The 58,592-nt window shown below is 41.7% G+C and overlaps 1 protein-coding gene across 4 annotated transcripts; it reads right to left on the reverse strand.

The window, feature by feature from the left end:
- Window positions 1-15,089: 15,089 nt before the first annotated feature.
- SLC30A10 (solute carrier family 30 member 10) lies at window positions 15,090-51,278 on the reverse strand. 4 transcript variants are annotated; one of them, XM_061160055.1, is made up of 4 exons: window positions 50,605-51,278; window positions 31,879-31,956; window positions 23,289-23,528; window positions 15,090-20,869 (listed from the first exon to the last, which is right to left on the reverse strand). In XM_061160055.1, the coding sequence occupies exons 1-4, from the start codon at window positions 51,053-51,055 to the stop codon at window positions 20,382-20,384; spliced, it is 1,257 nt and encodes a 418-aa protein (XP_061016038.1). In that variant the 5' UTR covers window positions 51,056-51,278; the 3' UTR covers window positions 15,090-20,381. The 4 variants fall into 4 exon arrangements, with proteins under 4 accessions (XP_061016038.1, XP_061016036.1, XP_061016040.1 ...); XM_061160053.1 differs by lacking the exon at window positions 50,605-51,278 and adding an exon at window positions 32,589-33,274; XM_061160057.1 differs by lacking the exon at window positions 50,605-51,278 and adding an exon at window positions 32,589-32,681 and having other exon boundaries at window positions 31,879-31,994.
- Between the last annotated feature and the right edge of the window lie 7,314 nt (window positions 51,279-58,592).

Here is a 58,592-nt window from a genome sequence, read left to right on the forward strand (position 1 = left end):
AAATAAAAGGTGTTTGTTCATGTATCACCTAAAATAATTTCCTAGATCCTGTTTTGGGAATATGGTTCCACACCAGGTTGTTTGCCACCCATGAAGAGAATATAGGATGTTGAGTTTTTAAAGCTTGAAGTCAATTGTAGAGAATGGTTTAAGCTTCCTAGATATAGGGGGAATAAGATTAAAAAATAAAACCAAAAAATAAATAAGTAAATAAAACCAGAAGAAGTGGAATGTAATAGAGCAGATGCCAAAACCATCTAGCAAAGGAAAAAAACAGCTTTTGCATGCCTTCTATTTCCTTGGATCAGCTATCTCCCGTGGGGAAGACATCCTGAAAGAACACAAGTGGCCTTCAGAACAGACCTTAGGCCAAGCTTCTGATACTCAAGTTACAAAGAGGTCCTGTGTGAGGGAGCTACAGGGGGACAGGAGCCCAGAAAGAATTCAGTGCAAGAACATAAGGGAAAAGGATGTAAGATAAAAAAGTCTTTGGACAAAGAAAACAAGGGGAAACTGAAGGGAAATAGAATTAGCCAAGAACATAACTGCAATAACTCCTCAGGTGCCACAGATGTACAAGCAGAGAAGGACACCAAAGCAAAGTAGCAAGACATATTCAAGATGCTCAAGAATAAGACAAAAACTTCAAACATGAACCATGAGACCCCAAGATAGACACACTGGAGATCATTCACCCAATGACTTCATTTCACAGAGAGAGGCAAGAAGGTCCAGGGGAAAGACTTAACCAAACTCTGGAGCCCAGCCCAGGGTCCTGTCTCTGAGTTCATACCCAACATCCAAAATGTGACACCAAAATAGAAACCCATTCTTTAATTAAAGGATAAAAGAGAATGCACTTATATGACAAAGGAAAACCTAAGACATGACTCTTAAAGAGACGTTTACTGTTCTTCTTTTCAGTTTTTTGCATCTCCAAATGGAATTTACAATAATCTCAATTGAGAACAGGCTACACAAAGGCTGAAAGGATAGAATTAAAAGAAAATAAATACAAATTCAAAAATAAAGACAGAAATATGGAAAGAAGGAAGAAAGGAGTGTAGGGAAAGGAAGGAGGGAGGAAGGGCATAGAACTACAGGGTGAACGATAAATATAAAAAGTGTATTTCTGTAGAAACCTAACAATCCACATCCCAGAATACTTTAAACATCCAGACAAAATAAATCGAGGGCCTCTGGCACCTGTTAAAAATCTGTTAAAAACATAAAAAGTGAAGAAAGTGCTGAGGGTTCCTAATATAATGCAAAAGTTCTACTATTCCCCAAAATCTGGTTTGCTGTGAAATTTTATACAAGAACTTTACTATTTAAGTCCATTTTCCCACCTATAAAATGAATAGAATTCCAGCATACCATCTTACATCAGAATTTTAGGATGAGATAAGGATTTATACAGAGTATTCAGCCTCAAGTATTAATGAGACTCTGAAAGCCCTTGACATAGACAGGCTTTTCCCTGACTTTTACAAAATATTTTTGTTCTCTTTCAATATGAATCCTCAAGAAGTAATTTTGGGTAGATAGAACAACCTATAGCAGCGGTCCCCAACATTTTTGGCACCAAGAATCGGTTTTTTATTGAAAAAATTTTAAATGTTTTTTTATAGAATTTGAAATGAGATTTTAAAAAATTAAGAAGGAATGCCCTAATAAATATTTTTTGTGTAGTTGTTCAGTTGTGTCCGACTCTTTGCAACCACCTGGACTGCAGCCCACTAGACTCCCCTGCCTGCAATTCTCCAGGCAAGAATACTGGGGTGGGTTGCCAGTGCCTTCTCTAGGGGATTGTCCTGATCCAGGGAGCAAACCCAGGTTTCCTTCATTGCAGGCAGATTCTCTACTGTCTACACCACCAGGGAAGCCCAATAATTTTATATCCATAAAAATAAACCTATGAAGAAAATACCAAACATAGACAGTAGTCATCCTATTATAATTGCAAAAAAGTAATAAAGATGTATTATTTCATGTTATCATTTGCTTGCTAGAAAATATTCATGAGCTCCTTCATTTTGGAGACAACCTTGTAGACTCATTTTGAGGTTTTGTTTTTCGTTTTTCTTAAACAGAAAAACCTCATACTGCTAAACAATTTTTCCTGAGCCAAATGTGCAGTGCCTCTCCAGTGTTAAGACCTGCAATTGTTAACTCTTGGCTTTCAGGGCCCATCCACTCACCCCAGGCTTTCTGAAAGTGCAAGACTTCAAAGTAACATTTCAATGCAAATGTAGGAAGCTTTGGTTCGCCGGTGGGGGCTGGGTTTTGTTGAGTAAATATTTCGCAAGCCCCTCTCCCAACATCCAGCCTTCTCTGACCTCAGCAATTCTGGTCATTCCAGGACCCCTGGAACGTTCCATAACCCCTGCCCTCACTTCGTCCTGGCTGTTCTCAGATACACAAGTGCGCACACAATCTCAAGGCCAAGGTTAATTTCCTTCATTTGCTTTTATCTAAAAACGTCCTTGCAAAGAGCTCTAATTCTTGCTGTGTCAACTTTTTCTAAGACCCAGCTCCCTCTCTTTCCAAATTACCCTCACAGGAGTTGGCATGCAATTGCCTTGCCCTAAAATCCAAATTGTTGCAGATGTTGAAAGGGAATACATTATCTTTATGTTAGAATTTAATGAAATAAGAATTTGTAGTTAAGCACAGATTATTATACATCTAACATACTTATATGTTTATAAAGAAAAACACCACAGATAAAGAAGAAAAACCACAACTAAACTGCAAGACATGACTTGCTTTCTAGAAGCCTGGATAACATCACCATGAGATGTTTGTTGGTTAACTTCCTAAGGAATAAATGCTCAGTCACTCAATTGTGTCCAATTCCTTGCAATCCTATGGAATGTAGTCCACCAGGCTCCTCTATCCATGGATTTTCCAGGCAAGAATACTGGAGTGGGTTGCCATTTCCTACTGTAGGAAGGAATAAATAGTGCATTTAAAAACACTTAAAAGTCCAGAGTTTTTGCTTTCCCAGCAATTCCCAATGCAAGCCCTCTTTTATGACAAGGCAATTATGAATTCTAATGAACAACTGTTAGATAAGACAGCTAACTAAAAGACACCCCCACATTTCAATGTCAATAATCAGGGCTCTACAGTAGTCATTCATTCTGATCTACTGCATTTCACTCTGTTTTCTAGCAAATGTTTGCCTGCAGAATTTCCCCAGTTGCCTTTTCTCCTTCTATGCTGTGATGTCTCAAGTCCAATATGCTGAAGAGAATTCAGTAACTGATACTATAAAGGAATTACTAGTGGATACACATGACGTCAGGCCAAATCATACAGACTTAATCTTTGAGGAGATAGGTTTGGGTATGCTGACTGGAATATGTCTTTAGAGGAAGAACTGCCCTCCATCATATTTAAGCCAAGAAGGTGCAATTACACCCAAGTTGTACAATCCACCCCTGAGCTAGATGCGGCAGTGGATTACAAAATAGGAGATAGGACAGGGCACTGAGAAGGGCCAAGGCGCCGAAGTTGAGGAGAACTTGGTTCTAACCCCGGCTCCACAAAAACTGAACTGAGCAAATCATTTAAACTCTCTGAGCTTTATTTTCCTCAGCGTGAAAGAGGGAACTGACTTTGCAGGCATTTGTGGAGATTGCAAGCATGCTCAGTCATTTCTGACTCTTCGTGACCCCATGGACTGTAGCCCCACCAGGCTCCTCTATCCAAGGGATTTCCCAGGCAAGAAAACTGGAGTGGGTTGCTATTTTCTTTCTCCAGGGGATTTTCCTGACCCAGGGATCAAACCCATATCTCTTGCATCTCCTGCACTAGCAGGTGATTCTTAACCCCTGCGCCACCATTAAATGAGATCATATATACACGTCAGGGATTCCCAGGTGGTGCTAGTGGTAAAGAACCTGACTGCCAATGCCAATGCAGAAGACGTAAGAGACGTGGGTTTGATCCCTGGGTCCGGAAGAGTCCCTGGAGAAGGAAATGGCAACCCACTCCAGTATTCTTGTCTGGGAAATCCTATAGACAGAGGAGCCTGGCGGGCTAGAGTTCATGGGGTCACAAAGAGTCAGACACGAGTGAAGGGACTTAGCGCACATACATGTGAAGTGCCTGGCACATAGAGGGGCTGAGTCAATCTTATTAATCTGAAGATGCATTCTATATTGTCAAGGAACAACTGTTTATTTGAAGATATGAGACATATAATCAAATATCAGTGAGATGAATCAAACATCTATAAAATAAACACTATCTTTCAATAATTTTTTCTGATATTACATAAGTATCATATATTCATTAGAAAAAAATAAGAGGAGCAAAAAGTATAAAGAAGAAACACTTTTAATGGCATGAAGTCCAAACACATAATACCAATAAAACAGTATTTAGATTTAATGCTTTAGATCTATAAATTTATATAAAATTTATAAATTTTAAATCTATAAAGATTTAGATGCTTTTCTAAAGGATGTAAATTCATCATTAGGGAGAGTATATATTTAAGTTGATATAGTCATAATGTGGATAATTATATACCTAATTAATAAAAATAGACTGGAACTTTATGTCTTAAATCAGAAAATATCAGAATATATTGTTTGTTTTAAAAAGCAAATTGATGATAAATGGGATAGAGAGCATGGAATTAACAGATGCACACTACCATATGTAAAGTAAACAACAACAATTTACTGTGGAGCAAGGAAACTATATTCAATATCTTGTAATAAATGGTAATGTAAAAGAATAACAAGAATATAGATATATACCTATATATGCATATGTGTGTGTGTAACCAAATCACTCTGTGGTACACCTAAAACTAACGCACTACTGTAAATCATTATACTTCAACTTTTTTAATGAATAAAAAGCAGGTTAAAGAAAAAAAATAGTTTGAAATGGTTATTTTATTAGGCATGCTTTCCTCTGAAGTTTGGGATTATTTCAAACTCTTTATACATACTTTCACTATTTTGTTTTATGACAATTTAGTAATTTAAACAATAGCTCCTTAAGAAAGGCAAAAAGACCATATAAAGGGAGGTGAGGAAGAAGCAGAAACACAGATATCAAGAACCCCCAAATAACATGGAAGCAACCTAAATGTCTATCAACAGAGGAATGGATAAAGAAGATGTGGTTCATAAACACAATGGAGTATTACTCAGCTGTGAGAAAAAATGAAACAAGGCCATTTGCAGCAACATTGATGGAGCTAGAGACTGTCATATTGAATGAAGTGGTTAGACAAAGACCAGTATCATGTAATATCACTTATATGTGGAATCTAAAAAAATAATACAAATGAACTTACAAAACAGAAATAGAGTCATAGATGTAGAAGACAAAAGTACAGTTACCAGGGATAAGATGGGGAGGAGTAAACTGGGATCGATATATACACTCTAGGCTTCTCTGGTGACTCAGCTGGTAAAGAAGCCGCCTGCCAATGTAGGAGACGCAAGAGACATAGATTCAATCCTTGGGTCAGGGAGATCCCTTGGAGAAACGGCAACCTGCTCCAGTGTTCTTGCCTGAAAAATGCACTGGACAGAGGAGCCAGGCAGACTACAGTCCATGGGGATGCAAAGAGTTGGACACGACTGAGCACACACATACACACACATATATACATAATAGATAACTAATAAGGACCTGCTGTATTGCACATTATATCTACTACTGTGGGCAGGAATCCCTTAGAAGAAATGGAATAGCCATCATGGTCAACAAAAGAGTCCGAAATGCAGTACTTGGATGCAATCTCAAAAATGACAGAATGATATCTATTCATTTCCAAGGCAAACCATTCAATATCACGGTAATCCAAGTCTATGCCCCAACCAGTAACACTGAAGAAGCTGAAGTTGAACGGTTCTTTGAAGACCTACAAGACCTTTTAGAACTAACACCCAAAAAAGATGTCCTTTTCATTATAGAGAACTGGAATGCAAAAGTAGGAAGTCAAGAAACACCTGGAGTAACAGGCAAATTTGGCCTTGGAGTACAGAATTAAGCAGGGCAAAGGCTAATAGAGTTTTGCCAAGAGAATGCACTGGTCATAGCAAACACCCTCTTCCAACAACACAAGAGAAGACTCTACACATGGACATCACCAGATGGTCAACACTGAAATCAGATTGATTATATTCTTTGCAGCCAAAGATGGAGAAGCTCTACACAGTCAGCAAAAACAAGACCAGGAGCTGACTATGGCTCAGATCATGAACTCCTTATTGACAAATTCAGACTTAAACTGAAGAAAGTAGGGATAACCACTAGACCATTCAGCTATGATGTAAATCAAATGCCTTATGACTATACAGTGGAAGTGAGAAATAGATTTAAAGGACTAGATCTGATAGACAGAGAGCCTGATGAACTATGGATGGAGGATCATGACATTGTACAGGAGACAGGGATCAAGACCATCCCCATGGAAAAGAAATGCAAAAAGGCAAAATGATTGTCTGAGGAGGCCTTACAAATAGCTGTGAAAAGAAGAGAAGCAAAAAGCAAAGGAGAAAAGGAAAGATATTCCCATTTGAATGCAGAGTTCCAAAGAATAGCCAGGAGAGAAAAGAAAGCCTTCCTCAGTGATCAATGTAAAGAAATAAAGGAAAACAACAGAATGGGAAAGACTAGAGATCTCTTCAAGAAAATTAGAGATACCAAGGGAACATTTCATGCAAAAATGGGCTCAATAAAGGACAGAAATGGTATGGACCTAACAGAAGCAGAAGATATTAAGAAGAGGTGGCAAGAATACACAGAAGAACTGTACAAAAAAAGATCTTCATGACCTAGATAATCACGATGGTGTGATCACTCACCTAGAGCCAGACATCTTGGAATGTGAAGTCAAAGTGGGCCTTAGAAAGCATCACTATGAACAAAGCTAGTGGAGGTGATGGAATTCCAGTTGAGCTATTTCAAATCCTGAAAGATGATGCTGTGAAAGTTCTGCACTCAATATGCCAGCAAATTTGGAAAAAAGCAGTGGCCACAGGACTGGAAAAGGTCAGTTTTCATTCCAATCCCTAAGAAAGGCAATCGCAAAGAATGCTCAAACAACTGCACAATTGCACTCATCTCACACACTAGTAAAATAGTGCTCAAAATTCTCCAAGCCAGGCTTCAGCAATACGTGAACCATAAACTTCCAGATGTTCAAGCTGGTTTTAGAAAAGGCAGAAGAACCAGAGATCAAATTGCCAATATCCGCTGGATCATTGAAAAAGCAAGAGAATTCCAGAAAAACATCTATTTCTGCTTTATTGACTATGCAAAAGACTTCGACTATGTGGATCAAAATAAACTGTGGAAAATTCTGAAAGAGATGGGAATACCAGACCACCTGACCTGCCTCTTGAGAAACCTGTATGCAGGTCAGGAAGCAACAGTTAGAACTGGATATGGAACAACAGACTGGTTCCAAATAGGAAAAGGAGTACATCAAGGCTGTATATTGTCACCCTGCTTATTTAACTTATATGCAGAGTACATCATGAGAAACACTGGGCTGGAAGAAGCATAAGCTGGAATTAAGACTGCCAGGAGAAATATCAATAACCTCAGATATGCAAATGACACCACCCTTGTGGCAGAAAGTGAAGAGGAACTAAAAAGCCTCTTGATGAAAGTGAAAGAGGAGAGTGAAAAAGTTGGCTTAAGGCTCAACATTCAGAAAACTAAGATCATGGCATCTGGTCCCATCACTTCATGGGAAATAGATGGGGAAACAGTGGAAATGTCTACATATAACTAACGCACCTTGCTGTACAGCAGAAACTAATACAACTCTGTAAATCAACTCTTGGACAACAAATATTTAAAAAAAAAAAAGAACCCCCAAATAACAAAGGACACTATCTTAGGATGTGCGCATTGAGGCTCAAAACATCTGTTTCAAACCTGATGGCCTGAAGTACATGGGTGTGAAAGTGCAAGTTCAGAACACTGTAAGGAGGAGATAGGAGGCCAACACCATTGACTCTTGGAAACCACAGATATCTCACCCAGCTCATTCTTTGCCTGAAAGCACTGAACACTGAAGTAACCTGCAAACTGTATATCAGAACCTCATTTGAATGTTGGTATCAAAGGATAAAGAAAATACCTGCTTGATGGGGTGAAAGGTGAACCACACTTCATCATGTACATCCTTTCATTCATTCATGTGTTGAGAATTGACAGATAGATACCTGGGTATTTTTATAATAGTCTGGCCATTCACAAGCCATGGGACCTCCCATGCTAGGTCACACACATGAGCCAGACTCTTCCTAGGCCCGATTATTTGTTAACAGTGGAAGTGATGGTGGCAGTGACATGAGAGTATTTCCTAGCAGTAAACACAAAGGAAGAAATACTCCTAAGCATCTGGCAAGTCTTCTAATCATGATTTTTAAAGAATCTTTTTTACAGTAGGTCCCTGTTGATTAACTATTTTAAATATAACAGCGTGTACATGTCAATCCCAACCTCCCAATTTATCCCTTCCCCTCACCATTTGCCAGTAGTAATCAGATGTTCATTCTTAAGTCTGTGAGTCTGTTTTTTGCAAATAAGTTCATTTGTATCATTTTTATTAGACTCTGCATATAAGCAATATCATATGTTTGTCTTTGGTTTACTTCACTTACTATGATAATCTCTAGGTGCATTCACATTGCCACAAATGGCATTATTTCATTCTTTTCAATGAGTGTGTAATATTCCATTGTGTGTGTGTGTATGTGTATGTATATATACATACACATACACACACAACATCTTCTTTAGCCATTTTTCTGTTGATGGACATTTAGGTTGCTTCCATGTCCTGGCTATTGTAAATAGTGCTGTAATGAGCATTGGGATGCATGTATCTTTTTGAACCATGTTTTCTCTGGATATACGCCCAAGAGTGGGATTATTGGATCATATGGTAGCTCTATTTTTAGTTTTCTAAGAAACCTCTGTATTGTTCTCCTTAGTGGCTGTACCAGTTTACATTCCCACCAACAGTGTAAGAGGATTTTTTCATACTCCCGTGATGCAAGGAAATAAAATGGTGCGAAAGGAGAAAGTGCATTTGACTCACGTCCTAAAATGAGGCAGTCATGGAGGCAGACATAGAGGGGCTCAATAAAAACAACTAACATTTAAAAATGTTAGCCCAGTTCTTTGCTGGGCTTTCCAGGTGGCGCAAGTGGTAAGTATCTACCCCACAACAAAAGACACCAGGGTTCAATCCCTGGGTTGGGAAGGAAATGGCAACCCACTCCAGTATTCTTGCCTGGAGAATCCCACAGACAGAGGAGCCTGGCGGGCTACAGTCCACGGGACCACAAAGGGATCACTTTTTGCCAGGAACACGCAGGATCTCATTTAAGTTTCACAACTCCCATAGGAGTAAGTGACACACCTCACATCAAAAAGTATGGAGGATACTGACACTCCAAGAGGTGAAGTAACTTGCCCAGGGTCATACAGCGTCTCAAGGACCTGCTAACCGGGATTTAAAGACTCACAACCTGCTTCATTAAAATGCACCAACAAATATACCAAGTACTGAAAACACAAAAAAGAGACAAGCAGGTCCCCTGACATCTGGAACTGACACAACTCGGCCCTGGTGTTGCTAGGACTGGCCGGGCCCTCCTCACAGCTAAGCTGGAGTGTTCTGCTGAACACCGTTTCTCAGGATGTCAGCACCAGACAAGGGGCCGCTCTGCACTCTTGTCTGGGTGCATGCTCAGATGCTGTCATGTCTGACTGTTTGCGACCCCATGGACTATACCCCACCAGGCTCCTCTGTCCATGGAATTCTCCAAGCAAGAATACTGGAGTGGATTACCGTTCCCTCCTCCAGGGGATCTTTCAGACCCAGGATCAAACCCGAGTCTCCTGCGTTGGCAGGCAGATTCTTTGCATTCTTGTTGTAGCTCAGATAAAAACAAGAACACTCTGCTAGCCATAGAGATACCATTCTTCCCCCTGCCCAGGATTATGAGTGGCTGTTATTCTTTACCAATGAAACCTGAAGCCTGACTTCATTCCTCCCATCTTACAGACAGAATATATTGACAGCCAGTGATAGAATTATCCCCCTTGCTGGCAGCAAAGCCCCAATTCCTTGAATCCTTCCCCAGATCACCTAACAAGCCAGGCGCTGTAACAAATCCTTGTGAACAGTCTCTTGCTAAGATGCCTCATGGTGGAAGTTCTCCCTGCACTGAGCATTAAAACCCATTTGTTTTATGATTTATCCCCAGGTGTGTCTATGGCTGAAAGGCAGTGACAGACCTGGAGAGGGAGTCCTCCCTGCCTTTGAATGGAACCTGGACCCAGGACCCGCCATAGTGTTCCTGCTGAAGATGCCGCCTTGTTTGGGAGGTGAGGTCCTGTGGACCTGGGCCCTGGTATTCCACTGAAGCCCTTCAGCACTGGGTCAGTTTCGCTTTCTTAGGAAAAATGTGCCTTGGGATTTTTCAGTTATGTAATCAAGTCTATACGGTTCTCTGGTGAAATAGTGGAATCTGGCCTCTGCCCTTGAGACATTTAACATCTAATTGGGTGCAGACACCCAAGGTCAGTCTACAGTATACATTTTGGCATTTCCACTATGAACAGTGAGTTAAAATAGAACTGAATCTGGAAACCTTACTTATTAAAGTTGGTAGTTTAAAGAAGGCCTAGCATTCCTAAGAGCATTTACAGATCTGGGCCCTGTGCCGGGCACTCCACAGGGACCACCATCTCCTTTAATCCTCCCAACAATCTCATGAGGCAGGAATTATGACTTTCTCCACTTTTACGGTGCATGAGTGTGCACGTTCAGCCGTGTCCGACTCTTTGCAACCGCATGGTCTGTGGACCGCCGGGCTTCTCTTTCCGTGGGGTTTCCCAGGCGAGGACACTGGAGGGGGCTGCGGTGCTGCCCTCTTCCAGGGGCTCCTCCTGAGCCAGGAATCAAAGCTGAGTTTCTTGTGTCTCCTGCTTTGGCAGTCAGATTCTTTACCACTGCCCCACCTGGGAAGCCCCAAAGAGAAGGGGGCGACTGAGGATGAGATGGTTAGATAGCATCATTGACTCAATGGACACGAATTTGAGCAAACTTTGGAAGACAGTGGAGGACAGAGAAGCCTGTCTTGCTGCAGTCCATTGGGTCACAAAGAGTCGGATATGACTTAGCAACTGAACAACAACAACAACCGCTTTTACAGATGGTAAAAATGAGGCTCAGGGCACTTTTTAAATTCACAGACCATGTGCTTTCTGAGGTTAAGCAGCTGGTGGAACAGGGTTTTGATAGCAGGCAGACCTCAGAGCCAGAATGCTCAAACTCCAAGCTATACTTCATAGTATATGTTAATTTCTATAATAAAATCTCTCTGTAAAGCCCTTTTCTATAACCTAGATTGGGTCAGGCCATGGGCCAGATCGTGTTTCCACAGTTAGGGCTCTGTAGTGCAAGTTTTGAAGATAGAAAGCAAAAGCTATAAAGCAAAGCTTCATGCATCACTCCTTCTAAAAGCATCATATTTGTTTTTTCTGAATACCTTTGACCACCAGATTGCAGTCATGCACTCATAGCCCAGCATGGGTCCCAGTTTTCTGAGGCAGATAGGAGACTGGTTATTATCATCACGGCTGCAAGCCTCTATCACCACTGGCCACTCTGAGAGTTTACTCCTCCCTCCCTTGAGAAAACACAGGCAAATAACACCCAGCCGTGTGGTTATAAATCCCACGAAAAGTGACACTTGCATCCCCAAGCCTAAAAGAATGGGTAAAACGTGCCAAACATTTTGGCTCTATATTGGAGCTTATTATTATGGCCTCTGTGACCATGTGGCTCAAGCATGAGACAAAAGAAAGTCCACCACCTTTTGTGTCACCAAAAAATAAAAATTATTGAGATCACGGCTCTACTTCCTCTACACAGGATACATTCATTCCAGAGTGCGCTCCTGAATCAGGACACTAGGAATGGAAAGGTGGCCGTCTGCCATCCACAGAGAATCACCCTTTGGGGTAAAGTGACGCACTAACATAGCAAAGGGAGGAATCAGAAAAAAGAGAGAGAGAAAGCAAGGAGATAGCTTGACAGGCCTAATTCAAATCTCAAAAAAAGTGAAAATGTCTTTTTAGGATGAACAGAGCAGGCTACTGTGTGATATTCACTCCTCAACTCATACAGACCTCCATTTACTAGTCCACAAGGAACCACCCTCACCCTCTCTCATGCGCTAACTTCCTTAGTTTATCTTGGTGCTCTTCTGGTCTGCTGAAGAAGATAAAGCTTGCCAGGGGCCCAGGGGATAGAGGGGCTTCAGTGACAAGCTGAAGAGTTGGTCCTCCTCCTGGAGCAGAGAGAAGGCGAGAGGGTCACAGGAAGTTCAACGTGCCAGGAAGCTGGTCAAGAGCCTTTTCCAACAGCACAGGTGTGAAGGGATAAAGTCACACCCAAGAAACAGGACAGGAATACAAAAGGAGGGGCTGTGTTGAGTCCTTTGAAGGGAACAGAAACTGAATGTATAGACTGGTTAGACACAGGATGAAAGGGAAGGCAGCATCCAATGCGGCAGCGAGGTTCCAGTTGGTTTAGGGGAAGGAGCATGGGGGAGGCAGGGATCGTGGGCAGAATGCTCCCACTAAAACCAACAGAAGAGCTGACTTTTAGAACTGGGATAAACTCGTGGATAAAGAAGATGTGGTGGACTACTACTCAGTCATGAAAAAGAATGAGATAATGCCATTTGCAGCAACATGGAGGCAACTAGAGATTATTATACTAAGTGAAGTCAGAGACAAGTATCGCATGATATCACTTATTTGTGGAATCTCAGATATGACATGATGGAACCAATCTATGAAACAGAAGCAGATTCACAAACATAGAGAACATACTTGTGGTTGCCAGGGGGAGGGGGTTGGGGGAGGGGTGGAGTGGGAGGTTGGGGTCAGCAGATGCTAACTATCATATATAGAATGGACAAACAACAAGGTCCTACTGCATAGCACAGGGAACTATATTTAGTATTCCATGATAAGTCATAATGGAAAAGAACATTTTAAAAAAGAGTTTATATGGGTGTATAACTGAATCGCTTTGCTGTACTGCAGAAATTAACACAACATTGTAAATCAGCTATACTTCATTAAAGAAAACAGAACCGAGATAAACTCCCAGTAAATGTGGAGTGTCTGCAGATTCCCAGAGAACATGCCCAGGGAGTCCTTAGCAACAGCTCCCACAGCTTAAGATCCTGGCCGGGGCAGGAGACAAGGTAGCAGGCCCTTTGAAGCCTGAACACTGAACAGTATTGAGCATGGTGGGGAAGATGTCTGCACAAAATCCCTTCTCCAAATTCTGTTCCTGTCGTTTCCCCAATCTGCCACCCTCAGCCTCCCTGCTGTAAAAGCTCAGAGCCAGTTGCCTAGAGAATAAAGTCTCAGTTCTCCAGATGTATGGTCCTCTCCCTCTTTCTCTATGCACTGAACTATTCCAAGGCCAATTTCAGGTGGACATCTTCTGAGCAGTTGCCCTGGACTCTTCATTCTCTCTTCTTCACTTTTATCCATGTTGATTGTACCACTGTTGAGTGCCATTTAGCTTTAAATGGTGTTTAACTGACAAAATGGGATAACAGAGATGAGAAGAGGTGGGATAAGAGAAGGAAGGGTATGAACTCCTACTTGAAAGCATAACAAAATAAAATCCATTGACATTTAACTCTGTTCTTACCCACTTGATCTCCAAGACTTCTATAACAACCCTGTGAGGAAGGTAACACAGGCCTTCCTCATTAACCTCACTTATAGATAAGAAAACTGGAGGGCAGTGAAGCTAAACGATTTGTCCAAAGCCTCCAACCGGGGATACCAAGTGTTGAACCTATTCATTCAGATGCTTATTCACGTATTTATATATTTACTTATTTACTCATTCGTGTGCCAGGTACTGAGGTACTGTCCTAAGCACTGGCAAAAAGGGTGAAAAGCACCGTGGTGGGTTATACAAAGCCTTATTCTAGTTGGAGAGACAGAAAATAAAAAAGTAATATGATGTTACTAAGTGACAGTACTATGAAAAAGCATTAAGGAGGATAAGAGACACAGAGAGAGGTGGGGTCCTCTTTAAAACGGAGTGGTCAGACCTTAACCCTGGTGGTCCAGTGGTTAAGAATCCACATTCCAATGCAAGGGGGCACAGGTTGGATCCCTGGCTGGGGAACCAAGATCCCACATGCTATGCTGCCAAAACACTAATTTTTTAAAGAATCTTTAATGAAGTAGTCAGAGATTCTACAGCCTGAGCCCTAGAGTGCTGAGTACTCTCACCTCTGCTCCATACTGCAGACTCTTGTTGCTGAAGGAAGCTGATGGTCATGTAACGTTCTATAAGCCTCTCCTTTTATAAATGTTGCCCAGGGCTTAGCATGTGCACATTTGAGTACCAGAAGCCCTCCAGCACAAGATCCCCCCACCCCCCAGACATCCAGGCTATAAGGCAGCTCTCTTTAAAAGTCCGCAAAGTTGGACTGCCTGTTTTGGCTTCACATATAGACTATAACCTCCTTAGAAGCAAGAAGAACTTACACATGGTTTATAATAAGTATATGCTGATTAATCAGTTGATTGATTGATAACATAAAAGCAATTGAAAGAAGCGGAAGACTGCTCCCCTTATTCAACAGTCATATAGTTGCCAGTCAATTCACTGGAGAGATTTTCAGATCAATCAAGGTCTCTCCCCAGAAAGCCTAACCTCTCACCATTTCCTAAATCACAGGAGCTCCCCTCCTACACAAACGCATTGGGTGGCCAAGGTCAAACACTAAAAAACCAGATCAGTCCAGGTTACCAAACTAAGGTAGCTGGGTCAATTGTTGACATTTCTGCCAAGAGTGGAGGGTAGCAGAGGGGTGTGAAGAAGAGAACAGAGAAATGGAGACAAAGAATTAGTCCCAAATTATTGAAATCAATCCAACAAGCTACTGTGTGGGAAACGGACTTGGGTAAGTGACAAAGACAAAATGATTCAGGTACTTTGAGTCGTCTACTTTTCAAAAACATATCTCGGTCCTGTGTTTATTTTAAAACCTTTTTATTGACAGCACCATTGAACATCTTTTGCTTTCAAAGGTATGCACCTGTGCATACATCCCTGGGGGACTTCACATGCAATTAGCAATGACTTATTGAAACTGTATATCTTAGAGTTTTAATAATTCCCCCAAATGTGACAATTATACTTTGGCAAAATCACCTGTGAGGACAGAAGGAAGACTTCAAGCAACAGAACTCCACAATACTGTAACATAATTTCAGACCTCTAGGAAGGAGTCATTCTCCCCTGAAAATCAACGTCCTTTCCAGATTATTCCCATCAGAATTCAGAGCAGGTTCAGTGTCTTGGCTTTGTACCAAAAGGAGACCACTGATCCATCTAGCAGTATGCAAGAAAGTTCCATGTAAACAAAAAAAAGTCCAGAAAGAAATACCTGAAAAGTTCCATTAAAAAATGACACATCTTCATTAGCTAAATTCCAAATTCCTAAGAACATTCAGATGATAGTGAAGACTAGAGGCTGATGCAAGTTTCATTTGAGCAGCCAGTTTCCAGATTCAGCAACTTCATTTCTGTTTTATTCCTGTGGCTAATCACATGCAAATACACTCAGAAGCACAGATAGGTGATAATTTATCAAGTGAACAACAGGGCTATACAATAGGCATGCTTACTCAGTCTTAAATAAAAACCCAAACTAGGTCATGTTTCATCATTGCTTTTAAACCAGTCTTTTTTCACAATCTTTAATTGCAAGAGTGTGAAGATACATTAGATCTGGGATAATTTAAATCAGGAGATGTATTTTGTCCTCTTGGGGAAAAAAATGGATATGATTTGGCAAAGGAGTAAATGAGTCATGAACAACAAAACAAATTGTTTTAACGCCTGAATTTGTCATTAGCCCTAAGATGAGCTGTTTGTCAGGGACCAATAACAAAAAATATCAGGTTTAAAATCAGTGGAAAATTAAGCATGTTATCTCCAAGAATCAGTTATGCTGATGTGCCCTTCTCATTTGGCAGTGAGTCCATCAAATTGAGGTTAGTCAAAAGTTGAAGAGATCATCACAGAATAGTGAGAGCATTTTATTCACTGTTATATGGTATGAACTGTATAATCAGATAGGTAAAGGCTTTATTTTTTCCAAGTTGTATTTTTCTTTAAATATCCAAATTCCTATATAAAGATGACTGTATTTTTATAGTTTGGTCTCATCTTTTAAAAATTTTTTTTAAAGAGCAAATTCTGCAGTGATTATATTAAAAGGATTGTTGGACCCTCGAAGGTCTTTCATCCACAATATCCCTCAAGAACCCTTAGGTTAAGTCAAAGGCTCAGAACTAGGGGCTATTCTGCTTCCTGGGAGACCTGTGGCAATGTCTGGGAACATTGTTGGTTGTCACAACTCTGGGGGACATTACTGGAATCTAGTAGGTAGAGGTCAAGAGATGTTGCTAAAAATTCTACAAGGCACCAGATAGCCCCACACAACACAGAGTTATCCAGTTCAGAAGGTCAAGATTGGCACAGCTTAATAGGGACTTCCCTGGGAGGTCCAGTGGTTAAGACTCTGCATTCCCAGTGCAGGGAGCACGGTTGGATCCCTGGTCCGGAAACTAAGATCCGGCATAAAAAAAATTAAAAAAAAAAAAACTCTTACTACCTCAAAAGGCAGCTGCCTTATTATAATCTAAATCTATCTCAGTGATCTCTTTGACATTCAAAGTACCCCTTCCAACTGAACTTTTCAGTTCCTGATTTACCTCCACTAGAGACTGGCCAGTTGGTGGCCAAAAAGAGAAGAAAGGAAAAAAAAACAAAAAGTAGCCTAAGTATGGTAAACATTCTAAATTCTTCCTCAATGTCTCCTTATTTTATTGAACAAAAAATTAAAGGGATAATATTTTTTTCTGTCAACAATGGAGCCTGATAGCCCAATGAACATTCATAGTAGCCAAATACAAGAAAAAAATCAACCTGTTTTCAAAAAGAGTTGAAATTTGGGAAATAGAAGCAGACATGGTATTTCCTACAACTAGTGCTGACATAATGTGGAAAGGACTCTTTCCATAGAAATAGGAGGCAATGGTTAAGTGTTGCCTTGTGTCCCCAGGTTAGTGGGCCTGATCGCTGGTTCTGATCTGACACCCAAAGGATTCCTTAGACGCTTAAAAAGTTATTTTCAGTTCCTAGGGACAAAGAGGGAATTTTTCTGGAACTAACCTAAACACACAGCAATGCTAAACTGGGTAGCAGGATTTTTCTAATCTCAGAAAAAGAAGAGTGTTGTTTAAATCCACTGTTCCTCGGGCACCACGGCCAATAAGCAAAGGGAAAAAGAAAACTCTTGCATTGCCTTGGGAGAAGTTAAATGTAGGCTAAAAGGGAGAGTAAAACCCAAGTAAAAATACATCACATGCCTGAGGTGGCAAATGCTAACACTTAACCCAATACAAAAATATTGCACTTAATTAGCTTGTTTGGACATTATTAAACACACCAAGCCAAACTGTATTCCATAATTTGGCATGTTTGTAAGTGTCCATCAAGATAATTTCCTGAGGTTAGATTTAATTATGTTGGAATTAAGAGCCTTTTCCTTTGCAGACAAATACTTTAGAGATTAAAGAATATTATTTGAATGTAAACTAATAAGCATTCCTTTATCCAGCTGCACAAAAACTATAAAGTGATATTTTCCTCTTTTTCATGAAAGCAGAATGATACGAAATCAAATTAGACCTTCAAATCTGGAAGTGAAAGACAGATTTCTTCTTTGACTCCAATTAATGTATTCCAACCAACATTTACACAAGAGAATTTGATCCACATACTACTGTGGTGAGTTTCACAAAGAATCCTCATTTTGTGTGAGTACATGCCATACTTTTAACATTAAAAATAAAGATGTCTTATATTTACTCTCATTTCAGCTACTAAGTCTACATACACTACAGTATATACCATGTGCGTGTGTATGTACCATGTCACTTCAGTCGTGTCCAACTCATTGCAACCCTATAAACTGTAGCTTGCCAGGCTACTCTATATAATACCATTAAGTATATATGCTTAATAAACTTCTAGGGATAAAAACATATTTAGGCATTTTTATATTTATGTAATTCATGGCCAATTTAAGCTCAGATAATGAATTTAACAGGAATAAAAAATTTCCTGTTCTACTGACCACAGTTGCTTCTTTACTTCACCTTTAGAATTTAAAACAAAGACACAGATTTTTAATGGTGTTTGTGCTGAAAAATGTGGGGGCCTTTTCTGTTCCCAACCCATAACTTCTTACAAGAACTGTGCAGATTCTAGACCATGCAGACTCAAGGCTTACAGTCTAAAGGATGATCTTTCTCAGTCAATTTTGCAACCCATCAAAGAAGATTCTAATTCTCTAGTAAGGCACCTCCCATTTACTTATACCTATTTTGAGACCGTTGGTTAAAACACTGCTGCCTAAACAATTTGTTAAACATGTGACAGATGTTTCTCCAATACTAACATAGGTAGATTTTGGAAGCAAATCAGATTGTAATAAATGTATTTGAAGCTTGGTAATATGGGTCAGAGAAAGAAAGATGTAACCTCCTTGAAACACATTAAAGGCAGCAATTTAATAAATGCTTGTTTCTTCCTTGGACACACACTTTTTAATCAAACTGTTAGTTGACAACTGTAATAAATATCCTAAAATATATCTAATTAGAAGAAAGTCAATCTAGCTTATTTGGCGGGTAAGAATGCATACTCAGTGTCTTATATTCTTCTATCCTGAGAATGCTCATTTTCTTGTGGTAAATGCTACATAGATCAATGTGGTCATATAAAAGAAAACACAAGGGAAATTTGTGTAAATAAGCAAATCATTAACAAGCAATAAATGATATCAGTCCCAACTGGACTGACTCTAAAAGACAGTATTTAAGTATTGTGTCATACTTAAAGAAGTAGAGATATTCCCATACTTCCAAGTGAAAAACACAAGCATCTTATATACTTAAACATTTGAAGCAACCTATAGTTGTAGTTTATTTTCTTGGGCTCCAAAATCACTGCAGATGGTGGATGAAATTAAAAGACACTTGATCCTTGGAAGAAAAGCTATGACACACCTAGACAGCATATTAAAAAGCAGAGACATTACTTTGCCAACAAAGGTCCGTCTAGTCAAAGCTATGGTTTTTCCAGTAGTCATGTATGGATGTGAGAGTTGGACCATGAAGAAAACTGAGTGCCAAAGAATTGATGCTTTTGAACTGTGGTGTTGGAGAAGACTTTTGAGAGTCCCTTGGACTGCAAGGATATCAAACCAGTCAATCCTAAAAGAAATCAGTCCTGAATATTTATTGGAAGGACTGATGTGAAGCTGAAGCTCCAATACTTTGGCCACCTGATGTGAAGAACTGACTCAATGGAAATGACTCTGATGCTGGGAAAGATTGAAGGCAGGAAGAGAAGGGGACAACAGAGGATGAGACGGTTGGACGGCATCACCGACTCGATGGACATGAGTTTGAGCAGGCTCCGGAAGTTGGTGATGCACAGGGAAGCCTGGCATGCTGCAGTCAATGGGGTCGCAAAGAGTCAGACACGACTGAGTGACTGAACTGAACTGAACTGAACTGAATAGTTGTAGTTCACAGCAGAAAGTCTTTTTCTCACCACTTCCTGAAATGAAGAAATCATCAAATTCATTTTCTTCCTGGCTTTCCACATCCTCCGTAAACTCAACATATTCTAATGCTCTGAGAATATTTTCTACCTTACTAGGTGTTCATTTTACATTCATTCAAAAATGAGTCAAAGAAAAAAAACTTCTGCCATGATAGGATTACCTAACTTTTCTCTTTTATGGTCTCCCAGTGGAATGGAAAAGAATATAGCTATTATGGTTCTTGAGTTGTTTTTGACGTACTTGGCTATGAGCTCACCTGAGAGTCAGCTAGAAGTTCTAGTCAATTTAAAACAAAAAGCTAGTTTGAATCCTGCGTCCACAATCATTGAGTCCCAGCCTTCAATGTCCCTGATGTGTGCACTAGTGCATTTGCTTCAGAAAATAAATGTTCAAACAAAACTGTTGAAGAGCAGCATGAAACACCTAGGATAATGTAAAGGAGTTCTCGGTCACATAACAATTAACAGACCAGTTCAACTAGCATTCCAAACCACCAGTCGCTTACGCAGCGTGCTCACTTCGAGTCTGGTCAGTGCCTACAGCCGTCAAAGTTCTTCCCACAAGCCAAGCGAGTGGTTCCAAAGTGCCTCGTCTATATAGTCTTACTGATTGGGCACTAGATTAAAAATGTGTGCTGTTGACATAATGTGAGTCCTCCTGAGGTTTGCCAAGAGCTTGTCCATGATCTTCCAAAGATACTTCAATAGCCACTTCGGTGGTCTGTAGTCTACCAAGGCCATCACTTTGGGACATGTCCAATGGGGGACAGCCATTGTGCTCCGCACAGCCATTGACATGGGCCAGGGGCAGGGCCCCAGGGGGACAGCACAATTGCTTGGCACAGCTCTTGGCGATGCAAGGAAAGCTGCAGAGCAGCTGCAAGTCCTTCTGCTCCAAGGGCTCCTTCAGGTCCGCCTTCTCAAACTGCATGGTCACATTGTGGATTCCAGCACTGTGGAAGATTTCTCGAATTTTTCTGTTGGCATCCTGATCTCCCCCATCCTGCTGATACTTGATGTGCAGAGTGGCAATGATCTTCCCACTTATAAGCTCCCAGATGTGGACTTCATGGACACTGCTAATTCCAGGCACAGCAGAGAGCTTACTCACTAGAATAAGGAAGAGAAAACAATAGCCTAGGTGAGGGCTGTAATTGGACATGGAACCGCTGTGGGACAGGTAGGGTCCCTTTACGCCTCCTCACCAGCATGATGTCATTATTACGAATAAAGAAAGGAAAATAGCTGTACCTATATGAGCACATTTTCCCGTAGTCTTCTTCTTCCTCTCTTGAGTTCCTCCAACATACAGGGTTAGCCCATAACAGGCAATTCAAGAAAATAAGTTTCACAACAGCCCTCCCAAAATGCCCAGGTTGTTGAGTGTACAAGGCATTAAGTGCTCTGATGGACTGGCATGGGAATATAAAATAGGACGCCTTTTTTAAAGGGAATTTGGCAATATAGATCAAAAACTTTTAGCAGCAATTCTAATACTAGGAACTTAACTGAAAGGAAACAACCAAATATTTACATATGAGAATGGTTTGGGCAATACTTTTTGTGTTAATGAAAAAAAAAAAAGTGGAAACAGCAAGGAAATAGTTAGCCAATTATGTGACAGATGGTGACATAGTTGTGAAAAAGTAAACTGCATATTTAAGGATATGAGGAAAGGTTTATAAGGTATTTTTAAGTGAAAAAGCCAATAGCTGGACCATATATGTGGCATAATCTTTTCCACTTTTTTTAATGAAATGGTGTATATACACATACAAAAATTTTTAGACAGATAAAGTCTTGTTTCAGTGAATGACTGACACAAAAATATTGAGTGTTAATTTCTAGGTGGTAGGATTATGAGAGATTTCTATTTTCTTATTTAGGCTCTTCTATATTTTTCATACTTTCTAGCATTTAGAAACATGGTATTGAACAGTGAATCCAAGCAACCTATAGCCAGCTAGTCTGAACCCCAGTTTAGTCATTTACTACCTACAGGACCTGCATGACCTTACCCAGTGCCTCAGTTTCCTTATCCAGAAATTAAGATAATCACAGTACCTCATAGGATTATTTTAAGATTAAAATGAGTTAATATAAGCAAAACACCTGGACGATATTACCTAGCATGTAATCAGTGCCATTAAAGTGTTGCTATTGTTATTAAATAACAATTTAATAATTGTTATTATTAAAATCTAATTTTAATATTAATATCTGCTTTATATATATACATATATATGTGTATGTGTGTGAAAGTCGCTCAGTCACGTCCAACTCTTTGCGACCCCATAGACTACATGGTCCATGGTATTCTGCAGGCCAGAATACTGGAGTAGGTAGCCTTTCCCTTCTCCAGGGATATATACAGACACATATACATATATATATACACACATATATATATATATATAACTTTGTTAAAAGGCAATAAAAGAATATATATCATAAATTGCCATTGGGTTGGCCAAAAGTTCGTTCAGGTTTTTCCAAGAGATGTTATGGAAGAACCCCAAAGAACTTTTTGGTCAACCCAATATAGGTTTATTTTGCTTCATCCATGAGGAAACAAGCCCCTGGAAAGAGCCTCCTTCACCTCTGTCCTCCCCAGCCTGCAGCACTGCATGGAGATTAGGCATACAGAACAGTCACACTGTAAATCATGCCTCTAGAGGGAAAGCCTAGCCACGGCAATACAGTGTACTAAGACCCATCAAATCTAATTTCAGCTAGTTGTCATGAAATAAGGTCTTCCAATTCTCAGCCACATAGTGGGCCTGGGCTTTAGTTCATGTTCACTGTCTCACTGATGAAGTAATGATAGAAAAATAGCAAAGATTCATGAAAAAAAATTGTTTTCCTATAAAAACATTCTTTCTATTTAGAAACACTAGAACTAAAGCTGTACATTCAGTTTCTCACCAACACCTGGAGAGCTCCCATTTAGACATTCTACAAGATCTCTAAAAATGTTATTCTCAGATGCACATAAACTGAAGTGAGAGCTTGACCTTCTGTTTGAGCAAAGCAAAGAAACATATTTCACTACTGAATGAGTGGATTGAAACATGATCCATTCTCCTGTGTTTTAAGACACACACTGACTTGCATGCCCGCAAAAATCAACTAACTAGAAAGCAGGATCTAGACTATGAAGGAATGATTCATATTTTCAGAATAGGGGGAATAAAAATCAAGTCCTGGGCAGAGTGGCCTTATCTGAGTTAGAATAAATCCCTGAATGAAGGTCAATAAATAGCCCAGGAATATTAATAGGGACTGCCCAAGGAACACATACTCAAAAACTCATGGTAAGTTCAGAGAACGATGGGCTAAAAAGGACCTCTGGTTCTCAGAACTGCGAGTCATCTTAGTAGCTGAAGTCATCTACAAAACACAGAAGGATGTCTCAATTGCATGGTGATTTAAAATATTTCAAGATACATAAATCAAACACTGCTCTGAAATAATGCTGGCGCTTTTTATTCAGTGGGCAGCGGTTTGAGATCAGAATGGCATGACTTACTCAGCTCTTCCATGTTGACGCCTTTGGGGACCATCTGCAACAGAATGGCAGCGGTCTCCTTGATGAGTGGGAAGGCAGATGATAAAATGATGATGACCATGACGACAGTCAGGCTGGGGTCAATGTAGCACTGCCAGTTACATGGGTCCTCACGTTTCAGGGGAAGCACATAGAATATGATGGCTGTGATCACCACCACCACTGACCCCAGGGCATCCCCCATCACGTGTAAAAGTACCCCTGCAGGGAAGAAAGAAAGACCAATCAAGCCCAGATCCACGTTTGGGAGCTGCGTGACACTCAGTGACTTGGCTTCCCAGCTCTATGAATACCTGTTGCTACTTTTTTTCTGTTCTGTTAGGACAGCAGGCTGGATTAGAAAGCAAACACAATGACCATTGCATCACAGAAAAACAAAACCCCAGACCACCATCCCATGACCCAGAGAACCCAGAATAGCCTAGGAAGATTCTGAGCTGCAAACACCTGCGGGAAAACAGACTGGGTTAGTTCAAAGTGCCACATTCCCTTCCTTAAATGCATTTGCCTACTTTTCACTTAGCCTGTGGTCACTTAAACTGCATGGGGTCTAAGAGATCCTCCGGAATGTCCCCACTAAAGAACTCTTTATCTCAATAAAATAACATTTAAATTCTACAGATAATAACAAAAATTGGGGTTGCCTTTACTTAAGGGAACCACTTTGAAAAGCTTTAATTATGATACAGAAAACATGTCATCCCAGCAAAGAAGATCTAAGTGTCCAATCGTTTGTTGGACACCGACCAAATAAACTGTGCTTAGTCACTCAGTCCTATCTGACTCTTTGCGACCCCATGGACTACAGCCTGCCAGGCACCTCTGTCCATGGGGATTCTCCAGGCAAGAAAACCAGAGTAGGCTGCCATACTCTCCTCCAGAGGATCTTCCCAACCCAGGGATCGAACCCAGGTCTCCCACATTGCAGGTGGATTCTTTACTGTCTGAGCGACCAGGGAAGCCCAGACTAAATTGGAATTTAGTGAATTAGGTGAAGATTTGTCAGAAGGATTATACAGTATAAACATAACGTTTTTTGGGTTTGGTTTTTTTTTTTAATTTTCTGTACATCAGAATCTCTCTCTTCAAAGTATGGTTGGCAGCTTCAGCATCACCTAGAAGCTCGTGAGACATACAGAATCTCAGGCCCCACTTCCAATCTTTTGAGTCCAATTCTGCATTTTAATAAGGTCCCCAGGTGATTCAAATGCAGATAAAGATTTTCAAAGCGCTTCTCTAGAAGAAAGCATATGAACTAAGAAAGATCTGCTCTGTCTCTCGGTGTCCCAGATTCACTCAATAGAATTAATAATGATCTAAAATACTAACAAACTCACTCATGACTGCGACTGAATCGTTCCACTTAGAAGAGGCTAACTCTTCCTCTTGGCAGTTTCTGAGTAGCATCATGGTATCAAATGACATTTTGAAAACATACCAAATGTAAATTGTGGCAACTTCTCCCCCACCAAAGAAGTACAAGAATAAAAGAAATCCCCACATCTCCTTCAGGCTGAGTGTTTACTAATGGTAATAGGATCCTGATTCAATAAATACATTAAACAGTCCAATTTTTTAATTCTGTGCCCACTCTGTCCACCCCACCCCCACAGGAGTGTCTTACTTCCCAGTCCCTGTCCTCAGCCACCAAGAAAATCTCAAAATGTTCCCAAGAGTTGGTCTCGAGAAGAAACTGAAGATCAAAGCTTTAACTTACCCCAGGGCAGTACGAAACACTACCATAAAAATATGAAGACCAATTATTGCCTTTATGAACTCAACATCATTTTCACTGCCTGAGACTGTCATTCTCTTTTTTACTCTTCATTTAGACTATAAGTAACATAAGGGTGAGGGTTGTACCCTAAATTTCCTTTGTTTATATTTTAGCACTGGAGGCATACCATCTAGACACTTAAAAAGTATTTTCTGGTTAATTAGGCAGAGCTCTCACAATACAAAGTAACTTCTGCCTCTTAGTAAGAATAACTGTAATGATAGTCAAGATATACGCACCAGACATTGTTGCATGCTGTCTGTACTGACATTTATACATTAAGTGCTTTGAGGACTCTCTGAAGTGGTTAGTCTCTACGTTTTACAAATGAGGAAACTGAAGCACAGAGTAGCTAAGTGACTTATCCAAGATCACACAGCTGAAACATGTTTGAGTGCAGATATAAGTCTGCATAGTCTGACTAGAGAACCATTACATATCCTGCCCCATCTAAGTCCCAGATTCCAGTTTCAGATTCTCCTTTTGAGAAGTCCCACTACCCGTTCCTAAGAAAAAAATGTTCAAACTTATTTTTCACATAATCCACAGTAAGAACCCTATTTTGCATCCTAGCCCAGGCACAAATGTATACTGAAACAAATATTTCTGGGAAAAAAAACAAAAACCTATCCTTACACAGGATTTATTACTGTTTTTATATTTCATTCCATTCTAGTTCATTTTCTAAATGAGGATCATACTCTACTAAATTGATTTTATGACCCAAACTATTGTGACCTTCTGTTTGAAAAACTGCTGACAGCATCATGTCACTAAATTCCTGAGACTGGTCACAGTGGTGTGTTTTCTGGCCTCCCATGCAGAAATGGTCTTTATCTTCTGGGGACCACAGTCCACTGGCAGGATTCTGAGAGAAGTAGGTCAGTAACTTCTAGAGGGAGGACTATTCCCTATGATGGGAAATCTCAGGAAAGGCTTCTCAAGAGACCGGCAAGCCTCCAAAGAGGAGGCAGACTTCAAAAGGCAATGATGTCCCAGGCAGGGAAACTCAGACAGAATGTGTTCCAAGCACAGAACTGGAACGAGGCTGCAGACGAAGACTTGTGAGGCAACGTGAGAGACAGACCTGACGGTCTCTCTTTATGACTCATGGACCTTGTGAACATCGACCTCTTACAGCGGCAATATTCTCACTGGTGAACAGGGGATGGGAATAACATCCGCCTCACTTCCCAAAGAAGCTAGCTCTGAAGAGGACATCAAACAACATCTAAAAACCCACTGAGAAGTAAGCGCACTATTCGTTAAGGGAATCCTCTGTGCTGCTCCAACCAGCACGTATTTCTCACAATAACACAGTGATGTCCACACTGCTATTACCCCCCTTACATAGATAAGGAAACCGAAACTCAAAGAGGATACTGGGCTTGCCCAAGGTCACCCAGCTAGTGAAAGGCAGAGACAGAACTCAAACCAGACCTCCCTGCCTAAACACTTCCCTCACCCGCTCTACCAGTGAGGTGAGGTGTCTCACCATAATGGTGGGACAGGCTGGGACCTGAAACCTGGGCCTCTTTGTTGCCCTGCTTGCAACTGGACAAAGGCTTCCTCCAGCAACAGAATACAAAGAAACTATAAGGGACTAAAAATAGCTGGGTGTATGAGCAGCTGGGGCAAATTATGAACAGCAAGATACAAAAAGACCAAAAAGCCCAACTTCCACTTCAGAAGCGCCTGGAGCAAAAGCAGGGTGCTGAGCATGCCCCCAGCACACATCACTACCAAAGGGGTGGGCAAACCGCCTAAGGAAGCCACTTCTCCAACCCAATCCCTGGCCTGGCCCTACCTTCACCCCATATAGGGAAACAGCCAAACTGTTAGTTGTTCTCACTCACCCCCAACCCCCCAAAATGCAGGAGACGTGGGTTTGATTCCTGGGTCCAGAAGATCCCCTGGAGGAGGAAATGGCAACCCACTCCAGTATTGTTGCCTAGAAAATTCCATGGACAGAGGGGCCTGGCAGACTATAGCTGTGGGGCTGCAAGAGTTGGACATGAATGAGCAACTAAACAACAATAGATTATCGGAGTGCCTGCAGTTTGCTGAGCACCCTTGAATTTCTTGTCTGGCCTCTAATCAATTTTTATTGATTAAGGAGGCCAAGAACCCCAGTCGGTAACAGTGGGGAAGTAGGGGAGACTGTTAAAGGGTAAGGGTGAGGCAGTAAATGAGTGAACAGATGGACAGAAACGTCTAGAAAGGCGCATTGGCACCAGAACAGCAAGTCCTTGAATGTCTGCAGTGTTAGGGCCTCATTCTGGATGCAATAAAGGTTTCAGAGCAGATTCTGCTGAGACCTCGTCTGTGATTCAGAAAGATAGATCAGGCAGTAAGTACTGTCTGAGAGGCAAAGATTGCCACCTAGTAGACAACCCAATCACCTGACTAGTCACGGTGCTCACAGGTAGCTTTGCAAAACAGGACCCTTAGCCCTCGATTGCTGTCTTTAGATAAAAACAAAACCAAATCACTGGCATATAGCCTGGAAACTTGATATAAGTTGATGTGAGTCCCAGCACGTATCAGTGGTACGGAATTTATTGAACGACTGGAAACACAGTACCTTAGCACTGGGCATTAGCAAGCGGCTGAGGAAAGATGGGAGATCTTTCTTAATGGGTAAAAAAAAGAAAAAAAAACCACAAGAATTAAAAAGAAGCACCTCCTCAAGAGGGAGGGGATATATGTACACATAACAGCTGTTTCAGGTTGTATAGCAGAAGCCAACACAACATTGTAAAGCAATTATACTACAATTAAAAATAAAATAAAAGAAATACTTCATCCCAGGAGATTTCTTTTCGAAGAAATGATGTCAAGATTGTTATTCATCCATTTATATTTATACTGAAATAAAAAGGGTTGATTGTCTTTCCGATACCCTGTTGCAGTTTTTCTTAAGGGATCATGTTTGAGCCTAATAAATAAAATCAACCACAACAAAGGGCACTTGTTTCTCTGATGAGAATTTTAAAGAAATGTGCTTTTGCTGTGCTTTGCAGCAGAAGATGGGGTATGCTTTTTAGAAGGCATTTTTTATTCCATTGAAATAAGAAACTCAAGAAACGGCTTTTGCCATACTATTCTTAGAAATCAAAACCAGAAAGTTACCTAAATGTCCATTTACCAAGAATGGATAACTACATGGTAGAATACTCACACAACAGAATATTATAATGAAAATGAATGATCTAGGACAACATTCAACAATATGGATGAATCATATGTAATGTAATGTTGAGTAGAAGAAGCTGGGAAAAAAACTGTACCGGCTATAAGATTCCAATCATATAAAGTACAAACACAGGTACAATGAATCCACACTGTTACAAGTCAGAATAGTGGTGACCTGGGAGGGTAGCCAGTGACTAGACAGGAGCATGAGGGGGACCCCCTGGGGTGATGGTATCTTCTGTTTCTTGATCTGGATGTTGTACATGGAAGTGTTCAGTTCACTAAAATCCACTGATTGCATATTTATGATATGTGTACTGCTGAGTATGTATATTATACTTCAGTAAAATTTTTAAGTTAAAAAAAAAAGAAGTGGCTTTTGTTCACAAGACTTCCCATCAGCTGTTTGTTCCCCTGAGTGTCTGGGAAGGACAGTCTTGCTTTCTAAAGCAGTGACTAAAATGTCAGAAATCTAACCATTCAGTGGACTGTGGACACTGGAGAAGCCAGCCACCCTGGTGGAGGCCAGAGGCAGTGCGAGGTGACAGAAAGAGCCGGAAGCGTGAAGCGGAAGCCCAAGATCCCAGCCCTGCCTCCACTGTTAGCTGGGGTGACTTAGGAAGTCACCAGAATCTCTGGTCCCTTTTGCTCATCTGTAAAGTGAAGGCCCCAGCATCTATTTTCCCCAAGCCCTTTCCGGCTGTAACACGCTGCGGTCTTTCCCTGAATAAGAACACAGGATTCAAGGTGAGGCCAGCCTGCTCCTTGGCCTGAAATGCAGAGAGGCTCCTGTTAACCACAGCCAGGCGCTGAGCTCACCTGGACCTGAAGCAGCTTAGGTTGGAGCCCAGCAATTCCACTCACGGCCTGAAGCACAATAGAATCCCTCTCTTCAGGTTGTTCTGATGCTAAGTGACCCATTCACGAACGGTGCCTGAGAGCAAGTGTGCCCTCCATAAAAATGTTAGCTCCCAGATATCTCAGACCTCCCAGAGGTCTGAGCCCTTACACAACAACCCCATGAAATGGGTACTACTGTTATCCTCATTTTAAAGATGAGGGATTGGGAGGCTGAGAGAGGTTCAAAAGTTGCCTGAAGTCATCTGGTTCTTAAGCGGCAGAGCCCAGACCCAAACCCAGGCAGCTTGAGCCCAATCCCAATCTTTCCTCCTCTGAATTCTTTATCTCTACGGGAGCTACGGGTGCATTTTGTCAGCCCTTGTGGACCATGGGGCTCAGCTAGGTACGGCAAGGCACTTCACCACTGATGTTTTTCTACCCAGGAGTTCCAACAGCTGTGGAGTGAAAATTAGCAGGATCATCCAAGTTTCCCTTACATATGTTTCCCAAACAAGGTCACAGTATCTACTAGGACCTACTCTTCATTCTTTGCTACTTTCCACCTACCTGTTCTCTTTCTCAGTAACATAAGATGAGGATGAATAACCAACAAGCTCACATATGTGGCATCTTAAAAAAGCTAAAAAACAAGCTCACAGATACAGAGAACAGATTGGTGGTTGACAGAGGTGGTGGCGGGGGGCGCAAAATGGGTAGATGAAGTCAAAAGGTACAAGCTTATTATAAGATAAATAAGTCCTTCTGTGGGAGAAGGCGAGGGTGGGATGTTTCGAGAGAACAGCATCGAAACATGTATATTATCTATAGTGAAACAGATCACCAGCCCAGGTTGGATGCATGAGACAAGTGCTCGGGCCTGGTGCACTGGGAAGACTCAGAGGGATTGGGTAAAGAGGGAGGTGGGAGGGGGGATCGGGATGGGGAATACATGTAAATCCATGGCTGATTCATTGCAATGTATGACAAAACCCACTACAATATTGTAAAGTAATTAGCCTCCAACTAATAAAAATAAATGGAAAAAAAAAACCCATTATGATTAAAAAAAAAAAAAGATAAATAAGTCCTAGAGATGCAATGTACGTCATGGTGATTATAATTCATAATACTGTATCCCATATTTGAAAGTTGCTAAGAGAGTATATCTTAAAATTTCTCATCAGGTGAAAATAAAAACTTACTATGTATAACGATGGACATTAACCATGCACTGCTATTAATCTGTTAATATTTATACTGTGGTGATCACTTCACAATATTATACAAAGATCGAATCATTATATTATATACCTGAAACTAATGTTATATGCCAACTACATAATTTAAAAAGAATAAAAACAGAATGTGCTTTGAAAAGGTAAAGTGCTATGATGGTGAACTCCATTTTAAAAATTCACTAAATTTTATATATATATATATACATATATATATATATATATAAACCAAACCTAAAAAATAGGATAAATTAAAGGATTATGAGTTTTCATCATAGATTCTCTTTCCAAAAAGAGTCACCACCACACTTCTTAGAAATTCCCCTATTGCAGTTAATTTTTTTTAAAAACTAATTCATTTAGAAATGTTTAAGAGCTCATGTGTTGCTGTTGTTCTTTTCTGCTTTTCCCTCCAGATTCATTCTGGATATCACTTTATAAAACAGATGTGAGATTCTCAGAACTGAAGGTGTCTTCTGTATTACTTGTTTTTCTTTGTAATATTTACTTCTAAGCCCCACTTCCAGCTTCCTCAAACCAACTAAAGATAAAGGGTTGCATAATCTTTGTTCTGGCTTCCCTGGTAACTCAGACTATAAAGAAACAGCCTGCAATGCAGGAGACTTGGGTTTGATCCCTGGGGTGGGAAGATCTCCTGGAGAAGTGAATGGCAACCCACTCCAGTGTTCTTGCCTGGAGAATTCCATGGAGAGAGGAGCCTGGCGGGCTATAATCCATGGAGTTGCCAAGAGTCGAACACAATTGATCGACTAACACTTTGGCTTTCACTCTTTGTTGAAATTCTCCATCAGTTTGGGGATTGACCCTTCTTGAATCTCTCTGAAGAAAAATATGTGCTCAAGAAGTTGGAGAGGGGAGATGTAGTATACCATGTTAGTGTTCGGTGAGAAAGGCACTTTTGAAGTCTCAGTGCTGACCTTCGCCCTGGGTCTATGGCCTTGAGTTCATGGTAGAGAGATGCTAGTGATGTGCCTTCCTTCTATCTCCCCAGAACCCCCACTTTGGACATGGAGGTGGAGATTCAAGTGAACCAACAGACAGACCCATCACAGGAGCATATTTCTGGCCAAAATAAGTGAAGCAATGAGGGTCACTGAGCAAGTTCACTTGGGACATGACCTTGGATAGATCCCACCTACTCTCTTCCAACCTTTATCAAAATGATACTCAATTCAAACAGGCTGTGCTTTATGTTCATAATATCCATGGGCAGGCAAAATGGAGCAGTAGCAAGCCAGAGATCTGGGAGACCCTGGAGCAGGCAGCATGAGCATGAGCCTAAGTAGAGCAAGGATAAATCATTAGCAACTCTGTCTCCAGAGAATCGATGCCACCATTAGGCAAGAGACCAAGGTCATAGTCTCTACGTGTAACCCGCCAACTTTCTAACACACCTATGAAAAGGCAAACAGAAATGAAGAGTTCAGCACAGTTCGTATGTAACAGTGAAAAAGATTTCAACTCAACCCCAAGTCAACCTTACCTCTGATATTCAGGGCTTCCGACTTTTTCTCCTTTTTCATCATCTCTTCTGGCTCATTCTGGGTGTTCAGGGAATCACCTGCATTCAAAGAAGAAACCTCGTGTTGTGTATAAGTTCTACAAGCAAAAAGAACCAATGGACTCAAAATACAGTTTTGTTATTTTCAAATCCTACTACCTTCCCAGATTCCCGCCTCTCCAAACACGCAGCCCAGGGAAGCAATTTTGGCCTTCAAATGAGCCTTGGAACTGGCCGCTGGACTTCATTCACACTCGCATGCGAGTTAAAGTAAAAAAAAAAAAAAAAAACAAAAGAGGCATGGGAACCCATCCTCATCCCCCCCCAAACCTTTAACTCGCAAGGGGACTGAAGGATGCGTAAAGCGGGAGGACGAACAAGGTGCAGATAGCGTATAATGGAGGGGGAGGGGTGTTATCTGTTGCCCAATAATAATAACTGATCTCCAAGGAAATCAATACTCCTATACAAGGAGACTCCTATACAAGGGGGAGCGGGGAAGAGGGGCCCAAGGATCCAGGAGGAAAAAAAGAAATTGTAGGAATATGTTCAGCTAGCGGCAGAGAACTAAAGCCGGCCTGCAGTGGAAATCGATTACTTCTAAGCAAGCAGGTATTAAAAAGGCGAGGAGGAAGGGACCGCGCGGGAGGAGGGAAGGGCAACGCGGGCCAGAGGATGCAACCGAAAGGCACCTGCTACGTTTGAGAACACGGTAGCCCCCTTCTCATCCTTCCTGTCCACCGAGGCCGCGCGGAGGGTCACGGCCGAGTCGCGGCCGGGGGCGGGCAGGGCCCCGGCGTGCCAGCCACACTCGGCCCCTTGAGGATCCCCGAAAGCGCCGCGGGTGCCGCCCCCGGCCGCGGGCTGCGGGTGCTGCTGCTGCTGCTGCTGGCGGCGGCGGCGGCGGCGGCCGCAGCAGGCGAACCAGGCGGCGCAGTCCTGGAAGATGAGCAGCCCCACCACGTTGACCGCCAGCCCCAGGGCGCCCACGATGAGCACCAGCTCGGGGTCATCGATGCGCTCGGGCCGGGCCAGGCGCAGCACGGCCTCCACGAAGATGGTGAAGCAGAGCGCAGTGAGGAAGACGGCGTTGCTGAGCGCGCCCACCACCTCGGCGCGGGCGTAGCCGTAGGTGGCGCCCAGCCCCCCGCGAGGGCGCCGGGCGATGTAGCCGGCGCTCAGCCCCACGCACAGCGAGATCAGGTCCGAGAGCATGTTGAAGGAGTCGGACAGAAGCGCGATGGAATTGCCCAGGTAGCCCGACACCAGCTCCGCCACGAAGAAGGCGACGGTGAGCACGAGCATGAAGAGCAGGCGGCACGTCTTGCCGGAGTAGCGGCCCATCCCGGCCGGCGGACGCCCCGCGCCGCCGCCGCCGCAGGTGGGGCGCGGCGTCCCGGACTCCGCCGTGCCCCGGTCCCCGCCTCCCGGGCCGCCCTGCCCGCCGGCGCCCGGGGCTTCTTATAAGGCGGAGGCGGAGGCCGGCGGCCCCAGTCCTTGCGCGTCCAGAGTCTAAAGGAGGGGCCGGGCGGGACCTGCCCCTCCCTCGCGGCTCGGCCTCACTTGGCACGTGGCCACCGGCCAGTGTCTGTGCGCCTAAGAACGGAAGTGGGCAGAGAGGGGGCTGCCCGAAAGAGGGGGCGTGCCTGCGCGGCACTCGTCACAGACACCCCCTAAGCAGCGGTGGGGTTCACCCGACGACCCGCTTCTGCAGCCCCTCGGGTCACCCGGGCCGTGACTGTTGACTCAGGGATAAGGACCTTGACTGCTGCGGGGTGTGTCGGCAGTGGTGGACGTGAACCCCTTCGCGTACGTGCCCAGACATCAATTCATTCCCCGCTGACCCGGGAGCACCGACCTGTCCCCCACCGCCCTGCTCGTGTTTCCTGCCTTGCATTGCTGAAGTCTGAGCTGACTCGGAGCTCCCACTCCACTACCACCGTGGTAGAGCTATTTTATTTCCTCTCTTCTTGTTCACAGCCCTCTTAAAGGGCACGTTGTCCCTTCTGTCACCCCTTCATGGCCCAGCATCGTCCCTGTCACCCTTGAGGGTCTTGGCTCACAAGACGAGCAGCTCTGGGGGAGCGCGCAGATCAGACTTGTGTGCGTCCCGCCCTGCCACCCAGCTCTCAGAAAGGCAGTTTCTTTGTCGTAGGTGCAGGTCCCTGGGCCACCAAAGAAGCCAAGGTCAGCCCCCTCTGTGTTCTTGTCTTGCTCTCCGTTGGAGAGAGTATCTCCTCACCCCGGTGGGTCCCTCCCAACATGACCTGATACTCAAGAGTTCAGTGACTGACCTACATGAAGACTTATTCCAAATAGAGCCTTTCTGTTGACAACAGGCTGTGGTCCAAGTGAACAGAACCCAAAAGAGAGCTGTCTCCGGGACTCCGGGAGAAAACAAGGATGGGTGTCCTGGAAAAAGGGCGTTTGCTCCTGGTCAGTTCAGGGAATGGCGTAGGGGAGCCCTTGCAGATTTCTTTTGTTTAAGTGTTATACCCTTGTCCCGTTCTGAAAAAGATCTGAGGGTGAAGTCTGATGATCACTCTTCTCCCTCCCCCATTCCCCAACTCCTGAACTTTAACCATTGATAAACACATGCACACACACACATCTGGTTTTGGCTTGGAAATGAATAAAAATGTCTCACTCCAAAAAAGCCACAGAACCCACTCATGGAACATTCTAATCCTAGTTCCATCCATTGCTTTAGCCTTATAAATCATGATCTTGTCTTTTAATGGTCCCTGAGGGTCCTTAAAAATCATGCCAAAAACCTCCTGAATCTGAGCGTTCCACCTAATATCAGGTGAGCCGCGAAATTCTAAATTCAGGGAGACTATTATGCATTCCTTTCCCACCTCCAGGAAAATATCATTACATTGAGAACTGAGGAAATTGATCTTTCAAAGTCTTCTCTAAAAATTAATATTAAAATGATCAAAAACTTAAAAGCAGTAAGGAGATACAGGCCAATGAAAGTTTTGAAGCTGAGTGGCCTCACACAAGTTCTTTAACTGTCCAGGCTAGTTTTAACTACTGTAAAGAGGGAATAATAATAGTCTATTCTCATAGGGTTAAGAAGATTGAATGGGTTAGTAGGTATAAAGTGACTATAATAGTGATAATGTAACAGATTATAATAGCAAGCAGTCAATAAATGTTAGTTACTAATTTAAAAAAAAAAAAAAGGAAGAAAAAGAAGGTGTGGAGTGAGGAAGAAGAGACTGGGCAAAGGATAGAAGAGTGAAGTGATCCAGAGGGCCACACTAGTTCAGTTCAGTTTGGTTGCTCAGTCCTCTCCAACTCTTTGTGACCCCATGGACTGCAGCACACCAGGCTTCCCTGTCCATCACCAGCTCCCTGAGCATGCTCAAACGCATGCCCATCGAGTTGGTGATGCCATCCAACCATCTTACCCTACCTATGTCGTCCCCTTCTCCTCCTGCCCTCAATCTTTCCCAGCATCAGGGTCGTTTCCAATGAGTCAGTTCCTCACATCAGGTGGCCAAAGTATTGGAGTTTCAGCTTCAGCATCAGTCCTTCCAATGAATACTCAGGACTGATTTCCTTTAGGATTGACTGCTTGGATCTCCTTGCAGTCCAAAGGACTCTCGAGAGTCTTGTCCAACACCATAGTTCAAAAGCATCAATTCTTCGGCACTCAGCTTTCTTTATAGTCCAACTCTCACATCCATCATGATTCCTAGAAAAATCATAGCTTTGACTATACGGACCTTTGTCAACAAAGTAATATCTCTGCTTTTTAATATGCTGTCTAGGTGTGTCATAGCTTTTCTTCCAAGCAAGCAAACTTTTCTTCCAAGTCTTTTAATTTCATGGCTTGCAGTCACCATCTGCAGTGATTTTAGAGCCCAAAAATATAGTCTGTCACTGTTTCCACTGTTTCCCCATCTATTTGCCATGAAGTGATGGGACTGGATGCCATGATCTTAGTTTTTTGAATGTTGGGTTTTAAGCCAGCTTCTTCACTCTCCTCTTTCACTTTCAGCAAGAGGTTCTTTAGTTCTTCTTCACTTTCTGCCATAAGGGTGGTGTCATCTGCATATATGAGGTTATTGATATTTCTCCGGGCCATCTTGATTCTAGCTTGTGCTTCATCCAGCCCAGTATTTCACATGATGTACTCTGCATGTAAGTTAAACAGGGGGACAACATACAGCCTTAACGTTCTCCTTTCCCGATTTGGAACCAGTCTGTTATTCCATGTCTGGTTCTAACTGCTGCTTCTTGACCTGCGTACAGATTTCTTAGGAGGGAGGTAAGGTCATCTGGTATTCCCATCTCTTTAAAAACTTTCCAGTTTGTTGTGATCCACATATTCAAAGGCTTTGGCATAGTCAATAAAGCAGAAATAGATGTTTTTCTGGAACTCTCTTGCTTTTTAAATGATCCAGTGGACGTTGGCAATTTGATCTCTGGTTCCTCTGCCTTTCCTAAATCTAGCTTGAAGGAGTTCACGGTTCACGTACTGTTGAAGCCTGGCTTGGAGAATTTTGAGCATATTCTCATATGAGAATTGAGAGTATATTTGCATAGGTATTAGTAATACAGCACATGTAACAGAATTACTAACTGAGGCATACTCTAATGTGAGAAGAGTGATGCCCAAGTAGTGCAGACTATGAACCCCCTGAGACATGTAATCTATGAGAGCAAGCCAAGCAGTCACCACCAAAGAAAGCAGCCTTTTGGACATAACTTGACAGTGCTAACACAGACCCCAGTGACTGCACTCCTCTGTCATTCACAACTGCAAGAAAAACCTTAGAGCAACAGGACTATATCATTCGTGCCTATTGCCCAGTCATTCCCCTAACCAAAGGCAGATAAGAAGAATTATGTCATTGCCCCAGAGGGCAGTTGATGGAAGCTGAAAGCCAGCGACTGAGTAAGCATAGGCGGGAGCTGTAGTGCCCTGCCAGGGCCTAGTTCCTGACTTGAAGAAAGCTAAAGGCTAAGGGTATCAACCAAAAGCACTTAGGAAAATGTTTTGACTAAATAACCATAACTACATTTGTATATGCATGCATTTGTATATATACACATATAGTTGTGTGTACATATATATATTGTGTTGTTGTTTAGTCGCTAAGTCATGTACAACTCCTTGCGACCCCATGGACTGCAGCATTCCAAGCTTCCCTGTCCTTCACTAACTCCTGGAGTTTGCTCAAACTCACTTCCATTGAGTCAGTGATGCTATTCAACCATTTCATAGTTGTGTGCATGTGTACACATATAAGAGGCTTCCCAGGTGAAGCTAGTGGTAAAGAACCTGCCTGCCAATGCAGGAGATGCCAGAGACGTAGGTTCAATCCCTGGGTCAGGAAGATCCCCTGGAGGAGGGCACCAATTCACTCCAGTAATCTTGCCTGGAGAATTCCATGGACAGAGGAGCTTGGCAGGCTACAGTCCGTGGGTCACAAAGAGTCAGACATGACTAAAGTGACTTAGCATGCATGCACGCATACATATATATAGTTGGTGTCTGTGTATATATACAAACACATCTGTATGTATATAGGTTGGATATAATCTAACTTAATCACCAAAAATTTAAACTGCATCTTACAGTTATTATAAATTATGAGGTTTCCGTAGTTTTGTTCATTGAGTTCTGATTCTCTGCCCAACCCTGTGCTGAGAACTTTATAGTCTTTATCTCACTTCATCTTCATAAGAGCCCCATAAAATAAGTACAGGCAGACTTCAGAGATACTGCAGATTTGGTTCCAGACCACCTCAATAAAGTGAATATCACATAAAGTGGATCACAGGAGGTTTGGGTTTCCCAGTGCATTTAAAAGTTATGTTTAAAAAAAAAAAAAAAAAAAAAGTTATGTTTAAATTGTACTGTGGTCTGTAAAGTTTGCAATAGCATTATGTCTAAAAAAAATGTATATACCTTGATTAAAAATGTTTTATTGCTTAAAAAATTATAATCATCACCTGAGCCTTTACTGAGCCATGGTAGTAACATAAAGATCATTTATGACAGATCACCAAAACAAATACAATAGTTATGAAAAAATTTGAAACACCTTGAGAATTTCCATAATGTGACACAAAGACAAAAAGTGAGCAAATGCCCTTGGAAAAATGGCACCAATAGACTTCCTTCAATGCAGGGTTGCCACAAACCTTTGATTTGTAAAATACGCAATATCTGTCTTCCAAGCACAATTAACCAAAGCATAATAAAACAAGGAATATCTTGTGAAAATACATGTCTGCATTTACTTTTTAAGTCAGGAACCTAAAGCCCTAAAGATTTTAAGATTTTTGTAACATCTTATGGTAAAACACAATAATTTATTAGCCAGCCCAATAAATTGCTGAAGATCACACAATCTGTAAATGATAGAATAGAAATACTGTCTAGGCATCACACTCTTTAGTGTACTTTCTTTGCCCCCACATTATACTAATTTGATCATTCTTAACACTTCTTTTGTTCTAAACAAATGAAAGAACTTTTTTTAAAGTTCATCATCTACTGGTACAGAACTTGATGTGCCACAATTCATAAAGTCTGATTATGACACCCTAAATTCTTTTACATTGGTGTTTAGCTCAGAAACTAAAAAGACTATTTTTTTTAGAAATTGAAAAAGCAGCTGTTATTGTTTTCATTTTTCAGTTCTCCTTCACAAGAGAAGATGCTTCCTTCAGAGAAAAGAGCTGACATCTTGTCCAAGGTACCAAATTCTTACTCAAAAGAAGAGGTGGCTCTTTTTCTGCACAGCACCTGTCTTCAGACTGCAAATACATCATCAAGGATGGCTCTTTCTCATCATCAGCCTGGCTCCAAACATGCTGAGCATATTACAAACATGATGACTTTTCAAAAGGAAATTGCTTCTCCAAGTAGCTGAGGAATCTTATGTACAAATCAGTTCTTCATTGATGAATTTATATAATATGTGTATTTGTAACACTTTGTAACTCAAAGGTATTTTTTGTACTGAAAAGTATGTATTTCTCTTCCATGAAGATTTTTCAAATACATTAAAACTTAAAAGATGCTCTAATTGAGGTGACTTTTTTTAAATGATAAAGGCATGAGACAAAAAAAAGGTAAAAATTAGGTAGTGGTCCACACCACTTTGGGCTGTTGATAGGGAGAAACTGTCAACATCTGCGTTACAGCCCACGAGAAGGAGGCAGCTCTGATATGAATTTAGAGCTGTGCTATTAGCCTGTTGTGAAGAAGGAAATGGCAACCCACTCCAGTATTCTTGCCTGGAGAATGGACAGAGGTGTCTGATGGGCTACAGTCCATGGGTTGTAGTTGGAAACGACTACATAATTGGACACGCAAAAAGCTGGACATGACTCAGCAACTTAACACACACACACACACACACACACACACACACACACACTGGCTCAAGAGTGAGCTAGGCAAGGATTTTAACCTTGGCAAATCAAAGCTGCTTATCACCTACAGAAGAATGACTGTTGTTATAGATGCAAGGATATTCTAATGGGCCTTCACAAGCATGAGTTTTTAAGACTGTTTTTACTTATGCTTCAGCCTTATTGTGCAAAGAAAGTGAGACAGAGAGAGTAGTTCGCCCTCAGAAACTGCAGGGAAACTGCACCAGAGGAAGAGAGCTTTTTTCAGGCTAGACAGATGCAAAGAAGAGAAGGAGATGCACATCTATCTAAATATACTTAGAGGGGATGAGATTAGGTCAGACTGGGAACTAGGAGCCAAAGATATCTTTCAGAGACAGGAAGGCAAGACACCGGATGGCAGACTGGCATTGAGGAATGCCACCAGCCCCAGAGGGAACCAGAGGCAGGGAGCTATTCAAAGTCATCCTTAGAACAGACTTATGGTTGCCAAGGCCGAGGAGGGGGATAGACTGGAAGTCTGGGTTAGCCGATGCAAACTATTACATATGAGATGGATAAACGACAAGGTCCTACTGTGTAGCAAAGGGAACTATATCTGATATTCTGTGACAAGCCATTGTGGGAAAGAATATGAAAAAAGAATGTATGTATATGTATAATCACTTTGCTGTACAGTAGAAATTAACACAAGATTGTAAATCAACTGTACTTCAATAAAATACTTTTTTAAAAAAATAAAAAAAGTCTAGTTTTGTTTTTTTTTTTTTTGTCATGCTCTTAAAGGTGCTGTACCATCTGAAATAAAAACAACTGGGGAATCCAGCAATTATCCTATGTCTGTCCCATTGTCATGTGCTGGGGATGTGGCGGTCAAGCCCTTTCTTTATTTCTTTAGTTCATAGATGTTCAGATGGAGAGGATACCTAAAAAGCCCTGAGGAGCCTCACTTGCCTTCACCTTGAGTAAGAGCCTGAACATGAAGTGGATGCCCCATGGGATAAGACGGTAAGGCTCTGGGGAGCAGTAAGTGATTTTGCATATAGAACGGATCTGAACTGTAGTTGGAGGACAGACTATGCAGAGCGTTTTTTCCAAAGATGGCCACAACGTTATCTCCCATTCACCATGTTTTCTCACGGGCAGACCTTGATGCTCCTTCCATTCAGAAACAGGTCTGAGGGCTTGACACACCTTCCATCTTCTCACCTGCTTGTATCCCATACAATCTGAGTTTGGGGCAGAAAAGGCACTGAGACATCTACCTTGTTTGATGGGACACTCATGGTTGAAACCTGAGCCACCACAGACGATGTCTTGAGGTGATGCTCTGTGAGGAAACCAAGCCACACAGTGAGGGCCTGTGTTGGTGGTCCAGTAAGCAGTCCTTTCAGCCCAAGAGCCAAACATACGGTGATGCAGTCTCCGGCCATCACCTCGCTACCCTCAGCCTTTGACTCTTCCCAGCTGAGGCCTCAAACAAGCTGTTCCCACTGTGTCCTTTCCCAGTTCCTGCCCAGAGAATCCTGAGTATCATATCATCAGGTGATTGTTGTTTTACGCCACTGTTTGTGATGGTTTGTCACATGGTTAAGTAGAACAAGGAACCACCATGTAAAGATTGGCAGAGCTATACAAAATTTCTATACAATTTGGAGCTATTTGAGAGGAGAAACTAGGAAGACTAGCATAAAATATTTAAGGTATTATTGGGCTTCCCTGGTGGCTCAGATGGTTAAGAATCTGCCTACAATGCAGGAGACCCAGGTTCAATCCCTGGGTTGGGAAGATCCCTGAGAGAAGGGAATGGCTACCGACTCCAATATTCTTGCCTGGAGAACTCCATGGCCAGAGAAGCCAGGCAGGCTACATGCCATGGGGTCTATTATTAGACGTGATTCAAAGCAAAACGGTTATCATGGATGTGGGGGTTTGCCTGCGTGCTGCGGGACTGGTCGGGAACAGACAGAACTAGGACACCTAGGACAGGAAAAAGGAGGATGAGACACACTGGAGGGGATCAAGGCAAGAACACAATGGTGTGAGTCCACGCCCAACTTAGACTTTGGGCTTATTTGGAAAATGCTTTTCAGGTGAGATGATCCAACTCAAAGAGAGGTGAGAGTTGAAGAGATTTGTTTGGAAAACAGCTGCTTTTGGCAGGCCCCTAAACACTGACCTCATTTCTCTCACTGTGATAAGGGGAAAAAAAAACTATGTTGGAAAAATAAATGCCTGACCCGGAAAACAAGGACCAAATAAAAGGGGGAAAAGTCCAGCAAAAACACCAGCCTTATGTGGAGCAGAGAAAGAAAAGGAGCAACGTTAAGAACTTGATTAAACCATGAAACCATGAACAATTCGACTGAGCCTTCTGCAAGAAGAGCAGGAAGAGGGGAGGGAAAACCCTGGAAGCCCCTCCCATACTTCAGAACAGAAGACAGATCAGTCAAGGGCTGTGGGAAGACAGACAGACGCTGGAGGGTCAGAAAGCAGGAGCAGGGGCAACAGAACAAGCTTCCAACATTCAGACAGCTTCAGCTAAGAAATCTACTGAGAGCGACCCTCAGGCTGAAGCCAACCCAGGATGGAGGGAGAAGCTTCCTTTGGAAGCAAGTCACGGGCCTAGCAGCTCTGGAGACGGCGGTGGCAGCAGCCCCTGAGACAGGACTGAGAGTGCAGACGGGGCAGAAATAGGAGCTGGAGAGGGAAACGGAATCCAGGGGGTTGCTGGCTTGCATTCTCCATTCCTTCCTTCCCCCTCTTTCTGCCTCCCTCCCTCTCTCTCTCTGTCTCTCTCACGCCACCTGGAGCCTCAGAAGTCTTAAAGCCTACTCTACAGGTAGGCAGGAATATTTTAAACATTGCTTCCTGGAAAAGGAGGCAATGTGTTTTCCAGACACAAAAACCTTGTTAGCATAACTAACCTCCTGTTGTGGGGTCTGCTGGCACATGCTGACCCACCTCGGAGAGGAGCAGAAACCAAGAAGACTCCATGGAAAGGAATGTCGATTCCAAAGGGCGAATGTCAGTCGCCCTTTCCTCTGACACTGTTGAGTCCCTGCTGTGATCCTTGTAAATGGTAATGAGGGCCTGGCTTATATTAAGTGCTGAGTTCTGGGAACTGAAATTTACCTATATTAAGTGCTCTAGCTCTGGGTTAATACTATGTGCTTCTGTCAAGCTTTTTGAACTCTTTAAAAAGTGTGGCAGGACATTAGGAAAACACTTAGAGGTCAGACAATGAAGCAAAAGCCAACATCCAGAAAGGTAAGTTGAAGCTGGAACCTGACTTAAGGATGTCTGCCCACCAAAGACAAAGGATCTCGCCTTGGATTTTTAACAGCTGTGTGACGGGGTATGATGTAACAGACAAAACTGAGATCCAGGCACGGTGAGATCAGAGATCCCCTCACAAAGCTCAATCCTTTGGTAAGAGGTTGAATCAAAACAAACAATAAAATAAACACACAAAAACTCACTGCCTCGAAGGAGACAGCATGAAAATTTGCATGTTTCATAGTTGGTTTTGGGTAGAGAGAAAAATTTCCCCTGTGGAAAGTTGGAACTATCCCCTGGTCTTCATGTGGGAGTGCAGTCTAAATTCTCACTATAATTATCATCCTCAAGCAAAGAATTTTTTAACTGCTCCCCAGTTTCTAATGGCTTCAGGGACCCAGTGAAAAGTAAATCTTCTGTGGGAAAATGTATTTACAATCTTCCTCAAAAAATTCCCTCAAAGAACATTCCATTGATCATGAGTTCACAATAAAACATCATGAAATGCACAAAACATGAAGAAGCAAACTGCTTTGAGAGAGGCAGCAAAAATAATAAACAGCAGAATCGAGCATTCAAAAGTTGCCGATGTTAAGAGTATAAGATGCAGAAAATAAACTGAGCATATTTAATATATGGGAATAAAGGAAAGTACGAAAAGTAAAAATAAAAATCAAGGCACTGTAAATGAAAAATACATTAGTTGAGATTAAAAACTCAATACAAGGCACCCCTACTCCTCCTAGCCAGAGAGTTATCTTGATGCTATCATTTCACATCACTCTGCAGTCTCTAATGAGCAATTCTTAACATTTGTGGGGCCTCAGTATTCATTTAGCTAATATACTTACTGTTCTAATCCATTTTAGTCATTGAGGAGATGGGTTTCAAAATTACTAAATACTGGACCCAAGGATTATACCCAAAGGAAAAAGTGGTTATTTTAGGAGGTACAGGCCTTGTGAATACCAACATCAATACTCTCCTGCTAACGGTCTATCTAGCCCGTCAAGGGAAGCCCCCATTGAAGGGCATGTAAAGTTGGAGAGTCCTGGGGGGAGATGCTTCCTCTGGTCTTATGTTTCCTTGAGGGGACCGCCATATTGGCTCTGACTCACCCCTTCATTCCCTCTCCATGAGAGAAGTTACTCCTAGGGTGAGAAGGTCTCCTTTTATTGGTGGGTTTAGTGAAAGTCACTCAGTCATGTCCAGCTCTTTGTGACCCCACGAACTACAAAGTCCATGGAATACTCCAGATCAGAATACTGGAGAGGGGAGACTTTCCCTTCTCCAGGGGATCTTCCCAACCCAGGAATCGAACCCAGGTCTCCCACACTGCAGGCGGATTCTTTACCAGCTGAGCCACCAGGGGAGCATTGGTGGGTTTAGGGGAAGGAATAGAAGCCTGGCTCAGCCCCTCCTAGGCTTTATCCTCTGAGCAATCTGCCCCTCAGAGTGTCCATCCTCTCTGCTCCTGGGCCCACCTCTATGCCTCCCATTGTTGAGCTGGGCCCTGAAGAAGATGATGGGTATGTTTACTGCTGAGATAAGTATTAGGAAGCTATTGGGACATCAAAGGTCCACCTTCCAATTCAGCCTTTATCAAAAACAGAGCCACAATTTTTATTGCCATCTGACTGTCTTTGCTTCCTTAGCTCTCAGTTAGTTCTAGGCTCATGAGTGGACATTATTTATTGGCCCCATGAAGTCCCAGCAATGTCATCAATCAACTGGTCAGGAGCTGTAGAGCTGGTTGCCAGCTCCCCTCTTTTCTCTCCTGCAAAATCTCAAGATGGTTTCTTCAGGGTAAGAATTAGACAGAAAACAGATGGTCTGTCCAGATAGTTCCTCCTTCAACCTGACTTCTTGGCTGCTCTTCTATCTAAGGAGTCAACCACTAGTTCTCATTGGCCTGAGTCAAGGACTATCATTTTTTTTTTCTATTGTCTATTGGGCTGATACATTTTTAGAGTTGTCACAGCAGACAATGAACAAGAGCCCAGATATACTTCATCAAAAATTACTTCATTCAAAATTCTCTGGAGACAACTTCTCAGATGTAGACAATAAATATCAGGACACAGACTGTGGAAGACATTCTTCTAAGAAAAAGGAGTCTCCAGATACCATTGCCTCTTATAAAAAATGATGACAAGACTAGTATTTGTCATAAGCATCAGAGGCAGCTATACAGAATGTGATTTATATAAATCACAGTGACTACTGTCTCCACAAAAGAGCAAGAAGAAGGCAAAAAGTAATAGATATATTCTTTATATACTGTAAGCATCTGACCAAAAGAAAAAAATAATAATAAGCTTACTTTTACTCCACTTTGTTGGAAAAGTAAACTGAAAATGTTTAAAAGGCAAATCATCCTGAGTTATAGATACATATATACATGTAGATGGGCTTCCCAGGTGGCGCTAGTGATAAAGAACCTGCCTGCCAATGCAGGAGATGTAAGAGACGCTGATTCGATCCCTGGGTTGGGAAGATTCCCTAGAGAAAGACACGGCAACCCACTCCAGTATTCTTGCCTGGAGAATCCCATGGACAAAGGAGCCTAATGAGCTACAATCCATGGGGTTTCAAAGAGTCAGACACAACTGAGCACATGGCACATGGCCAGAAATGGTGATGGATCTGTAATGATCATAAGGATGAATAACAGCAATCCACTGTGGGTGTTGACCCAGGATGAGTGTGGCTGCCAGTCTATGGATGTGGAGCGGGCAAGGACTTGTCCACCGAGGGACTAAAATATGACCTTTATTCTTGTCTCTTCAGCCCTTGGACAATCACTGTCAACCACCGCCACCAAGTGCCGTGTTGAGGAATTTACACACAGAATATACTTCCTTGACAATGTCCTGACGAGATAGATAATTCCCCACTTTACAGATGAAGAAACTGAGGTTTACTAAGTTGAAGTGACTTTCTGGAGATCATTCAGCTACTGGAATTAGGATTCTGCCTCTGGAGGATTGATTTACACTTTTGTTTTGGCACCGAGTCCTAACCACTGGACCACCAGGGAATTCCCTGATTCGTTCTTTTTGACATGCCATTTTGTGATTATTTCCAAATAATTTTTCACTGTTCATTATTTTTTTTCTTTCTTTGGTCAAGTAGAGTAGGTTTATAATTAAAGCCCTAGATTTAGCCTTGTAATTCTTTGTCTGCGACCATTCACCCACTGCATGGTTGTGGTCCTTGACTCTATGTTTTTGTTTCCTTATCTGAAAAAGGCAAATACCAAGTATTCCTTCTTGCTAATTATTTCACAAAACATATAATTCTCCAAATGTATGTGATACACTGCTGGGCTTATCCTCCTTCACTTTCACGGCGCTTGACGACTCACAGATATCAAGAAAGAATTTGGTTTTCATTAAGATTTAATGCAGGAGTCAGTCAGAGTGGTCTATGCATATTGAATGAATATGGCTGAGAACAAGGAACGGGTCTCTTCTTTTTTTTTTCCTTCAGTTGAATTTGATTTCACGAACGTGAAACAGCAATAGTTTTCAGTCTCCCTTTAATCTTTCTTACTCATTCCCTGTAACTGACCCAGAACCCCACCCCTGGGCAGCAAGAGAGGTGAGAGGCTAAGCAAGCTGGCCTGAATGTACAGAAAGAGACCTAAGGTAATCTGTGAAGCATCTGCTCTAGGGGAGATGCTGTGATCTGTGACAGGTGTGTGTACACTGAATGCTCCTGCGGAAGTGAATTGTTCAAAACACTTGGAAAACAATTATGTCAGATATAGACAAATGGCAAAGTAACAGCTTCTGGGAATTAAGCATCACGCTTCCTAAAATCATTTAATAATTATTGTAAATGCCCGATCATTCCAATCTTGCCTCCAAAGTAGAAAGAGAACCAGGGAACCAATACCTGGAAAATCTTTCCCCTTCCAGTTTGAAAAGCCAGCTTCCCTTGTGCAGTTTCTGATCTCTGACTTATTCCGCGGTGCCTGCTGCTGGGAGGGAGGCAGCCGATTCCTCCCTGCCCCTCCTACACCCTCAGAGCCCTGCCTACTTTGCTTGTTTCTGGATAAAACGTGCCCTTAAAGGAAAACAAACCCCATTTGCTTTCAGTGTCTACGGGACTGTCCAGGTGAAATGTTCCCATTAGGCTGTAGCACTCGGACTTAATGAGAAGCTTGGGAAAGCAGCCAATCAGCAGCCTGTTAAAAGCCTCCCCGGCAACGAACTTCACCGATTACAGGCTGTCACTGCCCCTAGCAGGTTGGTTGGGGAAATATAATGCCAGAAAGGTGATGGGAGAGAGTGGCGAAGAGAGGGAGAGAGAGGGAAAGAACAGAGTTTGGAAATCAAAACAAAATTTAAGTAAATAAATTCACAGGGAAGGCATTTGCTTTAAAAAAATGTTTAATAATAAGTACATATTTCAGACCTAAATGTGTCATTCATAAATTGTGTAAATAGCAAGCCTATCCTAGACAGAGCTGCACAAAATCACTTTTGGTTTAAAATAAAAGCCAGCGTAAAGCAAGTGTTGGTCGCTTAGTCATGTTCAGCTCTTTGCAACCCCATGGACTGTAGCCCGCCAGGCTCCTCGGTCCATGGAATTCTCTAGGCAAGAATACTGGACTGGGTAGACATTCCCTTCTCCAGGGGATCGTCCCAACCCAGGGATCTAACCCCCGTCTCCTGCACTGCAGGCAGATTCTTTACCCTCTGAGGCACCAATGTAAGGCAAAGTATGGTTCAAACACAAGTCAAGGAAAAGAGAGTTCTGTCTGTTAAATTTCAAAGAAAACTCAAACATGAAACATAATCAAAAAGAAAATGCAAACATAAAAGATAAGGTGAAAGTCAAGGAAAATCTAATAAAGTAAACAAGGAGTAGGAAAAACTGCAAACAAAGCAAATTTCATCCCTAAGTCTAGAGAAAGAAAGTAGTGGGTGCCCTGTATTTCTTAGGATCTGAACTGACTTGTTTTCACTCCTCTTCCCTTTCTTCAAACACATTTATAACTCTCTTCCTCCTAATAATCTCACATATATAGCCTTCCAAATTTGAACCTTAAACCTGTTTGTTTTTTTCTTTTGTGCTTGCCATTTTTACTTTTTTCATTTTCCTTTTTCTTTAGCTAAAAATATCTGCTCCACCATCATTTTTTCCTGTTGGGGATGGACTCCCACTGGCTAGATACTGGTATAAGGCTTCCACAATCCCAGTCTCAGCTTAGTCTTCCAGACATTCTTTAGTCCCAGGTGATTTTTTAAATTTCTGACTCCCCCTGTCTGTCCAATTCTTCAACGTATCTTACTCCATGAATACCAGAGAGGTTTTCAAGTCTTAACAGTACATACATTCTGTCTTGTTCACATTTAGAATAAATTAGTGGTCTTCTTTTTACCTTTCTATGATCTTAGACATAAAATATAACTGGTATCAATTCCTACACCAGATAGACAAAACAAAGCAAGTAAAAGATCCACAGAACTGAAAGAGACTGAAGGCTTGCTAATTAAAAAATTCTCTTTGGTCAACACATTCCACGAAAAAAAATGATGGATTATTTGATTATGATCACTCAACCAGGAGATACCATAGTTCTTTAGTTTACAGGACTTCCAAACCCGTCAAGTTAGAATTTTGTATATAGAAAACCTTATTCCTAAATTTGGGTTGAATCTTTTGAAATCAAGAATCATTTTTTCTTCATATTTTATACCAGGAGGTCCTGGTATAAATCTATATGTATGGATTAATCACATTTTTTCTTAGACTAGGAGATAATTGGGTTGATGTCAGTTTATGAGATTTATCTAAGCCAAATATTGACTCTTGAAGTTTATTTAGCTAATTTGAAGGATATTAAAATATATGTTTTAGGGAAAGTGATAAATATGTAACTCAAAACATAAATGCTATGACACTAAGTAGCTATCCTAAAATCACTAGGAGGATTTAAACACTTTAAAATTTCTAAGAGAAGAATTCAGCAATACCAAAAGCTACCCAAATAATAATTCTAACATAGAACATGGACCTTAAAGCACTAGCTACATGTGTGTGTAGTACCCAAAACAATAATTTAAATATAGAATATGAATCTTAAAGCATCATCTATAGGTATGTATAGTACCTACCATTATAATTATTTAAAGAAGACTACTATACAGCATCAAACATTTCAAAAGGAGATAGATACTCTAGAATTAAGACAGTAGAAATCCATATGGTCAGGGTAAAATACTTGTCTTTAAGCCTCTTCTTATCTTAATATGAACATAAACATTAGAAATCACTGCTTCCCAAACAAGAGCTGAACTAAGATCTACCTGATAATAATTCAGTTTATAAAAATAGAACAATAGTTATCTACCAATTTTCATGTTGATCAAAGAGTCAAACTCTTTGCCTACATTGCTTTTACTATATGCAGGTAAATATCATATGTAAAAAGTAAAGAAAAAATTAGAATTAAAAACACAAGGTAAGTTTAGGAACGCCAATACTAACCACTGATTTGATCAGCTTCCTTGCCTTAAACTTATACTTAGTAATAAATATTGCTTTCTTATATCAAATATGTGAATTTTATGATCTTGAACCTCCAGGACAGGATGACTGATATAAACAAGGCATATGATCTCAAGTTAACTATTATACTTTACAAAAGATGAGGCCCTAACTGATTCATTAAATCAAATAAAGATACAGACTCTAGTTTCTTGTCTGTTCCCTTTTATACTTAACACATACTATAGATGTTTTCAAGATGCATCTTCTACTAATAGGAAAATTTAGCCAGAGATAGAATATAGGACTGCTCCCAGCTGGGAAAATTTACAATGTCAGGAAAGACAGGAGGAATACAATAAAAAATGCAAACTCTTACTCTGAGGTCCCCCATTGAGTTACATGACCCTCTGACTAGTGAGAGAAAATTTTTCAGTGTCAAATAAGAAAAATCTTCAAATTTCTTAAAATCCAGATAAGCAATTAGAATTCAATTGCTGGATGATCACATAATTCAGACTTACATTGTGATTTCTTTAAAAAACAATTGTCTTTACCAAGCACCTATTAAGTGCTAAACACTTAGAATCCCATTGAGTCCTTATTGACTCCAGATTACAGGTGGGCCCACAGCCAGGGGAAGTAATTTGATAGCTGCCCTGTAGGAGAACCATGATTTGGACCTGGTCTGTTCACTCTGTAGGACTTCTTAAAAAGCACTGAAAATTGCTCTTCTGCACAAAGCTTTTAACATATATTTTAAAAATTCTTTTTGTGGCACTAAAGAAACATGGTTCCATCTAATAACTTATCTTTTGGATTTCACGTTTTTCAATGTATTGTTCTCTTCTGAGATTTAATTTGATCTTTTGACAGATAATCCAAAGAGTTTGGTACCCATTCCTAAGTTCCTCCTAAAGATTTACATGTAAATAGCTTTCCTTTTTCTCAAATAAGACAGATGCCTATGATAAATACAAATACTTCAATTCAGAAATAGAGCTAAGTTTACTAGATCATCTTTATTTTTCCTTTCTGCATTTTACATCACATTCCTTGAATATATTCTTAAGAGGCTATCTATGCATCCAATGGTTTTTGAGCCGTTGATCCAAGTGGGCTGGTTATGAAGCCTAGTAGTTTTCGCACATTTGAGGAGGGAGAAAATTAAAGTATTATTTTAAAATCCAAACACAGCCCTGTCACATCTGGATAAACAAAAGGGAGTCCCTAATTAAAGGAGATAGCTTTGCATGGCAAATCCACTTTCTGGCAAAGGACTCCCTCTATGACCACGGTTTATCACCCTACCTGTCTGCACATTTTTCATCCCCTGTTACTAAAAAAGACCCCTAGGTGGTCAGCTGCCACCTGGCTTATAAGGAACTTTGGACTGGAAGTGACGCTTTGGAGAAAGACCTTTAGTAAAGTTCGGGGAAGGAAAGACTGATGGAATGAATGGGCCTCACTCCACAGCACCCCCAGGGGCCCCCAAGATAGCACCTGGCAAGACTCTGACCAAACTACAACATCTGAGGAGGCGTTTACCTGCTTCGGCGTCTCCCTGGGGCCCCCGCGCCACGCAGTAACAGCAGTCCAAGAAGATGACATAGTTGAGAATATTGAAGAGCAGCCCGATGACTCCAGCGCTGAGCACCAGCAGCGGCGTCTCTGTCTTCTGCGGATCAATATACCTTTTGACAGCTTCCACCAGGATGCTGAACATCAGGGCCACAGCGAAGACGGAGTTGCCAAACGCGCCCACGACATCAGCCCGGAGAAAGCCGAACGTGCTCTTCCGGTGCTGCTGTATGCTGCTGGCCCTGACGCCGAAAAGCCCGATGATCATGGAGACGAAGTGTGAGAGCACCGCAAAAGCATCGGAGGTCAGTGAGAGGGAGTTGCCTATGTGGGAGATCACTAGCTCCATCACGAAAAGGAGGATGCTCACCACGCACATGAGGATTAAACGGAAACTTCTCCCTGAGTATCGCCCCATGGCGCTCTGCTGTCCCTCTCCTTTTCCTGGAAAGGCTGAGCTCTTAGGGGAGCTGATGTAGAGATCACAGCTCCTGGGTAGCTCTCCCCTTCAGCCTTTCAGCGCCTGTCATATTTGAAAATCACTTTTTACAGGCTGCTATAAAGCCATAAAACAGTTTAAAGGGCAATTAAGCAAGAGATGTCACGTGAGCGGGGACTTATGGAAGGAGAAGACACTGACTTCCAGATAAGAATTGGAGGGGCTCCTTTTGCTCATCTGTGTGTATCATCACAAAAGCCGAGTCTCTGTGTCTGAATCATGCACAAACTCACGCATGGCTATGGCCTTCCTAGATTCCACACTCCGTGTTTGCAATAACCGCTGTGGCATTTTACATAAACAATCATATCTTGTCAACCAGGTATGTGAATGGCTTTGAATTCTGTTTACTGCATGGAACAGGGAATATTCTAGGGGTCACTAATCCAGAGATTAGAGTTACAGTAAGTGAAAGCCAAAAAACAGCTAAGGTGATTTTTTTTCTTCTGCCTTGCCCACTGATCTGGAATAAAAAAGCACCCACTTCCAAACCCTTTCCATAAATAAGACAAGAAAAACATTCTTCATGTTTAGGAAAGATAGAATACCTTTAAAGGAGCTAAAGACATAATCCCAGTTAGTTTTAGGAAGAAAGTCAAATTATAATGTCTTGATTTAACTGAGGTAAGAAGACATTTTTACTTTTAATCTTATCTTCTGTCACTTATAAGCCTTAAAGGTTTACCAGTTCCCAAATATCTAAAAGAACAGTAGCTGCTATTGTTTTGAGTAGACTGCCTACAGTCAATCCTTTAAAGAAATACAGATTGAAATGACTATACCCAATCCTAACTGAATTTGAAGTCTGACCGTGATGGCTAATTTTATGTGTCAACTTGACTGGGTTTGCAGGTGCCCACACATTTGTTCAGACATTATTGTGAGTGTTTCCATGAAGGTGTTTTTGGGTAGGACTAACAGTTGAATCAGTAGACAAAGTAAAACAGATTGTCATCCTTAATGAGGGTGGGCCTCATCCAATCAGTTGAAGGCTTGAACAGAACAAATTGGCTGACTCTCCTGCAAGTAAGGGAAGATTCCTCTGACTGACTGCCTTCAAATTGGGGCATTGGCTTTTTTCCAGCTTTCAGGTTCAGACTGAACGTTTGGCTCTTCCTGGGTCTAGAGCCTGTGGGCCTTTAGACTAAAACTACACCATAGGTTCTGCTGGGTCTCTGCTTGCCATGTTGACATTGGGACTTTCTCAGCCTTCGTAATGACAGGAACCAATTCCTTTTAATAAGTCTCTATTTATATACATATCCTACTGGTTCTATTTATCTGGAGAACTTAAGACTAATACACTGGTTTTGACTAAAACATGACTACTTAAATGTAGCCCTAATAATTTCCTTGGCCTCTCATAAATCATTGCCAATTCAGCTGCTATTCTAACAGTGAGACTTCTGGACAACCAGATTGTGATAATTACTGCAGTCAAGGTGACATTAAGGTTTTTGGCCCAAAAGAATGATGCTGCAAAGTGAGATGAAGGTAAAACAAAGGTGACAGCTCTAGGAACAGTGTGGGAGCAAGAGGTGGAAATGTTGTCATTTGGTGAATCTATTAGACATCCAAGGTGAAACGCTAAGTAGAGAATTGAATAAGGGAGTCTGGAGTTCAGAGGAGATAGGGATAGGCTGGGAATACATGAACTTGAGAGTGACAATAGATGGATTTAGAAGTCAAAAGACGCCCAGAGATAACCAAGGAAATGAGAGGAAACACAAAATGAAGATACAAGTAGATAAGAGAGAAGGACCAGAAAGATGAAAGGGAAGTCAGGAGAGTACAGTATTCAGGACTACTGTATTCAAGAAAGAATGTGTATCAAAGAGGAGAGAACTAGCTGAGTCAAATATTGTGAGGACTGGAAATGATGACTGGATTGAGCTTTATGGAGGCCCCTGGTGACCTCAGCTAGAAGGCAAACATGAAGTGGAAACCGTGACAGATTTTATTTTCCTGGGCTCCAAAATCACTGCAGATGGTGACTGCAGCCATGGAATTAAAAGATGCTTCTTGAAAGAAAAGCTCTGACAAAAAAAAAAAAGAAAAGCTATGACAGACAGTGTATTAAAATGCAGAGACATTACTTTGCCAACAAAGGTCCGTCTAGTCAAAGCCATGGCTTTTCCAGTAGTGATGTATGGATATGAGAGTTGGACCGTAAAGAACACTGAGCCCCAAAGAGTTGATGCTTTTGAATTGTGGTGCTGGACAGGAGTCTTGAGAGTCCCTTGGACTACAAGATCAAACCAGTCAATCCTAAAGGAAATCAACCCAGAATTGGAAGGGCTGATGCTGAAGCTGAAGCTGAAGCTCCAACACTTTGGCCACCTGATGCAAAAAGCAGACTCATTGGGAAAGACCCTGATGCTGGGAAAGATCGAAAAGGAGAAGGAGCAGCAGAGGCTGAGATGGTTAGATAGCATCCCTGAACTCAATGGATGTGAATTTGAGCAAACTCTGAGAGATAGTGAAGGACAGGGGAACCTGGCGTGCTGCAGTCCATGGGGTCGCAAAGAGCTGGACACGACTTGGTGACTGAACAACAGCATGAACTGGGTTCAAGAGAACAGAGAGAAGAAACTGGAGATGGCAAGTACAGATAATCCTTTCGAGGAGTTTTATTGCAAAGCAAAAGGAATATGGAGACAAGAAAGGGTATTTTTAGGTTGGGGAAGGTAACAGCACATTTTTAAGCTGATGGAAAGATCCAGTAGAGAAAGAAGATGTGATGATACATGGGCAGAGCTGCTGAAGTGTCACCATCGAGGCGGCCAGAGGGGAGGAGTTTTAGGGCACATGTGGGGGGGCTGCCCTCTGCTATGAGAAGAATGTTCATCTGCCTAAATAGACATCTCTCCAAAGACATCCAGATGGCCAACAGGCACCTGAAGAGATGCTCAACATTGCTAATTATTAGAGAAATGCAAATCAAAACTACAATGAGATACCACCTCATACAGTTTAGAATGGCCATCGTTTAAAAATCTATAAATAATAAATGCTGAAGGGGGTGTGACTATTGGTGGGAATATAAACTGGTGCAGCCACTATGGAACAGAGTGTGGAGGTTCCTCAAAAAGCTAAAAATAGAATTGCCATATGATCTAGCAATCCCATTCCTGGGCATATATCTGGACAAACCTATAATTCAAAAAGATACATACACCCCTATGTTCACAGCAGCATTATTTACTATAGCCAAGACAGAGAAACATCCTAAATGTCCACTGACAGATGAATGGATAAAGAAAATGTAGTATATATTATACATACCATGGAATATTAGCCATAAAGAGGATGAAATGCCATTTGCACCAACATAGATGGATGTAGAGATTATCATATTAGTGAAGTAAGTCAGAAAGAGAAAACCAGATACCAGGTATCACTTATATGTAGAATATAAGAAAATGATACAAATAAACTTATTTACAAAACAGAAACAGACTCACAGACTTAGAGAACAGACTTGTGGTTGCCAAGCAGGAGAGAGTGGAGGGGAAGGAAGGATTGGGAGTTTGGGATGAGCAGATGTAAACACACATAGGATGGATAAAAACAAGGTCCTACCGTATAGCACTGTATGGGCTACCCTGGTAACTCAGCTGGTGAAGAATCTGCCTGCAACGCAGGAGACCCCAGTTCGACTCCTGGGTTGGGAAGATCCCCTGGAAGAGGGCATGACAACCCACCCCAGTATCCTTGCCACGGAGAATCCCCACTGACTGAGGAGCCTGGCGGGCTACAGTCCATGAGGTCACATAAGAGTCAGATCTGACTGACTAAGCACAGCATTGTATAGCACAAGGAACTATATTCCATATCCTGTGATAAACCATAATGAAAAAGAATATGAAGAAACAGATATAACTGTCACTTTGCTATTAACATATAGTAGAAATTAACGCAATGTGCGTGTTAGCCGCTCAGTCATGTCCAACTCTTTGTGATCCCATGGACTGTATGTAACCCGCTAGGCTCCTCTGTCCATGGAATTCTCCAGGAAGAATACTGAAGTGGGTTGCCATTTCCTTCTCCAACATAATATTATAAATCAACTATACTTTAATAAAACAAATGATAAAATAAATTTTTTAAAAAGGCAATGGTTCATCTGAAATAGCAGAGAAGGTGGAAATGTGGACACTTGAGTGGGGAAGATATGGTGGGGGTTCTTGTGGGTCTCTTTGTATTGTCTCTATCTTCTTAGTGAAACAGACAACATGATCAATCAAAAGTCAGAAAGGGGAAGTACTGAAAATCCAAAGGGAAAAAAGCTCTGAAATAATTGTTCAGAAGACTGAGAAAATGAATGAAGGAAGGCAATACAGTACAATTACATATTTGTGTGCACGCAAGGTCATACAACTCTTTGCGACCCCATGGACTATAGCTCGCCAGGCTCCTCTATCCATGAAAATTTCCAGGCAAGAATACTTGAGTACATTTCCATTTTCTACTCCAGGGGACCTTCTTGACCCAAGAAGCTGCATCTCCCCTGTCTCCTGAATTGGCAGGTGGATTCTTTACTACTCTGCCACCTGAGAAGCCAGTTACATATTTAGCACATGTAAAGTAACGTCAGTGTTAACATTGTCACCAGTCTGTTAAACCCCAAGCTCCTCACTCATTCAACAGGTGTTTCTTCATCACAGAATTTGGTTTTGGTGACCCTATTACATGAGACTTTGTTGTTGTTGTTCAGTTGCTAAGTTGTCTCCAACTCTTTGCAACCCCGTGGGCTGCAGCATGCCAGGTTTTCTGGTCCTTCACTATATCCTGGAGTTTGCTCAAAACCATGTCCATTCAGTCAGCGATGCCATCTAACCATCTCATTCTCTGTTGTCCTCTCCTCCTGCCCTCAATCTTTCCCAGCATCAGGGTCTTTTCCAATGAGCTCGCTCTTCACATCAGGTGGCTGAAGTATTAGAGCTTCAGTTCAGCATCAGTCCTTCCAATGAATATTCAGGGTTGACTTCCTTTACGATTGACTGGTTTGATCTTTGCTGACCAAAGGATCTCGAGTCTTCTTCAGCACCACAATTCGAAAGCATCAACTCTTTGGTGCTCAGCCTTCTTTATGGTCCAACTCTCAAATCCATACGTGACTAGTGGAAAAACCATAGCTTTGACTATACATACCTTAATCAGCAAAATGATGTCTTACACTGTCTAGGTTTATCATAGCTTTTCTTTCAAGGAGCATCTTTTAATTCCATGGCTGCAGTCACCATCTGCAGTGATTTTGGAGCCCAAGAAAATAAAATCTGTCACTGTTTCCACTTGTTCCCCATCTATTTCCCATGAAGTGATGGGACCAGATGCCATCATCTCAGTTTTTTGCATGTCGAGTTTTAAGTCAGCTTTCTTATTCTCTTTTTCACCCTGATTAAGAGGCTGTTCAGTTCCTCTTTACTTTCTGCCAAAAGAGTTGTATCACCTGAGACTTATTTAATAGAATCTTTTTATATCATTTCAGTACTATTGATGTTCCAAGCTCTTCAATTTTTCAGTCAGGTTGAACAAAGCCACTGGTTTAGCATCACCGACTGAGCCGCAGACACCTATTTGTGCCTGTTACTCTAAGCCTGATGGGATGGCAGAATGGGATGGACTTCATTCTCCAGCTGTTGTCATCTCAACGACAGGGTTGTTCTCTGTGCTACTCTTGGCAGGGATCATCTCATGATGTGTCTGTGTCACTGTCAGTAGGCAGTGACCTCCCACCATCAGTCCATCTCCTTGTCCACTTGACAGCCTGATTTTCCATCTAAAATAGAACAGTTTTGAGATGAAGCCAAGAAGAGGAAAAGACATGTTTGATTTCACTCTCCACTGTCTGCTCTAACACTTTGTACATTGCAGGCACTCAATTTATTAAAGAAATAAATGGCTAGCGCTTTGTAGACATAGTAAAAGTGACAAAGAGCCAAAGATATGTTTGAAAGTAACAGGGTAGGGGTAGCTGTCTCCCCAAATTCTTGATGCTCCACTGAACACCATAGTTATATGTTTTGGTTGTTTAGTTGCTACTTCGAGTCTGACTCTTTGGCAACCCCATGGACTGCAGACCTCCAGCGGATCTTCCCGACACAGGGATCGAACACAGGGATCTTCTGCATTGACAACCAGACTCTTTACCACTGAGCCACCAGGGAAGCCCTTCAGTGTAGGGAGAAAAAGATTTCTCCTTTTATTTACAGGGCAACAATGGAGAAACAGACATAGAGAACAGACTTATGGACATGGGGAGAGGGGAGGAGAGGGTGAGATGTATGCAAAGAGTAACATGGAAACTTACATTGAGTAACATGGAAACTTACATTACCATCTGTAAAATAGAAAGCTGTATGGTGGGGGTCAGCAAACTCAAACAGGAGCTCTGTATCAACCTAGAGGGGTGGAAAGGGGGGTGGGGGAGAAGGGAGGGAGGTTCAAAAGGGAGGGGATGTATGTATACCTATCGCTGATTCATGTTGAGGTTTGACAGAAAACAGCAAAATTCTGTAAAGCAATTATCCTTCAATAAAAAATGTTTTTGCTTTCCGCAAACTAACATAGAAGACAATGACTGCAACTTAAATACAAAAGAAATCTACAGTTAAATCCACAGCTTTATACATTTATCTCATTCATGTATCAGTGAAAAATCACCAACTATCAAAAAAATAGGAAAAGTTATATAGTTATATAACAGATGACTAATATTTATAACGAAAACCAGATATAAGTAGGGTGGTATATCCGGACTCTCAAATCATAATGCCTCTTTGCTTGTCTTATGGAGTGTTCCAATGCTGCTGACCTCGCCACTAGCAGCCAAATGAGTTGCTGTTATTGTCCAATTTTCATGAAGGCTTCATGTGATTTACTGACATAATTAGGAACTATTCTAAACACACTATCATAGATGAACTAGAGTTTACTAATATGGGATCTACACCAGAAATCACAGAGAGCAGTGCCTACAGTAAATATACCTTGACCTCTTTATTTTCTTTTTTAAAACCATGAATATTAGGCACATGATCACTTTCCTGTCAGTCATGTATCTAGCTAGTGACTGCAGTCTGCCAGTAAAAAACAGTGATCATTTCTAAGAGGATATTGTTTGTAGACAGGTTGACACATCTTCTTGAAAAGCACCACTGAGCTTAAGATATTTGGATGAGTTTTGATATTTTAGCTGAGCCTCAATTTAAGAAAATAGCCAATTTATCACACATAGATTTGGGGTTAAGGATTCCTTTCCTAACATAACTGCTTACTGGAGAGTTCCTTTAAATAGTGAGCATTTCTTTAAAACAGCAAAGGTCAAGCTTTTCTGTGATTGCTTTTGTGCACCTGAAGCTTCAAACAATAGCATGGGATCTATCTGTCTGTGTGTCAAGAGATGCCCACAGCCTCCAAAATAGCCAGGGGCCACAGAACAAAGTGTGGTTAC

This window comes from Dama dama, chromosome 14 (genome assembly GCF_033118175.1).
Source record: "Dama dama isolate Ldn47 chromosome 14, ASM3311817v1, whole genome shotgun sequence".
Classification (NCBI taxonomy): Eukaryota; Metazoa; Chordata; class Mammalia; order Artiodactyla; family Cervidae; genus Dama; species Dama dama.

What these genes read in the sequence shown, in the direction of transcription:
- SLC30A10 (XM_061160053.1), bottom strand. Translation starts at nt 33,240, where the DNA reads ATGGGCCGCTACTCCGGCAAGACGTGCCGCCTGCTCTTCATGCTCGTG. An exon ending in GGAAGCCCTGAATATCAGAG is followed by an intron (nt 23,529 to 31,878) that starts GTAAGGTTGACT and finishes TCTTCCCTGCAG; the next exon opens with GGGTACTTTTACACGTGATG. An exon ending in CGTCAACATGGAAGAGCTGA is followed by an intron (nt 20,870 to 23,288) that starts GTAAGTCATGCC and finishes TCCTTATTCTAG; the next exon opens with TGAGTAAGCTCTCTGCTGTG.